Below are 72,089 nucleotides of genomic sequence, written 5' to 3'. Positions count from 1 at the left end.
GTTTGCTTGTAAATATTGGTAGTTGTACTAGTTGTGGTTGCTTTTCTTGTTTCTAAAGTGGATATTTGGGCTTTTCTCCTAATGTTGTTTAAACCAGTGATCCTCACACAGCACATTCCCATGTCAAGGATCCCCAGATGAATGCATTTGCCCAACTAAGGACGGCTAATCCAAAAATTAAATTATTTTTTTCCAAGATTACTTTTGAAAATAGCAGATCTACCAGCTCACAATGCATCACATTCATTCATTAAAACTATGAACTCTGACTGCAGGGGGATATATAATGATCATTATAACAATGTGCAAGAAAATATTTAAAAAGATGGAAGAACTTTATATTTGTGGACAATCAAAATATGTTTTTTATTTTAATGTGCTGTCATTAAAATTAATCTGGATATGGCAGACTGGATATGGCAGACTATTTTCTATCTAGAAAATAAAAAGATGGCACTTCATTTAAAATAGGTTACAAACCCCTGTTATATGCGCTTCTTTTGGGATTATTTTTATAGACCTATTTACTTGTTTCGATGAGACATGGCAACAGCGCTCTTTGCTGCGGCTTTAGTTGGTAAAATGAAATAAAAACATCTCCATAATCCTTGGGAAGTTTGCTTTCATACTCTGTATCACACCCGATTCAAGTCTTCTTCAATAAAATGCTACGAGCGAAGACCATATACCATCGGGGCCACAGCATTACGCAGCATGCAATCAACTCATTCCTTCATCGTGACTTGAATGAAATAAAATATAATAAACGTTATTTTACTGGTGTTTTTCAATAGAAACAATTTATTTTGAGGCATAAAGGTGACAGCATGCAGTGCAATAGGAATAATTAACCCAAATGTGACAAAGTCATGGCATGTCTTCTATGGTGCCAGCCTGAAGAAATGTAATACCACGATCCCCAAAGTGCGCATTCCGTATGTGACATCAGCTGACTGGTAAAGAGAATAGTACGGACATGTTGATTGGGTACGTCTCAAACACTCCTTAAACACTCCCATGACTAATTCAAGGCCGTTTTGCGCAATCCACGGGGTGTCGAAAGAGCTTCTTACCATGCCCAAAATGGCTATATGACATTTCACACGCCCCCACCTCTTAAAACTGTAATATTATATGGAATTTCATTGGAACTGCTTAATCGAGGCCTATGACCGCTCCATATACACTGATATGGAGGTAGCAGAGGAGGAGGACTATGAGGAAGGGATGAGTTTAGGGATTCAAGTGTCCATTTCTTTCTTAGCGATTTATTAAAACAATTACTTTTTGAATGAGTTCAATAATCACACGTGTAGGTGTGTTTGTGTGTGTTTTCAACATGCATCTGTGTGTTCGTGTTCGTGATGTGTGTTGGAACTGCTTAGGAGCGGGTGTGTGTTCTTTGCGAATAAAGAAATATGAAAGGTTAGATATAAGCAATCATATCATTTCTTCCTCAGTAGCCTACAAAGGCTAGGCTGCTTTTAACCCGAAACGGGTATCCACAAGTTGATATTAATTTAAATATCTGTGCTGCAAATGTCATGCCTTATAAGAAATATAGCCTAGTTAACAAGATGAATCACAGTTGTTTCAAGTCATCATTGACATTTTTATATGCAATGCAACCAATGTTGGATTCCTACCAGCATTTCCTAATCAGCAGACTTCAGTCCAGTACGTTTCTTAGCTGTGGTTCCTAACTTCCTATCAGTGTTTCTCACACAGGATATTATAAAAAAAGTTTTTTTAGACAGGCCCAGACTTCAGACAAAGGACAGACTCATGCCGAGATTATGATGCATCCCGTATTTCCAGTCGCTGCTGAGATCATTAGAAGAATAGGATACTCATTTTGGGTGGTCAGTATGACTAGCATTCATATTGTGCAGAACCTCTCTGCATGGCTACAGCCCAGGCACTTCTTCTAGGCTACTACTACTACTACTACTACGGTGCGTAGCGTTGGTCTGACGTCCCAACAATCTGACATTACTAACCCTACCCCAAATCCTGACCGCACACGGAAGCCACGGGTGCGTCTTAACCGGCCACGTATGTCAGACTATTGGTACGTCGGACTAACGTATGCCCCCCCCTACTACTGAGGCCTATTTCAGGCAGTATGTGTGAAGGTATACTGTTTACTGGCAGAGAGAAGTCCCTACCGTTGCCGGTAGTTCCGTAAACACAAGGGAAGTGAGGTATGGCCAGACTCAGCATTCCCCTGGCTGTCCTGTCCCCAGGATATCAGTCATTAAAGCTAGCAGACCTGAACCTAAATACACAGCAACAGAACACACCTTGTTCTCCGCGGCCAAGCAGCCGAAACCAGTGGGAAACAGGCTTCAGGTCCTGTGTTAACATTGCTGGATGTCACACCTGGGTCTGCTGTTAGTTTTCTCAAAACTGATATTGTTCCCTTGTAAACATCCGACAAGATGTTACAGATCCCAAGAATGTGACATTTTACTGGTCAGGCACTGCTGTATTCTGAAAAGGAATAAACGGGAAGTCATAGCTCCCTCTGTGCATGCTGCATCCATTGCATTCATATGACGTTCTACAGTAGTACTTATTACTGTAATGTAATTACACACGGAATTCCTTTAAAATTACATAGATGCTGGTGAAGGATACCTGGCTGGGACAGAATAGGTCACCTATTCTGTTGACAACTTGACACAATAATCCACATTGCTAGACACACACTTTACTATGAGCTGTGTATTTTCACAGGGGGGAAAAAACGAACAACAACGCCTAAGTGTTCTGAAACCTGAGCTCAGCCACCGACAGCCACCCTCCTGAAACACTGAGCCATATGTGTTTACCATGAAACCTCCAGGCCTCTCCACTGTTACCACCTTCCCCTGACGAAATGACAGAGAGGTCATCAGCTTGCTGAGAGGAATTCCCTCAGATGTAATGCATGGCCTTTCTTCTGTCCTTTGCATCACAGATCAGTGTTTTGTCAAGAAGTCCAATCTAATTACGTGGCACATGGGCTTTTGTAAAGTATGTTGTTCTGTCCAATCACGCCACGGATCCCACGCATAAAGCCTGTTCCTAGTGACTACGTCCACTGGGATACTTTCCAAGTGACGTAAAGTGAAGTTCCTCTTGTAAAACATGTCTGGAAGCCATAAGGTAAGTCTTTAGGATTCATGACAAAATGTAGTAGTGTTGCCTTGATCTTTAGATTACACGTTACACAGTGTAATGTCAAAAGTAGTACATGCAGAAGACAGCTGAACTGCTTCAGATTCTAAAGGTTCTAATAAATTACAATATATTTAAAAGGGAGGCTGCAGTATCAGTAACTGAATCACTTCAGTTGAAGCTGATATCTGAGGCCAAATCTGTAAAATGTTGCCTGCAACTCCACTCCTTTTGGTGATATATCGATAAATCATTTGGACATGAGGTACAATTGAGTGATTCAGGCCACACAGGCCGCTCGAGCGTTCAACATCAGACTAATAAATCCTGAATGAAATCCCATTCCCCTGAATTCTCACACATTGCACATTTACTGGTCTCATTTGGTGGTTTTGCAGCAATGAGGGTGAGTTTGACAAAATCCTGACTGAGCCAGCCCCATTCTTTCCACTCAGGTCATAAAACTCAACTGGCTTTCTTTCTCAACAGAACGGTCCCTGTAGGTCAAGCCACCAGTCACAGTATGCAGTATGCGCAACACAGAAAGCCCATGGAATAATCAACCAGAATGTTTCCACCACAAACCATTGGGGGAAAAGTTTAATATTGCCATTTTTATGAATTTATAAGATTAGCATCAGAGTCACGTGATTTCTGCAGCATCCCTACAACAGCAGCTTGGTCTAGTACAATGGTTCCTAAACACTGGGCCAGGGGTCCCTTTATCTTTTGGTTTCATACATTTTGTTTTAAATTATTATTTCAAAATATTTTCAAAAAACGTTCCCCAAAAAAGCATCCTTTTTTTCACAAATAAAAACAAACGTCAATGATTTTTCAAGGCCATTTCATGAATAAATAAAATAAATAATTCCATAAATTAGAAAACTAATCTTTAAGAAGTAACTAAAATACGTGGCTCGAAGAGAGTAGAGACACGTTGTTAACTTTCAGTTTCACTAGTTTGGGTCCCGGACAAACGTCTAATTTCTCTTTTAGTCTTGAGCTAAAAGGTTTGGGAACCACTGCTCTATAGTACAACAACAATTTACTTGTGCATTTTGCTATCACCACAGGCCTGTCAATCAAACACTTGTACCAAACAGTGACCAATAGTGCAGAGCAGGCCAGGGGTGACGAGGTTGTGATGGGTTACTGGCAGACCATTCATCATGGCTGGCCAGACAGGGACAAACTCTCGTGGTGTACATGCTCATGTTTATACAGAGGTGGCTGTGGTGGTCTCACAGTGGGGTGCACGGCTGCACGTATCAGGTACATGTTCCAGCACTTCCAACCACAACTCCTGTGCTTTTGTTCCGGCTTGAGAGAAAAGGTTAAAGGGATTGTGACATTAAAAAAAAGGTTTTGGAATTGTTCTTGTTTTTTTTAGGTTTTCTAATCTCAATTGCGCCCAAAAAACATGAACTTTTAACATTCAGTAGATTTTCTGTGATCTGGGGTTTTCTGGCTCAAACAGGTGCTCTGATTTGCCGGCAGTAAGTGACATCACTTACTGCAAATCCCATATATGTCAATGGGATTTGCCAGCAGATGTCACTGTTTCACTGTGTTGCCTGTTTTCATTGTAGCTCAAAAGGCCCAAAAAACCCCAAAGAAAACTTCAGACCACAGAAAATCCACTGAATGTTCAAAGTTCAGGTTTTTTGGGTGTAATTGAGGTCATAAAACCTAAAAGCAAAAAGAAAAATAAATTAAAATGAATGTCATAAAACCTTTAAGCATCACTGCAGAACTTTTATGTTTATGAACGTATGAAACATCTCAAGCTAATGACAACAGTGATCATGCTTAGATAAAAAGCACAGATGGATTATAATTGTCATCTCCTTCCTTGTTGCCGAGTGCTCTTGTTTGTTTTCCCATGCCCTATGGTCTGTAGCCTAATACATTAAGATGCTGCCACGATTAATGGGATTAGAATATGAGATCGAGAGCTAAAAAGGATTGCTGGAATATTCAATCATTATAAACCATGGGATAAAATGGCAAACAACCTCACATGCACCCCATAACAAAGAAGCATAAACAAAGAACCAAACAAAAGTAAAATCATAGAAATAAATACCTATATTTACAAAGTGGTGTGCCGAGAGTCCAGGCGTGCCATGGGAGTTTGTGACAAACAAACATTATTATTGCAGTATACTGTATGAATGAATGAATGATTTTTTTTTCGTGTCTTGTCGTTAAGACCCATCCCTTACGGGATTATAAGACACCAGCAACATAAATAAACAATATCACGTTCACTTCCCACACTGTATAAAACTATACTAAAAGTTATGAATATTTTTCATTTACTATATCAGTACTGTGTGCACACTCATTTCTAAATAGAGGGAAATTCTGTATTATACCCTTAATAAAAAACACATACATGCACAGTGCAGTAAATTTACTATATATTATTTCATATGTAAATAAAATACTAAAACTGTATAAAACAAAATCTCATTTGTGTTGCAAGAACGCTGGGGTGACTATTGTTCAATCAGTACCGCCCAAAATGTCATATACAATCATATGAGCCACATTAACATAGTCATGCGTGGAAATACAATTGATTCACACAATGGGTGTCTTTTGTATCACTATACATTGACATAACATCGCGTCATCAGAGCGGAGGGAGGGGCGTCAGCTGCGACTCCGCGGCTCCGCCCACCCCCCGGGGTAAGATTTGTGATTTGTGATTTGCTCTCGTTCACTGCAATGCAATTTGCGGCATTTTCAAAACAATATTGCGCAGAGTAGCGATTATCTAACGTATTTGCAATGCCATACGTTGAAAGATCTGTTGCCCGCGGACAAGGCACGTTACCTCCGCAAGTTAGATATTATCGGCATAGGTGTTTGCCGTATGTGATTAAGGATTGGAAAAAGTTGCATTGGCAGCCATAGAAAATTCTGCCCGGGGTAAAACACCGGATGTGATGTTTTTGGGCGTTCCTGTCTTGTTAAATAACCGGCTGTGACGTTTTTGGGCGTTCCTGTCTTGTTTCGTGTCAGTGTATGGATGTGTCTTTACTTCATTATTAGTCTTTGAAATCCTGTGATAGGTCCCAGAGCCCGTCGTCTGTTGAGATGATGTAAGCTGTTAATGACTCTTGGGCCTGTGTGTTTCACTTGTGGTCCAGTTCTAAACACTCCTGTTCTAACATGAAGTCATTGCAGTCATTTAATTGCAATCTGTTATGATAGTGATGATTGCTTCAAAGTGTTAAGAGCTGAATTGTAAGGAACCTCACGCTAGACACTTTAGTTTGTTTGTTACTTGGAACAAACACACAAAGAACTTTGTCGTTAGGTGTGGGAAAAACATCCAAGTAAACAGCCATGCAGGGGGTTTGTGTTATTTAGGATGAAAACATGAAAAACATGAAAATCTAGGGTTCTGACAAAAGTTTAACCACATGAATACTAGTGTCCCGATTCAGCACATCATATGATATCTGGACATTTGGCCAGAATGGGCTAACATTCAATGAAAATAGCAGATCTATAAGGTCACAATGGCTGTTGTGACTCATTGACCTCCTTTCCACTGGTTGGTTCCCAATGGGAACCGGTTCAGTTCTTTTTGGTTCTTTTTGGTTCTTAGAGCTAATTATGAATTGAGTGGGAAAAACCATACATATATTAGATTGTTATCACCATGAAACTTCCCCAATTGAGTACTTACACGAAGACAATGATTTATTGTATTACAAATTTTACATTTTTAAATATGCAAATGAGGCATTGTGTCGGAAAATATGCAAAAATAATCGAAAATATGATAAAGCTACTACTGTGGAAGGGTTATCATGTATTAATTTACTTGCATGTATTGATCTTATAAACAATTTAATATACAGTAGGTCTAGTTTTTCTCACCAATTTTGGAGCTCTGGCTCATGTACTAAGAACCAAAAAGAAATGAACCGGTTCCCATTGGGAACCAACCGGTGGAAAGGGGGTCAATGAGTCACAACGCCACATTGTGAGTTTGTAGATTGGGTATTTTCACTATTTGACGTACATGTATAGGGTAGGCTATATGTGGTTTAGTATTTCTAAAACGACAGTGAGATTTTCTTGCTTCTGTTGAATAATATGTCCTTGGCTTCCTTGATGGCAAGTATAGAAACCAGGTAAGTCAAAGTAGCCCATGCAACACTCTTAAAGCCACTTAGCCACCACTTAAATCCATCTTCTCCTTTTTAGCATGTGCCTCGTCATCGGTAGCATTTCAGGCCCCACGTTTCCTGGTCTTGTTCCCACGTGCATCGGTTAACAACCAGACAACTTTCTTCAACATGCTCATTCATTTGCCCATTCATTGGTCCATCTGTGAAACATTTCCAAATGTGAACCCACTTTCCATGATGTCTCCCATGTGGCACGCGCAGCTTTAAAATGCATTGATTGGTTAGTATTTCAATTTGGGAGTAACTTTTTCCTCAGACATTTTTACGGGCTGTGCTCTGGCCTGCACCTGCTGAGGATTAGAGATGGAAAGAGAACTAATCGGCGCGGCAACACCATGGTCTTGGACACGACCCAAGGAGTCACTCAAACACGCTTGTTGGCGCTCAGAGTCTGCCCAGCTCCCCTGATGCTCCAGAACCTAATTCATGAGTTGGCCTGCAACTGAAACTGCAGGTGTCATCTTAACTGAACACAGAGCGGAAGAAGGTTAAAGAGAACAGTAATGCATACCTGTAGGCAAGACATTCTGCACACGGCATATGGAGATGTGGTGGAAGAAGTAGGTACTCAGATTGTTTTACTTAAGTAAAAGTAGCAATACCCGTTACACCTACTTAAAAGTACAACAAAAGTATTGGCTTCAAAATATAAAGTGCTTAACAGTAAGTTAACAGTAAGTATTTATTCGGGCGCGGTGGTACAGTTGGTAGTGCTGTCGCCTCACAGCTAGAAGGTCCTGGGTTCCATTCCCGCTCGGGACGCTGTGGGTGCTGGTGGCGTGTTCTCTCCTCCGCGTCTTCAGTGCCCATACCCGAGGCGAGGTTGGTGAAAGGGCCTTTCTGTGTGGAGTTTGCATGTTCTCCCCGTGTCCCCTAGGGTAGGTACCCTCACAAAAAACATGCAGTAATCCTGGTCACTAAACTGCTTTTCCCTGGCCAGCCGGGGCGCCTGATGGAGGGGAAAGGAACTGGTTGGACTAACGTGTTCCTTCCACGCGCTACGTCCAACCAGGGAAACTCCCCCCTGTCAGGTGTAAAGGAGCAACTTGGACACTCAGGCATGAAGGAAGCATGAGTTCAAGTCCGTTGCTCTCCCCTTGTCCCCCATATATGGGGGACTAGGTTGGTGGAGGGTGTGTAGAGCCCAGGATCAGATTAGATGATTGACACAGGGGTGAAAAATGGGTTACAAAATCGTGGGATAAAAAATATATTAAAAAAAAACAGTAAGTATTTATTATGCACCACGTCCAATTTCACAAGTTTTTCCTTTTCAAAAATAGTTTTCTTAAGTATAAATAGTATTTGGTTAATGTATGTTTGTAACAATCTAAATCTACAAATTAACAAATAATTGTAGCAGGGTACAATGTTTGAGATGTATCGGAGTTGAACTAAAAGAATCAATAGAAAATAGAAAAAGCTACTCAAGTAAAGTAAAAGTATTAAAAAATTGTACATAAGTATATTAGCCTACTTGAGTAAGTTACGTTCCACCATGCGGCATATGGAGCATGTATGCTTCTGGTTTATACCATTTCCTTTTATCAAAGTTGCTTGTCCAAAGGTGAGCTAGTAAAACGTGACCACCAGCCATTGGGCTGACCTGCACCGGTAAAAAATATTATTATATGAATTTGTCCAGGTCTTTATTTGTCCAGTATCTCCCGCCAGGAACTTTTGTTTCCATAAGAGCAGCTGTTCTTCTTCATTCTTTTCTGGAGCATCAGCGGAAAGATTTCGATAGTTCCATTCCATTCACAATAGAGCAAAAGAAAGGGTTGCTCTCATGGAAGTAATCAAACTGCCTGCATTCAGTTAACGAATTACCCGTGAGCTAAACAAAGGATACACAGCATAAATCTTGAAATGTCAAATACTAAACCAAATTATAAACCAAAGAAGAGGCTACGCTGAAAGATGAACAGGTTCTGTTAGGCTATGAATATGATGCAAATCATCATGTTGATGAGGTTATGTTACGTAATGCTTCACTGAACACTCATTTGTTGCTTTGTGATTTGAGGGTGTTTATTTTTTATACGCTTGCAAGCTACAGCAGTGCGCGGGATTCAGAATATTTTTCTGAATTTGTTAGCTACTTTTCATCCCTACCCACTGGCCTAAACGGTTTTTCAGGTGTGCGAAAGTTTCTTATTTATCGGATAGTTTACAGTTTACAATGTTTTCTTATGACTATTAACAATATATAGTTCCAAGAATATCCCATGTGAGGGACATCACACAGTCTGTACTCTATTTCTTCATGATAGCTTTTCCACTTACTGTGAAGACTGACCAAGCCTTATGTTTTAGTCATGACCAAGTGTAGAAGACAGTATAAAATGTTCAGAAAGTTATTTCTCCTACTGACATGTTTATGCACTCTGTAATCCCCACAGTGGCTTTCTGTAAGTAGCCCTAAAATCCATGGCTACTCGGGGACATCCGCAGTCCTTCACACCCTGATGAAAGTGATGCAGCTGAAAATTGGCGCAAACCAAAATGTCACGCTGAATGGAGAGAGGTGTGACATGTACGGTATTTACGCTGAGAGGGTGCAGCTTTTCCACCGTTATTACTCAATTATTTACAGTAGTCTGCTCTCTTCTCAGTGTGTGTCTTGATTGCTTTTTGGAGTTTGTGTTTATACACAAAGCAGTTAGTCAACATCTGTAACATATTTATTTTCAATGCAGCTCCAGGGGAGAATCCCACATCCTGTACATTGTAAAACAGACTGCAGCGTGCAGAGCCTTACTTGGCAATTTTATTTTACACAAGGCTGCAATAAAAGACTGTGACTACAGAATCTTACGTAATTTACGATGAAACATGGTAGCATGCTGTATACATACTCTTTATCCTTCTTTTACACTTCATCAACATTATTGATGGCCACTTGTCAACAACAGCAACAGTTTTATTATTTTAATTGGAATATTTGCATAGATCAATAGCTACCATATCTTCTCTGTAAGAACCTGCACATTTGACATATCGTGACAAAATGTGTGGACTACAACCATTCACAGAGAGGATTGTGTGCACATCGTTTGCCTGTTTACAACCATTATCATTGTTAAGAGAAAAAAAGATAAACATCTTCCCTAAATAGTCCATATTTAGTGATTGAAATCTAGACTCAATTGAATTTGAATTTTAACAACTGAAAAGCCCATTATAACATCATTGGCTGGACAAAACCCCACTGGCTCTTATTGAAAACATCAAAACAACACAGAAACAACAGGCCAAGTGAATACTGTCACTGCCAATTCCCTCCATACGTAATTTATAGAGCTTTGGCAAGCTGATTAAACTGTGACACATGACTTTCCCTTGTCTCGGCACCACGTTGCAAATCCCTATCACAGTGTCCATCACGTTTCATCTGTGAGCAATAACATAGACAAGTAAACTCAACACTTCTTTCAAGAGGCACATGAGTGAATAAGTGATGTATTGATTCACAGTAAGTTTCCTTCATTTCTGCATTGTCCTACAAGGGTCTATTTCTATTTTGTATGGTTTTAAAATTAAACCCATAACACCAAATTATATTTCATTCAAACATAAAAAATGTGACTTGAAAACATAGGTTGAAACTAATGTTTTGTGTAAAACAAAAACATATCCAGGCACAAGAGGCTACATAAAATCCTTAAATATGGTCATGTAAAGCCCTTTAAGCCTGCATCAGTGACTAAGGGCTATACAAATACATTGAGTTGATATAGTGAGTCTTGCTCAAGGATACTTCAACTTCAACACTAACTCTGGGGGAGCCGGGATCAAACTGGGAACCTTAAGGCCTATTCATAGTCTGGATTTTCGGTGGTGAGGTGACCACCGCTCCAGTGGTGAGGTGACCACCGGAGCTGTAATAACGTGGAGCGGTGGTGAGTAAAAACAGAGAGAAGGGCTGGCGAGAGTGGTGGTTTGCTCTTCACCGCGGCTCAGTGACGTCATGTTGTAGTTTGGTGGTCACCTCACCACCGAAAATATTAGACTATGAATAACGCTTTATTGTTCCCATCCGTCTGCTCTACCGGACACTCTACCCCTGAGCCACTCTCGCCCCCATAACATTAGTGCCGAAAGGCTCATACATAGTCTGGATTTTCGGTGGTTAGGTGACCACCGAACTACAACATGACGTCACGTCACGAGCCGCGGTGAAGAGCAAACCACCGCCACCTTTGCTATGATTACCTATGCATACTGTATGGCTGAAGAAAGCCCAACAAAAATAAGTTGTACTCTTATGTCTTATGTTGTTTGTTCTTAATGAAGACGTAACACTAAAGAAGAACCTTCTTGAACCTTGCTCTCTTCCCAGCAGCCACAGCCGGTCTCACACTAGATACATCTCACTTCCAGGGCTGTAATCAACGGTCGACTATCCCCTCACCAAAACCTGGCCATATTATGCTAACACCTGGAGCAGGGGTTTCCTGAAGAACGTGTAGCCTATAACCTTTTCCCCTCGGGGGCAACCATTTTCATTCAGGGCCAATTAGGATCCTATCACTGTGACTTCACCACTGCCATGCACTGCCATAACAACCAGCCCCAGCCAGAAATAGTGGCAGTGGAAAACCAGTGGACAGTGGGGGCAGGGGCTTGGAAATTTGAGTAGTATGTGTGTGTGTGTGTGTGTGTGTGTGTGTGTGTGTGTGTGTGTGTGTGTGTGTGTGTGTGTGTGTGTGTGTGTGTGTGTGTGTGTGTGTGTGTGTGTGTGTGTGTGTGTGTGTGTGTGTGTGTGTGTGTGTGTGTGTGTGAGAGAGAGAGAGAGAGAGAGAGAGGCTTATGTCTCATGCTTGTGGATCTCTTTTGTGCCAAGGGGAGGAGGGGAGGAGAAGGAGCCCCTGTTGCTTTAAATAAGATTTAGTTGTTTTCTCCAACTGGTCAAACAGGGGTTAAAACAGAAGAAAACAGGGGGAGGACCTCAACTCAATTTATCTACCAACTGAAACATTGTGCCAGTGGATTGTTCATCACTTTACAAAAGCTCTGTGTGAGAAAGAGAGAGAGAGAAAGAGAAAGAGAGAGAGCAGAGAGACAGAGAGAGAGAGAGAGAGAGAGAGAGAGAGAGAGAGAGAGAGAGAGAGAGAGCAGAGAGAGAGAGAGCAGAGAGAGACTGCCTCTTGAGCCATGAGGCAGAAGTGATGGATACAGCCCTCAGAGAGTGACAATCTACTCACAATACACCCTGGACTCTCTATAACTCAGGAAATTATGCTTCTATAAATCTTGTCAAGTTGTCCAATTCATTTGCAAAGTGGATCTTTTCTTTTTTTTTTTACATGTTTACCAGTCTTTTCAGCAAGTTGAACTTATCTGCTGATCTAATGAAGGTGTTTTAATATAAGTAAAAAAAAAAAGGGAAAAAAATACATCTTCTCCACTGGCGGAATGGACTCAGGTGACAAAGAGTGAGTAGCGTGCACAGTGCGGGCAAAGTGCGGGCAAGGGGGACGCAGGACAACAGCAGCACACCAGCTTTCACATTTGTGATGACTTTCTACCAGGGGAAACTTCAATCAGCTCTGCCAAGGCAAGGCAACTGAAGGAGCCTAATCAACAGTCTACAATTATCTGGTAAGCAATAGGTGGCTATTGACATTCCCTTTTGCTGTATTGGTGACTTGTGAAAGTGTGGATGAACTTTCAAAAAGGAAAATGTTACTATGGAGAAATATATGGTATAAATAACCAAATGAAATATTTAAGGTATTATGGTAATGTATAAATGCAATTCTGTAATTATTTCAAAATGCCGTTAGACCTTTCCAAATGGGACTTTGTCTCATCTTAATTAAGATTAACCAGTCATGAACTAACTTGATTTACACATGGCAAAGGGCAATTCAACAGTCTTGCCACTTCAACCAGGTGGTTGACTCTAATGGAGACAAAGTAGAGAGGGGTCATTTCAACACAGGAAGATGCTGGGAGAGTACGCTCTCCGGGGCAAGTGGCCATTAACTTGTGATAAACTATCAGCTTGTCACAAAACATGGGCATGTCACAATAAAAAAGATTGCACAGCACAAAACAAAAGGAATAGGAATTTGAACGAGAACTGTAGGCTACAAGCTGTATATTTTAGGTTTTGCACAATCAAAATCATTAAATTCATGTGGTAACACGAAACAATGGTCTCTGTAAACAAGGGATTACTGTAAAACCGTTTTCTTCGTTAACAGAAAACCACAGTCCCCTCTGAGTACAAAGAGAAATGCTTTTAAGAATGGCTGTGTCAAGCAGTCAGTGGCTTCAGGATGTGCCCCTGGGCTCTTGTGGACAGGCGAGCAGCTTGTTGAATCCCTGCTTTGTTTCTGTGGCCAGAGTGCTGTTTGGATAAGGGGGCTTTGAGGTAGAACGCTGGAGCTTATCGAAACAGTTCCTGAGACCCCCTGCCTCACGGTCTGACTGAGATCACAAGTGGGGGCACGCAACAACACAGAGAAAGAATGATGCATGGAAACAAAACCGAAATTTGGATGTAAATCACTCCTGTTCCATGGAGAGCCAAAACAAACGCTATCCTGCACCGTCTAATCAAGCAGGTACAGGTTAATCACGTTTCAAATGTCATGTTTCGGGGCTTACAAGGATTACATGCTTGAGGAAAGAATGAGGTCACCCTCAAGGTAATGCAATATCACAGATTACCACGAGCAAATTGAATCTGACTCTGATCCAACACATATTGGGTGTCGTACGAGGGGCTCTGCCAGTTCTCCACATAGTTGGTGCTAATGTGAACATGCGGCACAAAGCCGCCTGCAAAGCGCCCGTTCATTTCAGCCACTGACAAATGAGGCGTTAAGCAAGACGTGTTGTGAGCCCCTAGTCCAGATGAGGATGATGTGATTACGGTGCCTTCGGTCAGTGAGCGGGACGATGGTGCTGAATGGGGTCAGGGTAGATCTGACTTATAGGGCAATACAGTAGGTACAGCAGGGTCTATACGGCAGTCTCTCTTTGTCTGCCACCACCATTGACTCTGCATGTGAGTTGTGGCAGCTCACTCTAATGAGGTGGCTAGAATGTGAGGAATGCCATGCTCATGCTGAAATGAGAGGGGCTGGGGGTGAGACGCATCGGCTAGACTGAGCGGGACTGTTTTCCTTCTAATTACCGTGTGCCCGGTATGAGTAAAAAGCAGCACAGCAGCACGATGCCGTTCAGAGACACGCAGAGCTACACACTTGCCTGCTGTGGGTGATTTGGAGTATAATTCGTTAAATGCATGGAGGATTCGTTAAATGCATACAGTACATGTAAGATATTTCAATGTGTTAATACTTTTCATTGTTTGAAATGCATTTTGGATAGATGGATATATGTTGATTCTGATGACATCACCGTCCACAGGCAAATCAGTTTGCCTGTGGACCGCTTATTGAGGCAAATTATTCAGAAAACCCCAGAATACAGAAAGTCTACTGAATGTTCAAAGTTCTAATAAGACCTGCCAATAAAACAGTGAATGGGAAAGTTGTCAGTGTCCTCTCCTCAGATATTGAGCGTGACTGTGACAGGTATGGTGCTGTGTGAAGTGTCCTCTGGGCGTGACTTACAGTATATGTGTCACTTCTCAACACCAGTTAATCATCAGGAGCTATTGGTCAGTCAATGGCAGCTTGTTACAGCGATGTGATGTTTTGATAATAATGAGCCATGGTGGTGGTGGCAGCGGGAGTGGAAATTGGGAGTGGACTCACTCACTGTTGTTCCCCTTGGGGCGGGCAGCCTGTGGATGGGTTCATGACACGCTGTCTCCTGTGAGACAGAAGGACCTCTCTTTGGTGATTATGAGCACATAATTAACAGAAAAAACTGAAACGATATGCACTGTGCATGTACACACACACACAAACACACACACACACACACACACAACACACACAGAATACTTTATTAACAGTTTGAGGTGCAGAGGTTGGTTTACAATGATTGTTAAAAGGATAACACAAAAATCCCTAGGTGCTTGTTTCCATTGTGGTCCACGCATGCACACACGCACACAAACTTCACAGCACGCACACACACTTCACTGCACGCACATGTGGCCCACACATCACCGCACGCACACACTTCACCGCACGCATACTTCACCGCACACACACACGGCACCGCACACATATACCCTTCACTGCACGCACGCACACACACTTCACCTCACACACAGTCGCACACACACACCAGACTTCACCACAAGCTGTAGAAGATTTCCCCTTAGCTTTGAGTTGTATAGGAAGGAACCTACTGTATGGAAGGAGCCTCTGGGCTAACCACGTCCAGCATGGGACTCCTCCATGGCAGCAGCATGTACACAGCAGGCTGCGTGTCTCAGACACAGATCTCATATTCCAGGGAGAAAAACCACAGCAGCCGCTGGCCAAATACAGCCATCAGCACTTGAGATGAGACCTGAGGCCGACTATGTTAGCTTGGTTTGGGCTTACTGATAGGCTATTATTAGTGACTTCTGTAGACTTTGATCTATATGGTCACATCATTCCTGAGCACAGTAAGACAATCTGCCATTTCATTCCACGCTCCATCATATTGACAACTGAGGATCTGTGCTGTGGTAAAACATAATGTGTTACATTCTCAACATGTGCTGAGGTGATGTCATGCTTCTTCGGCAGCATTAGTGCTACGAAAGATACTGCATTGACAGAGGACCGCTTCTAAGTAAAGTCTTCACATAATGTTTAAAAACAGGTGCCTCTGTGGGAAACAACTGGCAAATGCGAGTGCCTTTTTCAGTGAAATCGATACCGCAGTAGTAATCTGTATGTGGGTAACTGTTCTGATGAAGGTCTGATATGTTCAGACAGATCTTTGCTCAGATAGACCAACAGTAAACCAACAGGGTGTGAGGGTTTCATTTCTAAGTAAGCCGTTGCAGTAACAAAATGTGTTTACACATTCTATTCTAGATGGATATAGCGGACCGGGTCAAAGGCTTGAAGGGTCATATTCTTGGAGAGCTCCGCATTTCTCTTCTCCATGTATCCAACCTAATGTGCTGGACATGCGCCCAGAGAGTAACCAGACAAAACCACAGCTCCCTCCTGCTTTTTGAATGGTCAGTTATCTTTCTCATACAGTATAGGGGGCAAGTGGAGCATAAGTGAGATTGACAACCACTCCTTCCAACACTGCCCAATATGTGCCATTCTATGCAATGCTTTCTGATCGGAAAAGCTCCTTCTGGCTGAGGGGAGGTGTTGCACAGGACTCCTGTAATCCAATATGCAGCAGCTTTCAATTAAAGAAGCCCCAGGGGCTTGAGGGCCTTGTTATCCTTACACAGGAGTCACATTCTCCTTTGCACTCAGTGGCATCCCCCTATGCTTCTAATAACAGCACATCAACCTTCAAAATGCTGGCCCCCGCTTGTTTTTCTAATAAAAATGCCTGCACTTTGGATTCAGGGTACCAACAGCCCAGAACCTCATTTCAATGCGTTCCTGAAGAAAATTACGAGTTGTACCTTGAAGGTGCGGATGGAGACAGTACTTGTAGAGTTGTCTAAACACGGTCATATCTCAGATGTTGGCAGTGAAAACAAACAGAGCCAGATAAGGTTTGGGTTGTATAACACTCCCATTAGGCTGCTTAGTTTGCACGCCAGGTGGTAAAGTTGCGAAAGGTTAATTCCCTTACAGGCCTCAACTATGCTTGGAACGGCAGAGTGCAAAAAGAGACACGGGGGAATATTTATTATTATTATTACTGCTTGCCTCGTCAATACAAACTCATCTGCCTCTTTTGGTAAAGGCTGTGGTTCAGGTCTGATGCAACGAGATCAATATTTAAAACAGATCCACGAATAGCATCATCTGAGTGTCTCACATTTTCCATAAGCAAAGGCATCCAGGCCCGTGGAGAGAAGATAGGAGTGTTTTCATGTGTGTCAAGGCCTCGCAGTGGCAGTCACCCAAGGAGAACCAGAGCCAGGACGCCTAACTAAAGCTAAACACTCTCCCTTGACAGCAATGTAGCAAAAGCAGCCACTGAAGAGATCAGCACGTCATTAAGAAGGATTAGTAGCTTTCAAACAGTCACTACTAAACACATTTGATAGAACAGAAAGAGAATTTACCCAAACCATCGGTGAAAGCCAAATGTCCACTGTCCACAATAAATTAGACAAAGTGTCTTAACGGAATACTTTTGTGTCATTTTATTATTTCAGTAATTATACATACCCTGACCCAGTGCTGTTATGACCACACAGAGGGTCTCCTAAATTCACAACACACATTTATGTATTTATGTATTGTAATTTATAAATAGCATATTTACATATTTATATAACTCTGTGGCTTATATATTACATAATTCAAAGGCACAGCATCCATTGGTGCACTCAGCAGGGGACGTGTATACAGTTTCATTCCAGCTCTAATCCTTTCTGGTGGCCTATATTTTGTGAAATCTCTAATGACCTGCAGCCTTCCCCTGGTTGGGATATGTAATGAATAGGGCTTCCCTGGGCAGTCTGAGTCCCTGAGCTGTGTGCCTGCCTGCTTCTGTCGAGTAATAGACACTGCGAACAGGGCATCCTGAGGGACAGCCTGTTTCTGGTCTCAATCAGACAGGCTGTAAAGAACTCCATTGATGCTCTAGCTGGCAGACAGCAAGGAAGCATGGAAATGGTTCCATGAGGCTTGCACTGAGAGCCCATGTCCCAGCAGGTCTGCTTAACATGCACTTTCTCTAGGTGCCAACTGCAAGTCATTAATGACTCTACTGTATGTGGTCAATCTCAACAAGACGTGGTGGTACGCTCTTTTAACACATATATTTTCCTTGTCCCTATTCCATCCCTGTCTCAGGCGTCGGTGAGTTTTACCCAAGCTGATGGCGCTCCCTTCAGTGATTCTGCTGGGCCTGCTTCTAACATATGGACTGGTCTCTGGGGCCGAGCAGTCTCAGACGGACCCCACAAAGGACCAGGCCGGTGGTCAGGAGAAGGTCCAGGAGTTTGAGAGCAGCGACGATGGCCTGGAAAGAGAGTTTCTATATGCGGGAAGGACCAAGCGTGCTCCACCTGAAATGCCACAGGACAAGTGTTCCTACACCTTTATCGTGCCCCAGCAAAAAGTAACCGGGGCCATCTGCGTCAACTCCAAGGACCCCGAGGGCCAGCTGGAGAACCGGGTCAACAAGCAGGAGCTCGAGCTGCTTAACGTAGAGCTGCAGAAGCAGAAGAGACAGATTGAGACATTGCAGCAGCTGGTGGAGGTGGACGGAGGTATCGTGAACGAGGTGAAGCTGCTGAGGAAGGAGAGCCGCAACATGAACTCCCGGGTCACCCAGCTGTACATGCAGCTGCTGCATGAGATCATCAGGAAGAGGGACAATGCCCTGGAGCTGGCTCAGATGGAGAACAGAATCCTCAACCAAACCTCTGAGATGCAGCAGCTGACCAGTCGATACAAAGACCTGGAGCACAAGTACCAGCACCTGGCCACCCTGGCCACCAACCAGTCTGCCCTCATCGCTCTGCTGGAGGAGCAGTGTCAGAGCCGGCCCGCTCCCCGCCCCGCCCCCGTTCCCCAGCCCAGGCCGCGGCCGCATCCGCAGCCCCCTCCGATATCGCCGCCACTTAACAGACCCTACCAGCCTCCCGTCATGCCGCGCATCAACAACCGAGATCACATCACCAACGAGATCCAGAGCGACCAGAAGTCTATACCGCCGGTCCTTCCCACCATGCCCACATTGCCGGGGGCGACGCACGGCCCCTCCACCACCAACAAGCCGTCTGGTGAGTGAGTCTTCCAGTGTCACATATGAAAAGGGTCCTTTCTTCACTAACAAAGGGAATTTGTTGTAAAAGTTCCACTTATGTGGAAAAAGCAGAACTGGTCATTTCCGATGAAATCTCAACCAACCAACAAACAGCAAACAAACAGCGTCTGAAAACAAGTGTGTGCGTGTATGGGTGTGTGTGTGTGTGTGTGTGTGTGTGTGTCCATGCATGCGTGTGACTGTGTGTGTGTCAGGCTCAGCTCCAGGATGAAATGACTGAGGGTGCAGTTGAAAATGGCGAGGGGGCACACATAATTTTATACTGTATGTACATGAAACTTAAACTGAGGGGACAGAATTTGCAACTGAGGGTGCATGGCCCCCTCTGCACCCCATGGTGCCGGGCCTGGTGTGTGTGTGTGTGTGTGTGTGTGTGTGTGTGTGTGTGTGTGTGTGTGTGTGTGTGTGTGTGTGTGTGTGTGTGTGTGTGTGTGTGTGTGCGTGCGTGTTTGCGTGCGTGCATGCGTCAGAGTGTGTCTGTGGATAAGTGGGTAGATTTCTATATGTGTACGTCCCCACTGGAACGCCTAATCATTAATCACAAGACAACAGCAAGTGTCCATTCTTCACACCATTGTCAGCTTAAATAATAATTCCCACGCATTCCTCAACAAAAGGGCTCTCAGGCAGAACAGAGATGCTGTTGTCTAGACGCCTTTGAGATGCATATAATCTAAAAAGCCTTGATAGAAACCACAATTCAAAGCATAGTAGTGAAAGGGCAAACACATCGTGTGTGTCTCCATGGCTAGTTGAAGCCAAGCCCATGGGTTTCCCAAGTGTGCTATTCGAAGGGAGAGATTTTAAAATCAACCCTAAATGGTGTTTTTACGTTATAAATTGCTAAAGAATACGCTTTTTATTATTTGCTGCCCTCATTTGTTTTTCAGAAGGCCTTCCTTTGGTCTCACATCGAAGGGAAAGAGAGGGCAAACTAAAAAAAATTAATCCCATAGCACTACTTTTAAGTGTTTTCCATTGACATTTCGTCCTACCACTTGCTGTTCTCACTGCTGCATGTGAACAGTGCTCTTTGTTTGTAATGTGTGAAGGGACGTAAGCAATTTCCTGCCAACGACCGTGCAACTTACACCCCAAAAGTGACTTAAACATGAAGGGAAAAAAGTCCTTTACAATTAGGAAATGAGAGAGAGAGGAGGAGGGGGTGTGAATGAGTGAGAGAGATGGGAAAGGGAGTGCACTAGACAGGGGAGAAAGCGAAAGGGAGGGGGTGAAGTATGGACAGATAGAGATAGAGTCAGTGTGATGTCATTTGTTCCAGTTTCACCACAGGCAAGAATCAGTCAGATGTTCCACCAAAGCTGCAGACTTTATCAGGCAGAACACAGCAGGGCGGCACTGGCTTGTGTCTGTTCTGTTTTTAACACAGAGAGATGGATACCTTCCAGAAAACCTTAAGACAAAATAAACATGAACCGTTTGCCACTTCATCCCTAGTTTCTGAGCAGTAAATAGGTTCAGAATCAGTGGTCTGTGCCTTTTCATGTCATTGTATACAGTATATGACAGTAGTAGGAATTGTTCATCCTTGTCTTCCAAATGCTACTTTTATCAATGGCCTTCCTTTCTTTCACACACGCCCGTGCGAAGGCGCGCACACACACACACACACACACACACACACACACACACACACACACACACACACACACACACACACACACACACACACACACACACACTCTCTCACTTTTTCTTTTTACATGTCTCACGCACACAAACTTTAGACCTACATCTCCATGTGAACCTTAATATGTGTGTCCATTGTATTTGAGCACTTTGTAAACGGGCCAGTTGGCAAACCGAACAGGTGTGAAATCTCAGAGAGGTTAAACACTTTTACAAAATTCACAGCCAATTGGAGCAGGGGAGCCAGTGGCCCCATTAGAGCATTTTTTCCCATATCAGCCGACTTGGGATCTTTAACGGTAGGAAAGAAATGGCACACAGGCAGAATGCCAACCGCTCTCACTGATACGGTATGGTTTGGAGGAGAAAACTGAGCCCAACTGAACATGTGCAGAATCTAACACAAACCTCAATAAATCTTACCCAGCATAACAATGTTAAACACAATACTTCTTAGACTATGGCTGTGGTCAGTGTTTCCATTCAGATCCGTTTTCCCCAGTTTAAGTCATAAAACAGATGCAAATGGAGTCAAGAGGTCAAACACAACTGAGTCATTTTTCTTTTCTTCAAGCTTAAGGGTGATTTATACTTAGTTGTATGCCGGTGTCGCACCGAAAATAGCAGATCACAATGCGTACTGCCACGGCGACGCATTGCGAGGTTGTTAATCGTCTCTTTTCGGTGTGTGTGACAAGGAGTGCAACCCAATATAAATCAGACATTAGACTGCCATTACACTACACTTTTCCGTTCACAATGTGACCTCCAAATGCTACCACACACTGGTGATGTAAGGCAAGAACTTTTCAAGCATTTTCTTAAACGAATCAAATCCCAGAAGTCCACTCTATTCAACACAATGACGTAAGGCCCATAAGAAGTCTGACCACTGAACAGCGTACTCCCGCTGAAAATGAAGTATATTACGTTTCAAGTAAGTCTAACATGCCTAAGATAATTTCAAACAAATGACTTGATCAAAACAGCGATCAAAACAAATGGCATGTTTTATTTGAGTACGAGCCCAGTTCAGTGAAACAACAGCCATACATCCCTCACTGAGGAGAAATCACCTGGTGATCTATTGCTTGTGCTACTGTTTCATCACTGAGTCACGACTCGCCTTGCCCACATGCCAGTGTTGCTTTTGGCCGCACAGCCCGCAACCATTTCCCTTGTGAGAGCAACAGCCAAAGTCAATTCCACCCTTAAACTGGGAGCATTCCCTGCAGAAAAAATGTGATTCCCTATGTCTGAATAACTCGGTCTGTGTAGCGATTTCTCCATGTCCCCATCTTAACTCTTGTGATATTCTGTGATGGTGTGAGGGGGTCATGAATTTAAGTGAATTGTTTTCAGCCCCAATTCTAATGCACCCATTGTGCTTCACAGGTCCATTTAAGGACTGTCTGCAGGCACTGGATGATGGCCATACATCCAGCGGCATGTACCTGGTGAAGCCAGAGAATGCCAACCGGCTCATGCAGGTCTGGTGCGACCAGAGGCACGACCCAGGCGGCTGGACTGTGATTCAGAGGAGGGTAGACGGCTCCGTCAATTTCTTCAGGAACTGGGAGACGTACAAGGTGTGCAGACCCGGCGCCAAATCAAAGACCTCATAGTTTGAACTAGGATTTGTGAGGCTCACGTGTGTTGTTTTGACTCTAACCAGATGTGAGTGAATCATGAGTTGGTAATTGCCGAGGATTTGAGAGTGCCTGATTTGTTACCTGCTAAGGCTCTGCTCCAGTCAATCACTGGCCTCATGACTCATAACATCCAACACAGTCAGTGAAATTAGTTCATGCACGACAAGCGCTCATGAGAAAAATATGTCAGAGACAGCCTGCCATTTTAGAAACAAATCTATCAATAGTTGATTTGACACTCATGAAAAATGTTACTTTTGGAGCATGCGTGGCACAGAAATGACTTGTCATAGCGACAGAACTCCAAACAAGCAGGTCTGTCTGTGGCCACTGGCCAGTGTTAAAGAGTGAGGAGAGACTGTTACCAGATGGAAGGGTAATTTATCAATGTGGGTGCTTGAACAAGGTGAAGCAGTTCAATGAGGTATAATAGATTTCAAGCTAACAATTTACACAGGCTCTGATTAAATCCTTGACAAGGTCAATAGAACGGATCTTTCCAGGACCTTAACATTAAACCCTAAACCACAAGGGATACCGAATAACATTTGTTCTCTTGCAGAGGGCCTTCACATGATTCAAAGCATGTGCCGAGTAATGGGTGCCATACCAACACATAAGCAGAAACACTATAGCAGGATAAACTGTGTTACAGTATTTCTGATCCCTCTAACTAGATACACTGCAGGCAACAGTTCTTTCAATAACAGGATAATAGTGGAAACCTGGGCACACAATGCTCACCATAAACCAGACACATGGTCCATTTGCTAAGATATTCCCTGATAATAACCAACACCGTAAAATAACTAAATCTACAATTACCTCCCACACATGGAGGCACGACCCTGAATTACCCCCACGACACCAACAGTTTCCAAGCCATTAAAGAAGAACTCTAAAAACGTTGAGTCTGTTTTGCTGACGTTGTCTCTCATCTCTTCCCCTCACAGCAAGGTTTTGGCAATATTGATGGTGAATACTGGCTGGGCCTGGAGAATATCTACTGGCTGACCAACCAGGCAAACTACAAGCTACTGGTCACACTGGAGGACTGGTCCGGCAGGAAGGTGTTTGCGGAGTACGCCAGCTTCAGGGTGGAGGCCGAAACTGACTTCTACAAACTGAAGGTGGGCCGTTACCACGGCAATGCTGGAGACTCCCTCACCTGGCATAACGGCAAACAGTTCACAACTTTGGACAGAGACCATGACGTGTACACAGGTGGGAGTTATGAATGATTACGACTACACATATTTTCTCAATAAACCCTTTTCACAGCTGACAGTTTGATGGGTAAACACAGCTGAAGGTAATAAGATTATGTTTCATTTAGGTGTTGCTGCGTGCGAGCATAGGCCGTTACGTTCCTGTTGTTGACGTCATGCTGGCACACTGAAACAACTAAATAAAGTTTTTACCTGTGAAAATGGTCCACTATGTGAATTCGGACAGTTTTAACAATGAATAAGACATTGCCAGGAAAACATAACATAGATAAATCAATCTGTATTGTGATTATTTACAGTATTATGATTCCAAGGGCAGAGTGTGTCTGTCTGTACTGTATGTATGTTTTTAACTACTTAAGCCCTACTTAGCAAGCTCATTGAGTAGCGAGACAATGCGTTTGTGATCTTGTAGATCTGCTATTTTTTAAGACTATTAATGAAAGTGGTTACTTATTTGCCTCTTCTCAGGTAACTGTGCCCACTACCAGAAGGGAGGTTGGTGGTACAATTCCTGCGCCCATTCTAACCTGAACGGAGTTTGGTACAGAGGAGGACACTACCGCAGCCGCTACCAGGATGGAGTCTACTGGGCCGAGTTCCGAGGCGGCGCCTACTCTCTGAAGAAAGTAGTCATGATGATCCGTCCAAACCCAAATACCTTCCACTAGGCATAAGAAAAAACACTTGTATGCCGCCGTCACTACTCAAGATCCTTTTTCGTAGTGCCTGAAGTCCATTCTGTTTCATGGAGTGGCACCTATAAAAAAGCCAGTTCACAAAGAGGAAGAGGAGATGTTGAAAGTGCAATATCAAAGCGTCATGCTTGAACTATTCGTGAACTGAACTCTGGTACTGTACCTCCCCAAAGCCCCTACAAATATGTGTATCTGATTTCAGTGGGCCTTACTTTTATGCTTTTTTATGCTATACTCAATATAGCAATGTGCCAATTGCTCAGGAGACGTGTCCGGTACACTGCCTTTGATCCAGTGCTGACCTGGAGTTTGGGATGAGAAACCTGCTATGTTGACTTGATATGGCCAGTGTTTACTCTTGATTTTCGCATAAGAGATAAGACCTTGAACATCATTAACGGTTTCGGTAATTCAGCAGAGTACAAATTCAGTATATTGTAGCATAAGACAGTAATTGTTTTTTTATAACGCAATAACATGCAGATGAAGATGACACAGGAAACAGTATCCAGTGGCTAGCTTTTAATTTCATTTAAAGTAAATTGCGGGTGTTTAACTTATGCAAGGGATAATCAACGAGGAGCCATGCAGTTATTAAAGAATAATGCATGGTGTGGAGCAGTGGTTCTCAAAGTGGTTCTCAGGGTTCCTTGAGGGGGTTGAGAGTGTACAAATGGAACCAATTTGTACACCCTCAGAATTACAGGGGTCTTTGAAATTAAATGGTTTGAGAACCATTGGTGTGGAGGCTCGTAATCTTGCTGAGGTTAGTATGTTTATTTTTCAATTGCCACATGGCTCAGAGTTGACTGTCCCACTCATACCATGGCCACTGATCTACAATTACAATATAGATTAGTGTTTATTCATATTTTGGGGAAATTCACAATATAAATAGAAACTCTGCATTTGCACAATACTCATCAACATTGGAATAGACATTACCATAGTAACAAATAGTCGCTAAGCTCGCCATAGAAACAACCTGGACATGAGCACCAGGTAAGTCGATCTGCCGACGCACACACACGGACGCACGCACACCCCGTACGTTTTATGTTCCCCAAACAGGATACTGGTAAACGTTATGTTGAATCCAATGCTTTTTTCAGCTTAATTAACTGTTCAAACAGATGAGGCCACTACAGCAAAGCTGTACGGTTTATTAGATTGCACACCCTCCGGTCAGTCAGAATCGATTATTATCTGTGGCCATGGTATAAAGAAACAATAACAATATTCCTGAAGTGTGAGGCCGGTGTTGATAATCAGGTGAGTGTTCTTCATGGCACTATCATATAACATAAAATACAGTAAGGTTACATAAAGCACTGTTATTTTCCCTTACCTGGTATAACAACATTTGATTTTGTTTTTCTCATAATCATTACTTTCAACAACTGATTACTGACTGATCGTTCTATGTTATTTGGACAAGCAAAAGATCCAAGAATATGTATCAACCACATGTATCAACCACAAAACCTTTATAGAACTGCAGTATCTTCACAGTCATGTCTTAAACAGGCTTTTTACATCATTTGTTGTTTTAACAGGTAGGCCTATTCATTTGCTTGTATGAATCAAGCAGTCTATGTACTGTATAAATATATTGGTTTGTTGATGTCAATAGGTCCAACACGTTGTGTCTGTACATAAAAGATATTTGTAATATAATGTAACAAAATCTATCATGTATCACAATTATGTTGCAATAAAATATGTACAGCTCATGTCTTTCTTCTATTGTGTCATGATAATCAGATTTCATGCTCAACACCGTTACATTGTGTTAACATCCATAATGCTAACACAACTACAGCAGATGAGAGAACACAGCTGAGGAATTACTAACCTAACCTTTAACCTAACTCAGCATCTAGAAACATTCCTTCCAGTAATACAAAAAAAAGCATTTGGAATTCTTTTTAGCACACCACATAAAGTTTTACAGTCCACTCAAATCATTTGCTGTGAATGTGCCATGTCATTTCTCCTGACAATACCCAGCCTCTTCTGACTTTAAAATGAGTGTGTTCACATGCATGTACAGTACACGACAATCGTCACAATCCAACTTGCAGTCTATACATGACTGATTACTTAGTATTTTCTTTGACAGAAATTAAATTCATGTCATGCCATGGGCTAACGTAGCATTCTCCTCCAATGTGCGGAACCCAGCGAATTACTGTAGCATCACAAGTGGTCTGTATAATATTGATGTGTTACTGAGGCTGTAATTCAGGCAAAGCACAGAGGGGCTGTTTGCTGTCGAGGCCTCCCAAAGCAAGCCAGGGCTCCATGGGATCTGTGGGGATTAGGGTGATTATCAAAGACATTGTCATCTCCGCTAACGGTGCCTCTGTGGACACTGCATCTACAAGAAAGGAGAGACAGAGTCTGTGATCTATCGTATGTCAACCACAGAAGGAGTCAGTGGAGCAGTGAAATAAAATGAAAAATAAAATGTGACAGGCTGTAAAACCTCACACACGAATTAGTCCCTTTTGCTCACAGCCGACAACCTTTATTGCGCCTCGTGACAGTGAGATTTCCAAAGGCTGCTGGAAAATGTAGCAATAAAAGGAGAGCGAGGCAAACACCCGAGCAGTACCAGTGCACTGACTAGATAGACTAGTATAGGTGACATAAAGGAGAGGACACATTTGTTGGATCTATTAGTGTGCATTCAGTGTACTACACGTAGTTAATTAGTTAGGTCCCATCTGTGTTTTGTTGTGTACTGAACCTTACAGTGAGAAATTCCCTGACGGCATCTGAAGAGTCCCGATAAAGTACAATCCACCTAGTAGGGAGTTGAAGCAGGTTAAATCCCTACGAATTATTTGCAGATCTGTCTCTGAATTGAAGTTTTGATGTGTCTTAGATAGATGACCCTGAGTTCTCACTTAAGAGACTCCCGCAGCGCACCTCGGAGCATTGCTCCTTCGGAGCAATGCTCTGTCGGATGATAGTACGCCTCCCGTGATTGTTAACATTTCCATGCTGAGTACTGTCAGTATAGAAAAGCACGTCCTCCCAATGAAACCAAACTTTACACGTTAGTGTTCTACTTTGCCAGAGTTAAGATGGATAGTATACTAGTAAAGTGACAGTAGCCAAGACACTGGTCCCACTACATTCAGCTGCTGACAAACATTGGCTTCCAAAACTGGCACACAATTCAAAAGCTACAGAGGCATTCTCTCCCAAGATAAAAGAGGCGTTGGATTGGACAGAGGAAGACATTCATCTCCAGGCCTGTCACTATACTGTCAACTGACTTTTTGCTGAAGATGAATGGAGCACAGCCATTGTACACACTGGCAAATTCAATTGAATCATTGAATCAATTACTCTGATATGTACAAATTTGTGCAACAGTAATTACATGCTGAAACTCCACGGGACAACTACGCATGTAATCTTTTAATCAATCAAAGGCACAAGATTTATCTGTGCGAGTGTAAAAGTCAGCACAGTGTTGTTTTCTGCATGAAATTCTAAGTTTAACAGTAGGATGGTGGTGGTGCTTCATCGTCTCCATAAACAGAGAACCGTCTCTTTGGATGTGGTGTCTGTCTGAGGAGGACTCACCACGATGGAAAACCTTCAGCGAGGGTGGCCCATGCAGCCCCCACTCTTTCACCAATGTGCTCACTCAGCATCTAGAGAACCACATTTCCTGAACCTTCAAACCTGAACCTTCAAAACTGACTCACATTGTTGTTTCACATCTGTATAAGTGTGCACTTTTACTTTTAGTGGAATCATTTTTCACTTCTTCTTTTTCTTTTTCCTAAATCCCCCAGCTCCTACTTCTGGAGATATTTCATTTTGTCATATGAATGGCATAGTCAATTTAGTCAAGTACTGCACAGTGTTACAGTGAAACATACAGTATTCATTCAAGGTTTTACCATGCTCAGCTCAACTAATGCTAACTTTGTTACTTTTAACTAAAGTAGCCATTCCCAAACATATAATAAATTAATGTAATAACTGATATAAAGTTTTGCTGCCTGCACATGTCTCCAGAAAAGGTATTGTTCTGTGTCTTTTCAAGAGTAAAGTTCCAGACCCACAGGACCACGGCCAGGGTGCCGCCCCATGTCCGAAACGGTAGAGAAATGAGTTACCATGTGGGGGTCTCCGGGGATCCCCGGGGAGTCCCCGGAACATCGAGACCCCAAGGAACCATGTGGGGGTCCCTCTACTGTACCCTCTACTGTACTGTACTGTACTGTCTACCCGAAATCATCATATATACAGTTAATATGTGCGTGTGTGTGTGTGTGTGTGTGTGTGTGTGTGTGTGTGTGTGTGTGTGTGTGTTTGTGTGTGAGTTAGGTTGCACACAGGTGGTGAAAAACAACCATGCTATTTTCGTGCTCATACCCAGGCACCCAGTCAAGCACCCAGCCAGGCACCCAGCCAGCCACACACATAGCTCCGTAAGGGAGTGGTTGCACCACTCAAAAATATATTACTGTAAAAGTGGTTTAATATGCACCGTATAAAAAGTATCTTTTCATCTGTGATTACTTATTAACTTTAATTTGATAAGGTTTTGATCAAGTTTAAGTTAATTCACAAAATAATGATATGATGTCTGAATATGGAATAGCATAACCATGAATGGTTATTGAGTATTGGGGACTCTTTCGTGAGACACTTCTGGTATGCCCCTATCCCTGTTTGAATAACATTCCACTTAAGGAATTGTGGTTATGATTTATTTGAGTCAAGTATTTCTGCACTGTTTCCATTTTTCAATGAACACAGCTTCATGCGGTCGGGATAGGTTAATAGCTCTAACATCAAACACTATAACGATCCTTTGACAGGGAGCTGAAAATATTTTTTCCACTGTGTGCATTTCAAATTTTCCAGTAGCTTTGCCTCAAGGCCACAGAGAAAGCACTCTGTTCATGCATGCTCGGTATCTTCACTTATGAATTAAGAGAAAAGGAGTACAGCGTACATAGACCATTTTTGGCAAATGTTGGACCCAGGTTCAATTGGGTAACCCTCCCCTTCCTATTTTAAGTGAAAATCTTTGAAGCTCTTCGACAAATCAAGATTTCTTTTTTTAAAGTTTGCCATTTTTTTAAAGACTTTGAAAAGTGGTTAAACCTCATACGGTATATTATTGTGTGTTGAGAGTAAGACACGAGTCACCAAAAACTCATTTGATTCCAACAGTTATTAGTGAAAGCGTGTGCAAATAAAGCATCACCATCCATCTTCCTGTCGTCTCCCCTTTCTCTGGACCTCCATCCATTCTCGTCCAGTGTGAGGGCTCCATCTTTCTGTCATTATTAACCACTGTGACTCATACTGTCAAACTGGCTGTGATAAAGGGGTCGTGTTATCTGGATCATCTCTTCGTCTCTGTCATCACGTCACTACGTAATAGAGCTTTCCACTGCGGTGGCATGTGACAGAAATAGAGACCAATGCCTAAAGCTTTGAAATTACTGTTGTCACACTCCAAGTCAGCAAAAAAAACGCAGTTCTGAACAGAATGGAAGAACTAACAGTTAGACGCTATAAAAATGCCATGTCGTAAAATGCTAACCAACATCTTTTTTTACCGATCATTATTCAAACCATTCTCGATGACTGTTGCTAAATTATTATCACACACATGGAAGTTATTAGACAAATGCAAAAAAGAAACAGATTATAATGTGGTGAAGGTTTTCTCTAAGAGAATAGTGTCATCATTGTTTATTACTGACACAGACGAAGAATATATGTGGGACAATTTCGTTTTCCAAAGACTCAGCATTTGAACTGTGTATGAACTGATTTCAAGCCGTGGAGATGTGCAGATCTGCTTATAGCTTTACAGTCTGGGCTAAGCAAAGAGCACTGACGCCATGGCCACTGTTTCAAGTGCTTCCAACCAATGTCTCTGCAGGGAGCTGACAGGAAACCTGTCATAATGGAAAGATTCCTTATCTATGCAAAGAGAATAAAACAGAGCACTATAGAATAATAGAATTTGACAGAACAGAGTGCTATAAAAATAGAATGCTTGAAAATGGAATAGAATAGATGATCACAATTTACGATTTAGGCATTTAGCAGATGCTCGTGTCGTGACATCCAAAGTGCAAGTTTGGATTGGTTGGAAGTGTCTGGTTGAACCCTAGTCAACTAACAACTGGGTATGTCAAATCAAGTCAATTGTATTTGTATAGGCCATTTCATGCAGGTGTAAACTCAATGTGCTTCACCTTAACCCCTTAAACCCTATGGCTTACACTTCATTGACCAGTGTCCCAAGGTTCAGAACTTGGCCCCGGGCAGACGCAGCAATAGACTACAAAAGATCTTCTTCACCAAGACAATCAAGACACCTGAACAAGCTAATCAAATTAAAGCTTCAGAAGAAACACTTACAGTATATTTCCCCCCAAAATGCATCAAATCCTGAACGGCCGAAAGCCCCTCCCCCAAGCACATGGGATGAACATGGCTAAAGGACAATGACACAGGTCATGTTTACATCATTCACGTCACGTCACCAAGCAATGTGTTGTGAGCTTGTAGGTCTGCTATTTTTGCTTGTGCTCAATGTTTGCCTATTTTGACATTCCCAGAATAAGGAGGCTATAGAGTTCATTTGGTTAAAAAACAAAAATGGCTAAATACACCAAAGTAGCAAACATGTATAATGACCACCCTAACATCCCACCCACATACATAAAGAAAGAATTTAAAAATCCCACTCACCACATGCACCACCACATTGTATGGCATTATTGACCACACACATACTCACAAACAAACAACAACTAACAAAGTGGTCGTGGAATTAAAACAAGTATGTGTTTTTAAAGTAACTAGCATGCCAAGATTATTAACAGTTTCCGTGCCTTGAATGGATTACTCCAGGTTAATGTCGCTGCCGTATCGGACATACCCGCCTTTTGTTTTATGTGTTTAATCCGCCGTAATGTAATGAATCAAAAGAAAATCCGTCTTCGTCGCAGAGTATGAGACTGGATGGCTTCGCTGTGATGACGAAACCGGAAATCGTCACATGCTGTGGGCTGCTAGGGCTTCTGGGAAATTGAGGCCAATGGAAATGCATTGGGTGCAACGCCTCATTGAAACCAATCTTGTGTGCGTCTTCCGCGTGCACCAAGATGGTGGATGCTACACACAGATCATAACAAACCACGGGAGCTTTTTTTGATGGATTTTCGCGGATTAAAAGCCCAAATAATTCAGCGTATGCTCTAAAGGTAATACAACAATCTCGGCAGTGAAGGGGGGTTGATTAAAATGCGGGTTAATCGTAAAAAACAGTCAAACTGTTAATAGTAATGCACATATGATGAAAATAAATTGCAGTATATAAATATTGTATGTCAACACAAATTATGAATTACATATCACCCATTCTTGAGATAAGGGACAAAACTTTTTTCAAATTATCATTTTTTTTAATTTTTTTAAATACATTCAAATCAAATGGATGTATTTGTAGACACAGGTCTCAACTACCAATCTTGAGAAGGAACAGGTTTTTCGCATAACATTTCTTTCTAAAATGGGACATTTATGCACTTCATAACTGATTCATGTCAACTCCGTCAGACACACTAAAATCCCTTTTATTTTAATTTGATAATTTCAACAATAATATAAAGTCCTCAGTTATCTTATAATGGCTTTCAGTAATCAAGTTAAGTAATACAATTCTTTTAATATTGTTTTGTTCCAATATCACACTATTATGAAATATCCAATTTCTCAAATCCGTCATTTCAACCTTTATTTTCAATATTATAACATGAAAACCATGTAAAAAAAAGAAAAATCATTATTACGTATCATTTCAGTTGGTGTTTCAATACATAAGCACAAAAGATTTGACATCGAATCGTCTATTTCTTTGGAAATTAACAAAAACATCACGGGACCAACGTCTGACGGAGTTGACGAACATCTGACGGAGTTGACAAGTTGAACTGATTTAGGTTCTAGACCACCTAGGATCTTGATTCTGGTGACTAATCCCACATTTTCAAGGATGAGGAATACAGTGGTACTATTTAGATTTGCCCTGTGACCATGGCAGCCATCTTTCAAAATGGCCGCCACCTGCTGTTATTTTACAATAACTCAAGTTCTACACCACCTAGGATCTTGATTCTGGTGACTAATCATACATTTTCAAGGATGTGGGATACATTGGTACTATTTAGATTTGTCCTGTGGCTGTGACCATGGTAGACATTTTTTTAAATGGCCGCCAACTTTCTGTTATTTCCCAATAACTCAAGTTCTACACCACCTAGGATCTTGATTCTGGTGACTAATCATACATTTTCAAGGATGAGGAATACAGTTGTACTATTTAGATTTATCCTGTGACCATGGTAGACATTTTCAAAAATGGTGGACCTGCTATTATTTTACCAATTTAGTCAGGGAATATTATCAGAATAATGTCAAATCTGTGAATACATTTCTTACCAAGAATTTTCTTCACCAATGTGTTTGTAAAGGTGTCTACTAACATATCCCACATTGGAGGCTAAATGTTCTCAATTTCATTATGCTTTAAGTAGCATGTGGCATGTCAAACTAGGGGCTTTTCATGATTCTGAAATCCATTCCAAGCATTAGTTTTGCACGAAAAACACACCGTTGGCTAAAAACGGCCATAGCCATCATCACAGATGTGATGAGGTCAGCACATTTGGGCACATTTGGGCAAGTGGCTATGGCCAAACTAGGGGGTCTATGGCCAAACTAGGGGTCAAACTCCTTGTTTTTCGTGCATAGCTAATGCTTGGAATGCATTCAGAATCATTAAAACTCTCTAGTTTGACATGTCACATGCTACTTAAAGCATAATGAACATTTTGCCTTATATAGGTTGTTGATGGTACCCCAACTTTCAGCAGCTGTCAAAGGTTCCCCTAGGGTGGTTGAATATAAAGCAATGTGGGATATGTTAGTAGAAACCCTTACAAACACATTGGTGAAGAAAATTCTTGATAAGGAATTTATTACCAGATTTTATTAATATCCCCTAAATAACTCATGTTCTAGACCACCTAGACCCGACTTCACAGAGACCCGAGTGACACCTAAACAACAAGTTTGGACAGCCCCACCAATTAGTGTTACGGAAAGTAGCGTCTACCCTAGGCCCAGAGGGAGATACAGAACTTAGATGCTCCTCAACAAGCTGCCACCAGAGATGAGAGCTGAATTCCGCCGCACAATGCTCTGCAACCAACACCCTGTTGGAGTTCTCTGAGTGGTTGAAGGCTTGAAGCACAAGTCCTAGCCATACAGCCTATGCAAAGGCAAACACCTTGAAGTCCTGCTTGAGGTGAACAGTGAGCAGTGAACAGTGAGCGAAAGACTGAAGACAGAAGATCTGCCTTCAGGACTATCAGGCAGGATGTGCAGACACTGAAGGCATCAGTGTCTTTCTGTGTCCCCAGCATGTCAACCAAAGCAATGTTACCAAATCCAAGGAGCCTTCACCTCAAGTCACCTGGGGCTGGGTGAGCAATCGTATCCTGTGTCTAGCTTCACAACTAAATACAGACACTTGGCCAGACTGCCGTTTGAAATAGTCAAACCCCTCATCCTGATTGGGGAAGACCACCCCACCTAATCACACCAAACGAACAAGTGAGGTTGGGGCCTCCAGGTGAGCCAGCAGCCATCTGCACAAGACTGGGCTGGACCCTGCAGGAAAGCAATCTCCAGCCAAGACAATGTAAGTTGACTATAACAGAGCCCCAGAACACAGAGCTCATGAGAAGGATGGAGAAACACTGGCAGGAGACCACCAAGATACAACGCCCCAGAGTGTGCCACCGCTGGCAGTAAGGAGATCAACTGCTGCAGCAACGATGTCATGAAAGGCAAGTCTCCACCAAAAAAACCCTGAACCTAATCGGGGTGTCAAGAGACCAAAGTTTCTCCCCCACAGTTCCCTGCAGTGGCCAGTGAAGTCAAACTGTGCATCTGTACCTGAAAGGGACAAGTCAAAGGCCAGAAAGCCCACCTCCTTTTAATGTCCTGTCAGTAGCAACTCAACCTCCACCTGAAATAAGCCCTGACCCCTCCCAGAGAACGTTCATCCTTGAAAATGTAATGATTAGTCGCCAGAATCAAGATCCTTGGTGGAGTTATTGGTAAAATAAAGCAGGTTGGTGGTCATTCTGAAAACCAATGGCTGCCATCACAGGACAAATCTAAATAGTACCAATGTATCCCACATCCTTGAAAATGTATGATTAGTCACCAGAATCAAGATCCTAGGTGGTGTAGAACTTGAGTTATTGGCGGCCATTTTGGAAAATGGCTGCCATGGTCACCACAAGACAAATCTGTGATGGCCCTATAGCCAAAAATGTTCCTTAAGGCATGCCCTAACTGTGTGCCAAATTAGAATACTTCCCATTATTCAAAAACTATAATTTTATTGTTTTAGGAACACTTTTGTCAACTCCGTCCCTCATCTCAAGAATGAGTGATTTATATTATGAATTACATTTATACTATGTGCATCTTATTAATTAATAATAATCCACAGAATGCAAGGCTGTTTTTCTTTTGTTCTGTTCATGACAATGCTTACTGTTGGACTAAACCAAAATGCTTCACATATCTTCACAATTCACATATCTGTATCTAGCTTCTGTGATGGGACTTAACATGATATTTCACTTTGGAACATTTTCCATTTCCTGAAGGGTGAACTTTGACACAACTCCCTGAACAGCCAAACTCCATTAGTCGCCCCTGGAATACGTATTAACCAATGACATCATCTCCAGCTTTTCCCCCTCCAACTTTGCCTCATCAATAATTACAAACAGGCTAAATTAGCTCAAACCCAACCCAGACCACATGCACACACAAAACAAAAATGTCTACGTGGTTGCTATGCTTTAACTTTTACAGTATATGCCATAGAAATACCGCAATACTGCATCATGCAACATCACAATGCTTGTTGAGTACACCCAATATCGATGGCAGATGGTCGTTTAATTTTCCCTGGGAAATGTGTGCCAAACACTTACAGGACTGCATGTACTTCAAGCGAAGTATCACTTTAAGTGTCATGTCATTTGATCACTCGACATCACCATCAGGGATATGGGTAATGAGTCTAGTGGGAAGGGAAAGAAGAGGGAAAAACAGACAGGAGGTTCCCTTTTTGACATGACGAAAAGCCTTGGGGTCATGACCCAAGACACAGACCGGACACACAGTTAAACTCATGGCCTCGTTCTTCCCCCAACCCACAACACCTTTTTGCAATACATAAAAACACAGACCACATATTCAAAACTTAAAAAAGGGGTTTAAAGCAGAGTTTCCCAACATTTTCTGGATCAGGGCCCAATTGTAAAATCTTGAACGCATTCGTGCCTCACCCATCTGGCCGTGTGTCACCTGCATTTTCATGACCAATCAATCGATTGTGTTCCGATTTGGATAAATGGAACTAAGACAGTATACATTACGTTCCTATTTATCACTATCAATGAAAACAACATTTTCAAGGTTTTAAATTAAAAATGTTATATTATCATTACAATCTTAGGGCTCAATTTTCATTTGAACATTCTAAATACACTAAATTACAAAGAGATGCGTAGGAGAATACGGAGAGCTGAAGCAGCCTGACTCTGTGTCCGCGGACATCTCCATTGCAGGCTCTATGAAACTAATTTGGTATACGGCTTACGGGTGCTTTTAAACTCCACTATCGCCTTCCCAAATGTGTGTGACCAAAATAACAATTTAGGGGAAAGCGTGCCAACACGCCCATGACCACACCTCTAGGCGCAAATAACGGTGTCGGACCAAAATACCATTAAGGGACAGAGCAAGCTCCTATACTTGTAATTTTCAGGCAGCGGCTGACTTGCGGGCCGCGTCGCGGGTAACGGTGGCGTGATCTGCCAAATATTTGTGCTCCCACGTGTAATAACGTCACAGCCCATCAGTGGGCACCAGCTCACTAGTTGAATCGCCTGTTTAAAGCATAGTTATCTTTGTTCATTCTATGTGGTTCTACTTACACATCAAAAGCATCAGTCGGAGACTTATTGTTTATTCTCTAGAATTCAGCCAAAAATAGAAAGTCCTGCCAAATGTATGGATATCAGAAAACGCATCGCCTGTCTCAAAGGCAAAGTGATTACTTAACTTGTCTGGTGAGACAGATGACTCAACAGGACACAGTAGGTTTTAAGCCTCAGCCATGCACATACCTCAGTTGTTTATGAGTCAAACATTACTGGAGCAAGGACCAAAGCCCCCTCTGTCCACCCCTAACAGCCATGCTCAGTTTCGATCAAGGAAAATATGATGAACAATGACCGAGCTTATGTCTGGAAAAGGAGTGGTTTCTCAGAATCTGATGGATGTCTCTCCATTGCAGGGAACTGGATTGGACAGTAGTTTCCCGTTTGGATTAGCCACTTTTTAGCTACTTTAATCAAGTCAAGTCAAGTTAAATGTTGCCCCGGGGTGACATTTCACTATCCTACTATAAAATAGAGAAAGCTCTGTCCAACATAATATTGCCCCAGGCTGCCGGCTAGCCTACTGTGCAGAGGCAGAGGGGGCAGGGCCGTCACAGCCAACAGTCGAGTTCACCATGTGTCAGTGTTGCCAATTTATCAATTTAGTTGTTACATTTAACAACTTTTCAGACTAACCTTGCAACTTATTTTTCTAACAGCACCTAGAAATACATTTAGCTGCTTTTTAATATCAATTTTAGCAACTTTTCAAGAGTTTATTTTGAAGACTGTCTAAAAATGCTAAAAAGCACCCATGTTCTCTCAGAATCTCTAATTTAAATTACACAAAAACGACATTCTCTGACACTCATTCACAACACATGAATGCGCATTTGACATGCACTAGTAATATCAGACGTAGTGAGGGCTAAACATAAATCATTCGCATTTTAAATAGGAGATTGATTACTTCAATCTACCATTTTGGATTAACAACTATGAGTGAAAACTTTCTACTATTGACATGAACACCATTCAAAAACAGAGATGAAATTAATTCTATCAATTCATACAGGCGTTCTACGTTAACATGTATAGCAGTATATGGGGGGGACCCCCACATGGTAACTCTGTCATTTCTTGACCGTTTCGAATGCGGGGCAGCCCCCCGGAACAGGGCCTGCAACCCATGGGCGCATTTCCTGTGGGCCTGGAAAGTTCCAGGAATCCCCCGGAGACCCCCACACGGAGTTGCACCACTCAGTTCACACGGGTGTGATTTCTATTCATAATAATAATAATAATACATTTTAATATTAGTTTAAAATGGGGGGGGGGGTGTTCGCGTTCACCTCAACTGAGTTCACCGTGGGTGTTCACCACTGCAATTTCAGGTTAAATCCTATACAATTTCCCTGAGTACTCCTAGGGCTTAATGGTTATGAATCACTTGAGAGAGAAAGTTTCCAGAGGCTTCTTTGGCAGGGAAGGAATGTCTCGAGAAGAAAACCTGTGGCTGTTCATCTTGACTAACAGAAAACCTTCCATCTATTTCCTCTTATTCCTTCACCGACTAGACCAGACCAATATTCCTCAAACCCTTTGTCTCATTCAGAGAACACAAGTTGTACTAAGCATCATGATTGTTGGTGCTGGTCCATTCAGGCCATTTAGCTTTCATTCCCACACTATTAGCATTCATTCAAATTATTGTTAATGGGGTCAATTTCGCACACGTTGTGGCAGAAAAATACTCCCAAAGAGGCTCATAAATTTTTTCAAGACACAGCACTTTCCACTGTGCGAGACTAACTAAAGAAACAGTTGGTGTGCTGAACATTGGTGTGAAGGAAAAGGTTCTATACTATTGAGTGACAACAGGTCTTATTATCTAGCAAATCTAAGATTGGTGCCATCCATAGTTTCCCATCAAGCACTATTTTATGGAGGCGGTTATGTGGTCTGAGTCACCTCCAATTTAGCCACAACAAGCACAACTCGAAAAAAAAAAAAAGTTAAAGCAGTTACAGAAAAACAGGGAACATATTATTCCTGGGAAAAGCAGTAAATACCCAAATGTTTTTATTAATGTTAAACTTCAACCATTGTAACTTTATTATCAATTAATTCCATATATATATATATATATATATATATATATATATATATATATACTTATCATTCAGTATCATAGAGTGTTCAGTAACAGGGGTCTCCCCATCTCTTCAGCTCAATTACCGGTAATAAACAGAAGATACATTTACAGGTGGGTTGAAACCTTTCAGCCAATCAGGAAATAGTACCCCTTTATCAGCAAATTTTTATAGTGTTCCAGTTCCAATTGTGTCTGGTTTATTAGTACCATCACCTCCAAGTTCCAATTTCTCTCTGCTGATTGGATAACGGTAATCCCAACCTGAAAATGCATTTTCTGTTTACAAAAGAGCAGGAGCTCACTCTGTTACTGAGCAAACAACACATTTTTAACAAAAACATATACCCTCCCTTTAATTTAGAGACGGAGGATATTAAGGTCTGAGCAAGGAAAAGACATAACATAGTTAGATCACAGAGCATGGATTAAATTTGTAATTCCTTTTTTATCATGTTGTGAGGCTAAAGAGCGGAACGGGGAACAAAAGGGATTTGTGCCCTCAGCAAGGAGGAGCACAGAGAACCCCGGCACATAATCCAACCTTTAGTTCAACAGTCAGATTAGGACTGGTTTGTCTAACCAACAGAGGTCGCGCACGCACGCACGCACGCACGCACGCACGCACGCACGCACGCACGCACGCACGCACGCACGCACGCACACGCCATCTGACATGCCTTGAAACTGAAGCATGGTTGACTTGATCACACTGCCATACACAACAGACCCAGCCAAAGCCTGCCACAAGTATAAAAAGCACTGGTCAACACACCATGTGACATGGTCAATACTGGTCAAGGTCTGGTTACAAGAGTATCATAACAAGGCTTCTTTTGGGTTACAAGAGTGTCATAACAAGACTACTTTCAGGATTGTGTTTAGATTAACCAATACATCATACCCTCAGAATGCACAAAAAAACGCAAGTGGAAACACTACTACTACCACGGCTTTCCTGGACTTTTATTTTGTGGTTAATTTTACTCTCATGTTCCACTGTACCGAGCAATTTAATTTTGATTTATTTCAGTGTCAGGTTTTACTGTAGCACTGTAAGGCTGTCATTTAAATCCTCCAGTTGGATTATAAGTATACTCGGGCAAGGACTAATAGTAAAGTATAGAGCAGAGTTTCCAGTAATTAATAGCAGCAACCTAATAGCATTAGGTTGCAGCAACAATCAGAAAGATGATGCTAGACAATGTTAATTAAACTGCATAAAAACCTTTTTTCCTCATTGCGAATCTGAATGGCAGTGGTTAATATTCAGCCCTAAAGTACACAAATCAGTTGATGAAAAGCTAAATGAAACACAGCAAGTGTATTTGGGAGGCTTAATTCTCATATGGACCCCTTCTGCTTCAGCTCTGTAAACAACTACAGCACACCCCAATGGGTTGGGAACATATTGCACAGCTGTGCTACTTGATGAATATTATAACCCCCTTCGGATGCATTTTTCAACACTGTGGGGACAGAAACTATAACACTGCAGAACATTAGGCTGAGCATTTAACTGCATGGTTAGCCAGCAGGAAAAAGGGGCCGCTTAGGCCGTAAATTAATTGTGTTGCTGGCCAGCATATGTTATGGCTCATTATTATTTCACGTTCTACTACTTGGCCTGTGTGATCTTTGCAAAGGATTTGATTTCCAAAGGCCCCAAATCACTCTAAAGAAATTAAATCATACAGTACATTTTACATTAAAACCCGTCTGCAGATAATGGGGATTATGGCTGTTGCTACTTTAGAAATAAATAAGCTCAATCTGAGACTGAAGAATGCTGTGGCTGTAGTTGATGCTGTAGCCAAGATGTCCGAAATATTTAAAAACATACATTTTTAATAAATATATAAAACACATAGGCCTACCACAATTCTGATTTCAGCATGGATAAGCAGCAAATAAATAAAGTTAATTTACAGATAACTTCAAACTTCTAGAATCTAGTGATGAAACTAAGTGTAGGTAAATTCACATCCAGCCCTACTGCCTATTCTACACCCCCCTCTGGTGGTAAAATGGCACAATTGCATCAGTAGACAATCTATGCAAGACTCAATTAAAGTCTCTTAATATCCTTATGTTAGATACAGTATGAAAACCATGTCAACGGCATATGCAAATTCTTAGGTGAGGTATCGCTCCAGTTCAGAATTCATGGTAGCCGTGGTGATGATTTAAATTATGTATATTTTTTCTTGCTTTTAGTAATTTGTAATTATCCAACATCAGAAACAGCTACATCAGCTGGCCTTCAGTTGGATATAACCTCGGGAAAAGACGAATGCTTGTGTCATAATCTATTTATCTAACGTCTACAGATATTGATGAGATACCCTGTGCAAAATCTCTGCTGTTTTTGTCCTGAATTCAGTGCAATACATTATTTTCACCTTGACCTGCATACATTTCTGTAAATAGATTTCCATGCCTCATGGGCTAAATGCATCTATGTAATTGGATGTATATATATATACACACACGCACGCACGCACACATCTCTTTCAACTTTATTTTTTACAGCTTGGCTCCTAGGGAGCGAGCCACCTAGAATAGCATTGTGTCTGTCTGTCTGTCTGTCTGTCTGTCTCTATATGTGTCATTATCCCAGAATATTTTTAATATATTGTGAATTTCTGTGTGTGTGTGTGTGTGTGTGTGTGTGTGTGTGTGTGTGTGTGTGTGTGTGTGTGTGTGTGTGTGTGTGTGTGTGTGTGTGTGTGTGTGTGTTTGTGTGTGTCTTGCACATAACTTGAGCTCCATCTGACTGATTGACTTCAAACTTGCCATGCGTATCTCCAATAATGCACATGTTTTTTCTGCCAAGTGGGAATTGCGTCAGAACAGCGGTTGTCCAGAACTGTAATCCAGAATTCTCTGTATCTGTTTGTCAGTCTGTCTGTCTGTTAGCCCTGGTCCAGTGTTCTCACTAATGCCCTGCCAGGAAAGCCTCTACTGCATACGGGTAAAAAGTCCACTGCCATGCGAGGGGTCCTACTTTACCAAAAATAAACTAAACCACTTTGCTAATCACCGAATCAAAGCCTGTTTTGTGTTGGCGAAAGTCTATTCTCCAGGCTGGGAAGCCTCTCAGCACCCCAGCTACAGATCTGGTCAATGGGTAATTCATGTTGACCAGATGTGTATGGTGCTCTAAATAAAATATTTTATTTTATGCCCAAAAAGTATATTATACAGAGAAGCTGGGGTGCTGAGAGGCTTCCCAGGATGGAAAATAGACTTTCGCCAATGCCTCGCATGGCAGTGGACTTTTTACCCGTATGCAGCAGAGGCTTTCCTGGCAAGGCGTTAACGCACTGGACCAAGGCTATCTGTCTGTACCCTCGCGTAGCAATACTAATCACTGCATGGATATTAGTCTCGTCCCTCTCAGTGTTCGATTTTTTTCCTCGCAATGTCCCGCCCCATATTTGAATACGGGGCCGTGGTTGGTTATAGCCTGGTTCCAAACGAATCTGGTTGGCCGTCACCATTTCGACCATGAAGTCCAGCCCAAAATTGCGAGGGGCCAGACTTAATCTGCCTGGGGCAATATTGCAAATGCAGATGAAGGCTGGCTACGCGAGGCCATTTAATGCCCATACATACAGTATTAGTCCGGCAGCTGGGGTTGTGGGATGGGACATTTGGTATAGTCTTTTTTATTGGCCCAAAATATTGTCCATATACATACACTCATGAATCCACTTGCTGACTGGCTGTCAACATTGAGCATTTTTTTTGATAGGGGTTTATATGTGATACTACCATTAACATCCTATATAAGGCAATAAGGCAAATACCATCTTTAACTAGAAAAGCAGTTATGGGCTTGTAAATATTGACTGTTAAGGCTTCATTTAATTTGTTAATTTGAGGTGAATTAAATCAAGCCCTTAACAGTCATTATTTAACTGTACATTTTATCCAAAATGAGTTAATAGCACAGGCAGACTCTTCACATGCTACACTAGAGCATGTCTGAAATTAATGCTTAAACATGTAGCTAGGTGTAATGTTAGAGACCACAGAAGTGAACCTTTCAAGCCCATTTTCTCAACTCGCTGTTTTCTGCAAGACATTACTCTATAAGCCATATCTCCAAAACTGGTGGGTCAAACTGAACAAACAATGTCAATTTGAAGCTATGATTCCCTGCTTTCGTATCATAAATGCACCAAGTCTCTGTACGTCTGTCTGTACGTCTGTCTATCTGTGTGTAATCCACGCAACTCGAGAACCGTTCGCCCCATCGACTTCAAATTCGACACACGCGTTCCACACCACCATAGGGGGTGCAGTGGCTGCAGTCGAGTCGGTCGGACCAACGGTTGTCCAGAACTGCCCCAAAAAGGCCTCTGCCCAGGCATCGTTCCAAATAGTTCAGTGCCCAGTCACTGCTGTAGAGGCTCCAACGCATAATACCTGGGTGGGGCATTCATTTCCAACTTGCATCGTTCCAAGTAGGCCAGTGCCCAACGGGCACCGCTGTAGAGGCCCCACGGGCACCGCTCTAGTGACATGAAAAAATGAAGATGAACTAGCCAGGCCAGGTCAGGTTGTGGCCTCCTGGTGGTGCTATAATAGGCCAATGTGAAAAGGGTGCCATTTGTTCTTACACCATTGATGGCAATTGGATGATTTGAGGCATTTCGTTGTGTTCGTTTGTGCTTTGCAAAGATCCACCTGTTGGTGGCGCTATAACAGGCCAATGTGAAATGGGTGGGATATATTCCTCAACCTAGTAGAAATGTCTGTGAAAGAGTACATGTAAATTGCACGCTGCGTTCATGATTTGATGCTTTTTGTTTCAAAAGGGCTAATCCTGCAAACTTTGAAAGCCAATGTTAGCCAATTAGGATGTAATATGAAATATCGGACAGATCCATCTTGAGCACATGACTATAGAGATAGTGTGTAACGATTCGCGGGATTTTGGACAGAATCTGGAGGAGTAATATAAAAGAAAATGTTTTTCCAAAGTTGGCCTCCTGGTGGCACTATAACAGCCGTTCTGGAACATTTGGGGCAGAGGTTCATGTTGGCATCCAGGGAGTGTGTGTGCAAAAAACATTGACCGGGTTAACGGTGCCGGAGATTAGCTGTTCACAGACGGACGGACACACGGACGGACGGACGGAGTGCAAAACATACTCTCTCCGCATGCCTTCGGCCTGGTGGAGACAATAATAATCCAATGACGGTGGGTCACATTTGCTAGTGGTCTGGAGCTCAAAAAAGATTGAGAACCACTGATCTATTCCTTTCCCATTGTTGCCCTTATTATATTCTCTTAAGCTTCCATAAACTCATACAGCAGACACATGTGATTGCATGATTATATGGGCACAAAATAGTGACTCAACCAGTCGATCCGTGGTAGTTATTGACATCCGACTTCCCAGTAACTGACAACATTGATATCATACATATGTATCACCAGGTCATGTAGTCATTGTAGTGCACCAACTAGTGGTGGAAAAAAACAAATCTTCAATTTCCTACATTACTATGCATGGTCAGGGACCACATGCAATACCTTCATGGACCACCAGTGGTCCACGGACCACCAGTTGAAAACCTCTACATTAGTTAATTGACATAAAAATTTATAAAAAATGACAGCCAACTAGTGCTGCACGATTCTTCACAAAATGAGATTGCATAGGTGTCTGAATCTAGATCTCGATCTTCTTCGATTAATTGTGCAGCACTATGAAGAAAGTTTTTTAAAATTACAACAAAAATGGACCATTGGCCCGGCGCAGTGGTGATGGATGGTGACGTATTCACTGCCGCCCCAGGAAGTGGCAAAGGTTTGAATGCGTTATTCCGTTATAGCAACCACAGCACCTCTGTGTGAACCTAGAAAGATCTGACCCTTCCTTATGCAAAACATGTTGAAGTTTGAACTAGATCTCTAGCACAAAGTATGTGGAAGTAGTTAGATGCCAAAATAAATCACTCCTGTGTGAAGTGAGGGGCGCTCTTATCATCATACATCATCATAAATCACATTCCGTGCTCAGCCAATCAAACTCACCAAATGTGTGATGATTTGATTGGCTGAGCACGGAATGTATGATGTATGAATGTATGATGATGTACACTTCAATATGACGTTATCAATATGACATCAGAGATCCACAGGGAATCCACGCCTTGTAGATGATGTCTTTTAAAGTGATGTATACACCATTTACATAGTAGTAGGCTGGATTACCAGCCTATGTGCCCAGGCAGCTACACCAGCCATCCGGACATGTATAATAATATTGCCCAGTTCTGTTTGGCTCAGTGCCAGATGTTATTGAACCATTTCTTACACTGATAAATGTTTCTCATAAGACCAGTGCAGTGCCCCATGTATTAACTTCAGTTTGCTCTTGGGAGAAATTACAGTTCCAGGGCTGTTCTCCAATACGAAATTACCAGTACATGCAGTAGTTTGCATTGAGAGCAGCGCTGCAGCGCACTGTTCTTGAAGGTAAAGAAAAGCTGTTATTTGATTGACAATGACTGAATCCATCTGCAACAATAGCAGGTTAATACAAAATTATCTCGTCAAGCCTAGCCACTTTGTCAAGCTTATTATTTGAGGAATATAGCAGATTAATGAACATCTATATAAAAAATAAAAATATATATAAGTGGCCATGGCTCAGTGGTCCAGGCACCTTGGCTGGTAATCCAGTCTGGCAGTGTTCCGCGGGTTCGACTCCCAATCCCGACAGCCTTTACTACATGTCTCCCCCCCATCTCTCTCCCCATTTCCTGTCAGTCTGTCCCTCCCTAAAATATATAAAATAAAGGCGAAAGTCACAAAAAAAACCCATTTAACAATATATATAAATTGTAAACATTACAAATGATATTATGCAGTACATACAAGACAAGTTATAATTTGATATGGGTGTTTTGGACAGCTGAATCTTGTTTTTATGTGGCAAGAACACGATTATACTGACAGTATATAACGTGTCTTCCTAGCCTAGTTTGTGACCTTAACCTCCGCTTTAGCTCCGAGATGAGGTCCTGCGTGCTAAGCCCTAGTGTATGCTGGGGGGAAATCATATCTTAAAAGGTTGTTTTAACCCGTCAATTAATTTTTCCATTCGGAACACGCACGTGTGTGTACAATGTTTCACACCAACAGGTCCTGCAGTTCCCCAGACAGACGCTGTTTTTCCTTTATTTTTTGCTGGTGACAAAAAACAGTCTTCGCCTCCTGGCCTGGCGAAAACAAAACGTAAAACAAAACATAATGTTAAAATAAGTGAACGTACGTTCACTTATTTTAACGTACGTTCACTTAGGTCTGCGACCTAAGTAGCAGTGTGCATAATAAATCTGGTGTGGATTGGTCCAGCAGTTAGTGAGATTAGTTCCAGATACAGACAGAAAGACCCTCTTCTAATCTCTAGAATCTCTTGCCTCTGAGGAGCCTTGCTGTAAACAACTGCAAGGGAACATTTTTCAGCTGATAAAGAAAGGAACATGTTCCAAGGTTCCAAATGTTGACATTGCCATACAAACTTCGCCAGTGACCCACATATCAGAGCAGAGTTCACTTTCCTCAAAATGAACTGGAATTCAGTGATTCTATTGTGGACTTAGTGTGATAATATTGTAGAGAACTTGTATAAGACGATATTTAATGCAGCTGAAGGTGCTGTCTATGGTGCTGAATCACCATGACATGTTTGCTTCCGGGGGAGATTGGGAATGGGGAGTTTAAGCCTGGTCAAAGCCCCAGGGTCTACAATACATAGTTGTAATCCGGCTTAGGCGACAAGTATTTGGTATTTGCGCCAAACCATGCATGTAAAAACAAACCCTGGTGCCTTGAGCACCAGAGTCATGGACATGGTTCAGGCATTTCCTGTGATGACCACTAGCTGCTTTACAAGTGTACGTTTGCAATACACTGGCACAAGTTAGCAAAACCACCCACCATGACTAGTCAGTATAGCCAGCCAAAACATGTTCATACCCTGAAGAAGACAGTGGTCTTTAGTGTCAAAACATTGGTGAAATTAATGGGAAAAAAGCCACATAGATCTCCTGTGGTCAGATCCTCACTACTGGTGTGCACTCCTGTTCCATTGTTTACCATTTTCATATATATATTAACATATGTTAACAACTGTCATTGCTGCGTTATTGTGTTGTGTCATGTGGCATGCAGCCATGCAGGTAGAAAGCCATTCCCATAACCAGAAGGGTAATCATTTAGAAACATTATCTGTTAGATGGAAGTCCCAAAAATGTATATAAACTATTGAAATGGTCTTTCATTTAAGTTAACTGAAAAAGGTGTCAACTCACCACATGCTCCAGGCATCCAGCATTTTCAAAAAATAAAGCATTATTTAGGCCTACTGTATGTGTTACATTGAACAGACAGACAGACAGACAGTATGACTTCAATTCGATGGAGCAGGTATATTGCTATGAGAAAACATGTTTGCCAGAGCAACTGAGCAAGCGTCACAGACATAATAAAACAATTTAAGAAACATTTGTAGGGGGTACAGCATTGTGTAAACAGCTGTCTGATTGCGACTTGGAAAAAATGGCAGAAATGGATATTATAGCATTTTGGTGGTGAGGGAAGGGTGTTGCTAGGCTATAATAGGCCTAATGCTTTTTGAAACAAGTAGCAGCAATCGTTCCCAAGCTAAAACCAATAGGCAAACAAAAATAGTCTCATAAAGGGCAACTTCACGTCACCAGGCTTTCCACCTCGGAGGAAAATAGCCTACTTTTTGACGACAGAGTACAGCATCTTGCAATGGGTCTGGTCCACAAGATTCGATACACCACCAAGATATCCATGTACCTGTCTAGATACTTCCTTAATGTTAACGATGTCCAGAACCACAACACCAGAGGGAGTGCAACGAACCATGTACAGCCCAGATTTGGCACAAACAAGGGACTACATTTTTTTCCGCTCCTATGCCAGCAAAATGTGTAACGCCCTACCAACAGTCATTAAGACGAATCCCTTGACTCCTTCAAAACCGCTCTCAAAGGGCACCTATACAGACGGCTGCAATTCAAAACTGGCCCCCGTAAAATCTGAATCCCCCCAACCCCCCTTTTCCCCTCCTGTATATGTTTCTTTTCCCTTTTTACCTCCTTTATGATGAATTCCTGTTCTGTTCTTTGTCTATATAGAAGTGTCTATTTGTACATCTCTAAATGTTTTGATCATGAATTGAACATGGTGGACCCTCTTGTAAACAAGTGTAGGCCTAATGCTTAATTGGGTCGTCCACTCACAGTTAACAGTCTTTGTATTGAGTTTGTGCTTGAAATGTACTGTAATTCTGCAAACTGTTAATAAATATTTCAATCAATCAATCAATTGATACTTACTTGCCGGGCTCGAAGACGTTTCGTCACCATTCCGCACAGACATCCACGTGCCGCAGTCCAGAGTGGCGTAAACTAGGAGAGTGACGTCATTGAGGGGGAGAAAACAGCTCTCGAGCGCTGTTCATGACTTCATGCAGCCTTGGAGAGTGTGACTGTTCATGACTTCATGCAGCCTTGGAGTGTGACAAGTTGGAGTTTGAAATGCATTGTTTTCAACGAGGGCGGCGCAAATATCAGCAATTTTAGGCATGTGTGCAACAACAACATGACCACTTTTAATGTAGGCCTATTGTACATTGACAACTAAAGTATCTTTAATGTTTATGTTGTACTTTAAGGGATTTAAGATAACTAAAGCTGAGCTGTGGGCCGTGGCTAGCCATGGTTCATGAAGCTGTTGCCGGAGTCTCCAGTCTCCGGTCCAGGACTTCGCCATGCTCTTCTTGTCACATATGGACACAAATTATCTTCCAAGAGCATCACATCAGCATGGAACTTCACCCGAGATGTGGTCAATGCAAATAAAAACTGGAAATAAAAACGTCTGGGTTTCCGAGGCTGCAGCATCCTAACTTAGCGGCCTCTGTTAAGCGAACACCTGGACGCTGAGTGTAGCAGCTATGGCTAAGCAGCTATTCAATTTCAATAATTTCATTGGTCGGGGGGTAATCACGTGGATAACTTGCAGCTGGCTAAGCTCTGGCGTATGTTAAGTGACTCTGTAAAGTGCATCAGTGTTCTGTTAGATAATAGTTCAGTAATGTAGGCTATATCTCGGATCCAATATTGTACTTTTACTGATTGATTGAAAACAGTTTGTAGAATAAGCACAGGAAAGTAGTTCAATACAAGGTCTGCTAATGAGGATTAAAAAACCCAAGAAGGCACCAGGCTTGTTTCCATTAGGGTCCTCCATTTTCAATTCATCATACTCCACTACATTTATTTGAAAATGTTAGTTACTAGTTAGTTACTTTGTATATTTTGATTACAAAACATGCATTAACCACTTCAGAAATTTACATTTCCGTCATTTGAAAATAGACGATAGATTGATCTACATGCTCACACTGCTATTTTGAAGGGCTTCACACAAACATACATGTACATATAAAACAAAAAAAACACAATATAGAGCTAAATCAGCATCTTTATTTTACAAACAAACGCATTATTCTATTGACATTTTTTGTATCATAAAAAAGCAATTTACAAGCTTAAGAACCAAATAAAGCAGCACAGAATGATTATGAGTAAAATATATAATTTGAATAAATATATTTTATTTCATGCTATAAAATAAATTCATAAATGGCAAGTTAATAGATACAACATCAGCTCTAGCTAGCTTCATTTACTTCATAGTTGTACAAAACAGTAGAGTTCTGAGGTTCACAGTTGGGTTGTGAGGTTGTGTGTAGAGTGGACAAAGAAAGTAGGAGATAGGCCAGTCCTGCTTTCATGGTTAAGTTCATGGTCTCCACAGTTCCTCAAGCGTCAGCTCTGTGGAAAACACAGGCTCAGCGAGACCTTGAGGCAGAATGTTTGGGAACCACTGACTGGGGAATTAGTTTCCCCACCTGAAGAGAAGTGCACATTTATACTATGGACATAAGCTGTATGCCCAATGAGACCACTTTTTAAACACTATAAACCCTGAGTTCTATTTATTTATTTTTTGCCTTGTCACCAAATTCATGAAATCCAGAGACCTGAGAGTGTAGAGATAAGGGAATTTCACAGAAAAGGGATCATGGCCAAGCTGAACATTTTCAAAACCAACCCTGGCCACTTCCCTTCTGACCCTGACCAGCTAAATCTACAGTCTCAGTGCCTGAGGGGGTGTAGGAGAGACCACTGAACCTTAACATGGAAACACGATGGCCACTCATAAAACAGTGGCTATACAGCCCAAAATCCCTTTCAATATTTGACACAGCTGGAGGCTCTGACCAGTGCCATTGATTTGATGACTGAACGACATGCTCAGTTATCGTGTTGTAGTTCACCGACAGTTGTACGCTTAGGATGCGTATTTAGAATACCAGCAAGCAACACATTTTGTTTTTCATCTGAGGAAGTCAAGCTGTCCAAAGTTTCAGAAAATATATAAAAAATAAAATCAATATCAAATTGCCCTGGTCCTACTTCAATTCAACAGCTCCCTGACATTCAGGTTGTTTGAGTCATGACAAGCCCAGATTCTAATAGGCTCACTGAAACCAATACACCACTTTTAAAAAGGTTATTGCTTTTGTACAATACACAGTGGAGAGAAACTGACAGAAAAGCTATGGAAGACTTAAGATTTTCTTCTAAGTCTGTATCAGTGTTCGTAAACTACCTGAAGTGAGTCTAATATAAAAGTAATAGGACGAGCTGCAAATTCAAAAAGTAGTCCAACAGCCTTCCCTGTAAACACTTCCTTTTGATTACTTGTGGCCCATAATGCATGTCGTTTCTCTCAGAAATTTGGAACAATCAATGCAAGTTTGAGTGTGTCATGTTCAGGCGGTACTGTAGGTGAGTATTAGTATTAGTAACTATAGTTCATAAAAAGCGTTAACACAAATTACCCCAACATCCCACCTATATGGTATATATGGATTTGTATACTCATTTGATAAGATAAAAATCAATAAATAACCTGACTAGTCTAAAAGCACCATTTAAGGGTAAAATATCCTTACAAAATGAAGTGACTGAGGCTGTATTTGCAAAGTCCCTTAAGGGGAACTAGAATGATAAGCAATTCCCCTTTGGAATAGGTACTGTATTATTGACTGCTTATTATAAGTGCATGCCAGGTGACATAATTACAAGATAATGTAGATTATAAAAAAAATAACCATTGGCATTTTATACAAATTTTGGGGCAAGGGACGTGCAAATTCAGATACAGTGTCAGGGCAAGCTGATAATCACCCCAACACGCTTGATAAATGTTCAGTTTAGGTCTGCTAACTACTCAAGCAGCTGTTCCCTGACCAGCTGTTCTACAAGAATGATGGAGGGGAAATAAGTCATGAATTACTTGCTCATCTCCTCTCATTGAATTGCCTGATACTAATGCAGATTGCTTCGATTGTCCTCAGTGCTTAGAGAGGAAAGCTGCAGTATACAGTCTCTGGAGAGGGTACAGGGATCTGGACATTTGAATGAGCAAATGTGATTAGATGTAAATTTACATTATCTTTAAAACAAACTGTTCATTCCATGAAAAATTATAGTAATAATAAATCCAATGATAAAGGGAGCAGTAGGTGGAGAAGTGCACAGGGATCAGAATGGATGAAAAATACACTTCAACTTAACTTCTGTATTATTCCCAATCCCACACCATGAGGAACACAGCCATATTTGATTCCAAATTCTCTTTTGAACCGTTTTCAAAGAAGAGGAGGCACATAAGTTAAGTGCCAGAGACTAGAATATAAAGCTTGTGGCAAGGCACAAAGTTTAAAATGCCACTTTTAGTGAAATATTCTTTTGTATACATTGGCCTTTCAATTTCACAAAATGTATTGCACAACTAAGCATTCTATGAGCTTTGTTATGGCTTAATTGCCTGTTAATATAGGACAGCTACTTAACGCCTTGTTTATAGTTGAACCAAGCTACTGTGGTGGGAGTATTATGAACATGTGTAGGAATTAGGCCTACATCAAATTATGAGCCCAATTCTCAAGGTAAGCGTTCAATTATACATATTTCCAGTAATGGAGTCTACCTTTAGATTAAGTCTTTGGTGTGAACTCTTGGCACAATCGATACTTATTATACATGAAACCATTAATGATTAGAAGGCCAAATTCCCTCCTTTTTGTGGACATGAGGATAGCATCTGAACAGATTAAGACATTTCAGAGACTGATCTTGGCTAGGTCAAATGTGCACAGTGCATTGCCAGGTAACGAGTATAAACGTGACTTTGCAAACATTCACAGGAAAAATACTATAGTTAGACTGTAGTGTAACTAAGTATGGTTGATATGGATACTACAAAGTACATACATGAAGACCTAGCTAATATGCCGATTCTTGCAAAATTCCCAATTTTTGGGGGTTATCTGAACAGTGTCCCTGTCTGGTGAGCCATGATAATGAGTGCACATTTATGGGAAGAAGACTACACTGAAGATGTAATATAAGAAAAATACAAGCAACAAAACACCATATCCTCCAATGAAACAACACATAAAATGGAAAATAATAATAATAAAAAACAGTTAAAGTGAATTTTGTGAGAGGACATAGATTAGGCATTGACAGGACGGGACTAATAAAAGCATAATGGCAGGTGTATCTGAAAGAAAAAAGGCGCTATAAATCTGGATGACAAATATAATTAATGTGGCATTTCAAGTGCCATTTCTATGCATTTATCATGAATGCAGATTCTTTTAAAGCACAATGGAAATAAAAAAACACATTACCTAGGCTATTTGTTAACTATCCCAACTTCCCTGTCCCCATTGCCCTTGGTTCAAACGATACAAAAGAAATAAAATAAAAATAACAAATTGTGGCCAATAGCATTCATGTGAATGCAAAGCACTTGTGTTTGATTATGCTCACATTCAGTAGTGATGACCTTTTACTAAGAAGCACAACCACTGCTGTCACACAAGCTTGTGCAGATTCAGTTTAATTGTATTTGTCACTACTCTGGTGTTACCACCACCACCACCACCACCACCACCACTACTACTGCTGCTGAAGCTGTGCTGCTGCTTCACATTTAAGACAAAGAGAGAGAAATGACCATGTTTCTCTCCTAGCCAGCACCCAAGCCACTCCCTAACTCCACAAAGTGCACCAATACTTTGGATCACCAGCTATCTATAAAAATCCTTTACCGCCTAGTCATAATCTAACTATACCAAATCTAGGCCAACACCATAAACAAAAGGACAGACAAATGAGACAGGTGTCCCCGTTTGACCCCCTGCCGTGCAGAGGACAAAGATCAAGAGATCAATCACCTCATCATAAAAAGGGAAGATAGAATGACAACATGGGAGCAAAGCAACAGCTCTTATATGGTGAAGAATAAAAGAAATACCATGGCAAGATGGCTGAGATTCCTTTGTTCTGTTTGCCTTATTTTGCATATTTGTCAGTGTAGTATACTATATTGATTTGATTATGTGCGCGATCCAGAGCTGATCCTGCTGTGCTAAGCTGATGAGGGGGAACTCTGTCTCTGTCAGATGAATTAACCTCCAGGCAAAATCTACAAAATCTCATAGATCAGTTCATTATAAACCTGCCAACGGGCTATATAACAATGCAAATAAGTTGATCCATGCTATGAACATTGGCATGTCAAACGATATCTTGGCCAACAGAGAGAGATCTCCAGTAGTGATTGTGAAAGATTAAATCTTTAAGTGTGTTTCAGAAAAGAAAGTGGGAGGGGGGGGGCTTGATAAGAAGACAGCAGAAATAATTTCTTAAAAGTCTACAGGGCCACTTCTCTTACTCTAATATTTGCATTTTGCCAAATACAAAACACACAAATAAGCTAACGATTCTAATGCACTCCTAGCATAGCACCTTCTTTGTCAACAATTTAAACCTGGCTGACCATGAGACATTTGACAAGGACTTAGTCCACAATTCATACAATCAGCAAGGAATATTTCACTTTAAGTATCAAGGCTTTGTGTTGAGAGAATGTTCTTTTTCAGGGTTTGGCAATGAAATACATAGACCCTTAAAAACGGATTTTGAACGGCGAACGCTTTTGTTCCTGGTAGGTTCTTGGCTATGAGGTAGAACCCGGTGGAGTTTCATAAAAGTTAAAATACTGTCTGTTAGGAGTATGTAGTTGCATCATGAGGTATTGAACAGATATATCACACGAAGCTTTGCACTGGCAGAAAAATCATTCCTTGTGAGTAAGTGGCCTCCTATGGCCACATGTGCAAAAACAGGTCAGGTAAAAAGGTGATATGACAAGCATCTTACCAGAGCTTTCACATTATCAATTATTGCAACATGCCTATATAACTCTGTAAATATGTTTTAAAAAACATTGAAAGATTAAAAAATAAAACAAAACAAAACGGAGGGGCCTTGATTATTGGGACCACCTCAAAAATAGCTGTTACTCCCTTTCCTTTGAAAGAATCAAATTTCCAAAAAGCAGCAATTAGCTTTTTGCACTCAATGGACTTGACAGGCAGGAAAGCCTTGATGCAAGTCAAGATAAGTCCAAAGTTTGAGGGAGCCGACTCAAAGAAGTCCTTTAGGTCCGAATTGAAATCAACATTTTTTAAAGCTTCCTAAACCTGAAGCAGGACTTAAAAATCACATCTGGATGATTGAGCCTCTTCTGGACTACACTTTGAACTCTCCTCCAGGTCATTGGCTGGTGCCTCCTCTGCATATTGCGCCTCAAAGGCCATCCCCTCTGAGGCATCCTCTGGTTCCTTCTGACCTGTGCTCCCTTCCGTCCTCTCTGGAGAATCCATATGATTGTTGCCGTCTGATGTTGCCATGTGCTTCTTCCTCAGGTGCTGGTTGAGGGTGCCCTGAAATGGGAAGCATTTTCCACAGATCTGGCAGTGGAAGGGCTTGTTGTCCGTGTGCCCACGGATGTGGTACTCAAGCTGGTCTTTCCTTGTGTATTTCTTGCCGCAGAACTTACACACAAAGGGTGTGATACCCATGTGCAGACGCATGTGGCGGTCCAGGCTGCCTTTCTGGTTGAAAGTCTTGCCGCAGTAGATGCAGACGAGTCTCTCGTTGTAGGGATACCACTGGCTGCGCAGGCTCCGCTCTCGCACATCATTCTCAAGGCCTGCTGCACCCAACACTGGCTCACCTTCATCCGAGACCGGTTTGAGGTGACTCAGCACCCCTGCCGGGATGGTCATGGGTCGTTTTGCCCTGGCACGTCCACCTCTGAAACTGCTGAGCATGGAGCGGGAGGGACTTGAGCTGCTGAGGCTGACAAAACACGGGGAAGACAACCCTGAGTAAGAGTATCCGGCTGGCTGGATGACAGGACCATAGGAGCCTACGCTAACTGCCAGCACCTGTTCTCCATCCACCAGTTCTGTGTGGTAGCCGTCATCACCAGCCGAGGAGCTGTCTGAGTAAGTGGGCCTGTCAGTCTTCTCTATTTTCACATGCACGTCTGTAACCTGTCCGTCCTGGCCGATCAGTTCCACTTGCTCGGTCTCTCCCTCCATGGGGGCATCCTGTTCTGACACTCCGTCACTGCTTCCCCTATCTGATTGGCCCTCTTCCTGGTGTTGTCGCACCCTGCCCAAGCCTTTCGCTGCCAGCTCAGCACGGGCCTCCAAGGTGCCTGAGTGACTCTGCCGGGAGTAGTAAGGGGGAGAGATCTGGGTGGGGTTAATGAAGAGGTTGCTGTCATTGACACCATTGTGGCTGGCCTGAGAGCCCTCCTTGTCCGGACTGCTAGGGATGCTGATCTTGGAGTGGATGGTCTCCAGGATTTGGGTACACTTGTCAATGATGGCCTGCATCTGTAGGAAGCTGGCAGCCGTGAGGAAGCTGATGACATCCTTGAGCTGCAGCGCGATATGGCCCGTGTAACAGAACGCCAACAGCTGCTCGAACACCTCGGGACTTTTGATGACCGAGATGGAGAGGCCACTCATGGTGCTGAGGGCCGAGTGGTCTCGAAAGTAGGGGGAGCTGGCCGCCAACACAGCCTTGTGAGCCCGAAAGGGCTGACCCTGGATGTGAACAATGATGTCACACAGCTTGCCTTGCACCCGAAGCTCATTTAGCTGGCTCAGGACGGTGTTGCTGAACTCCGGCACGTCAAACTCTATGTAGCCGCCGCCGTCGTCCATGTCTCGGATGTGTCTTTCTAGAATGGTGACAGCCTGATGGAGTAAATCAAGAGAATAGAGAGTTTAGGCTACAGAATAAGAACTTAAGAGTTTACTTATTTAACCAGATTAACTATGGTATATTTAATTTGGGACACCTTTATTTGTTTTAAAATGCCATATATATATATCATTAAATCAGGCTTTATTATTGTTGGATGATCAGTGCAATTTACTACCTTATTGTGAGTGCGAAATGTGTGATGGCTTTGTTTATTTCAGAAAGTGTGGGTGTGGAAAGGCCAATCTTAGAAGCAATGCAGAAAATGTTTTTTTTTGTTAGAGAGGGTCAATATATTGAAGAAACATTTTGTACAGTAATAACAGAAGGTGAGAGGCAACAGACAATAATAGCAAATCTACAAGCTCGCACTGCTTTGCGATGCAACATGTTGTGAGCTTGAAGATCGGCAATTTTTTCTATTCATTAAAAAAACTAAAATAAGTGTATGGAGTGAGCTTAAGTGGTTAAAAATATTTATCCTTTTAAATCATCCGTTTCGAATGCCTTTTCGCGCTGCAGACGGTTGCGGTAGTCAGTAGACATGTCTACTGCGGCATTTAATGCTCTGATTAAAACGTGATTTTGTCCCTTTCAATGCATTCATGGCATTCGAATCCACTATTTAAATTAGAATTATATTCACCAGGTCATAATTCACAAAACAAAACTTGATTGTAGTTTTAATGCTGGGGAGATTATATCAGGGTGCCTAGGGAAAGATGATGGTCCATTCTAAACAAAATGTGCTGTCCGATAAACCCGAATGATTTTTATATCAGCATTCCTGTCTTTCTGCCAAAATCTGACCTCTAAATGATTTCCTCCTTTATCAATTTGGATGTAGTTTTCAAAACCGCTGACAGAATTCCTTGACAAAAGAGACGTACTAGACAAGGTAGGTTATATAGGAGTGATTTGGAAGCCTGTGCCAAAAATATACCAACCATATAGCCAACACACTACCTCACAGTAGCCTGAGAAAATACTGAATGTCATTGAGGATATGGACTGGTTTATGGAATAAGCCATCTCAAACTGGATAGCAAGCACAGTATCACATTGATTTTCTGGAAGGGCTGAGGAAAGGAAGGAAGGGAGAGAAGGAAGCAATACCTAAAACACTGCCTACAAACCCTGGTATCTACCAAAATGACATATAATTTAGGTTATTCATGTTCATTATATCCATATTCAAACCCCACAAATACTTTTGACCCATTTCAGTGATCCATAAACAATGAGCCTAGCTTTACTGCATACAACAGCCCCATCTGGGAAAATGTGGCCTTGAAATAAGACCCAGCAGCTGGGCAATTTCACAGAAATTTACCAAAGGAATGAGCGTTGGGGATAAGAGCAACATCGTCCAAGTGTCAAGATGCTGTGCAAAAGCTTTGGATCATCCACTCAATTCAGAATCTGCATACCATTGCAGTTGGGAGTTTATAAGATCAACAACACAAAAAGCTATGTAAAACTAAAATCAAAAAACAAATGTTTGATTTGAGGAGTAAACTCATCTGTGTTAAACTTAAGCAGAGAGGTCACAAAATGACTTTTAGCCTAATTCTTTCTTTTTTGTTGTTGCAAGTTTGCAACAATATTGAGGAATTTTACTTATTTGTGTACAGATATACAAATACATACATATCTACGACTCCCACTGCATGTTTTAAGGAAGGATTCGTGCCTCTCAATTCCATTGGTCGTAGAGATAGAAAGACGAACACCCCGTCTCAATTTGCAAGCATACATAGAAGTTTTTTTCATTGTGGCTCATTAAAATTTGCATTTACATTTATATTTTAGGGGTTTAGCAGAAGCTTTGACCCAGAGGGATTTGCCAACATTTCGAGTGAAATAAATCTGAGCTAAAGCCAGAATGTGTTCCATAGGGTTGAGACTTGAGATCTTAAGTTACTGAGAAGACGAGGGCACATGAAACCACTCGGTTAACTCAGAACAAGTAACCTATTTAATTATACCGTCACCACCGGTCCGGTACCCATTTATTTACTATTACTACTTATCTTACATTGGTTTAGCGCCATTGCAATTGTGTAAGGAGAAGATACCCGCTCCTCCCTACACTGTGATGCTCATTGCTCACACCTACTACGTACCGAAATTAAATACTGAGCTGAAGTTGCCTCCAATGTGGTCTCTATGTTCTGAATATATTCTGCAATGTGCACTCTACCAATGTGTGAGTATGTCCATGTCTGTAGTCCTGCTTATTTAAGCTGTTCAAATTGTTTTACGTTCGGCTGTCAAGGAAAGATAGTAGGTACCATGCACAAGCCAAATTAAATTCCTCACACTAGAACAGTGCCGTGATCAATTGGCTAATAAAGGGCGAGGTCACGCATCATTGTGGTTGAGTGTACACGTGTGTCAAATGCATGCCCCACGTATCCCTTTTATGCCCATATTCTTTGTCAGGCATGCCAAATGAGGCTTCTGTGCTGGTTTTGGACAACCGGAAATGCAGAGTACCATTACACCCATCTGTCTGTGTTCCTTTTATGGCCATATATGGAGATTTCTGAATGTGTCTCTGTGTCCCTTTATTCCTATATATGGAGTTCTGTGTCAGGCATGCCCAAATATGAAGTGTTGTGATGTCAGAACAGGCCAGCTCCATATGGACCCTGGCCAGGGTCACTGTATAGGGCACGGGCACTCGGGCAGAGGCCTTTTGTGGCGGTTCTGGACAACCGTGAGTCCCGACCGACTCGACACGGGGCACTGCACTCCCTGTGGGGGTGTGGAACGCGTGTGTCGAATTTGAAGTCGGTGGGCGAACAGTTCTGGAGTTGCGTGCATTACAGCTGTACACACGTACAGACAGACAGAGACGTGGTGCATTTGGATAGATAGCTATAACCCTTGTTGGCAAATGGCAACAAAGTTTCTTCCTTTCTGATGCCACCTTGTGAACTGTCGTTCTGGAATAGAATTAAAAGGGAATCATTCTGAACCATCTCAAGCAAATGCACATTGTTCTGAGAGCCACAAGGATTCTACTTTCAATAAGCCTACTTTGTAACCTGTTTGGCAGTAAGTCAGCTACTGGTTTGTAGGCTATATACTATCTACAAACAACTCTGTTTTGACTGTGTTGTTAATGTCTACATACAATTCACACTAAATGCATAGTTAATATATAATAGAGAGTAGAGACATCATTCCCTGCCGACCTCTAGAATTAAAATGAGGGAAACAGACTTGATACACAACCAGATAAATAAAAAGAATATAAGTGTACATCTTATTATGCGGTATGCAGGCCTGTACATAAGACAGAAACCATAACTTCAGTGATTGGCAGTCGGATCCTGAGTCACCAGATTGAGGGCATTGCAGTACTATACATTCTATAGGCTACATTTGGCAAAGAAAGAGGAAAATCTGGTTCTGCTGCTGCTGCCAGAACCAGAAGGGAACATGCTGCTAGCAATCCATAGCCTGGTTTCAAGCATACCCTTTTCTACAATGCTATTATTCAAGGCAGTACTTTGATGAAGCTGACAGTAATAATAAGAACCGTGAGTTTTATTCTAACTGAAGCTCCCTCTTTCTTTGTAATTAAGAAATAGCTTATTCTCTTGTGGCCATGTCACACCTCCGGATGAGCATACTGCCACTGTTAGCCTTCATTCTCTCACATGTACCACTAAATAGACTAATTGCAATATTGGATTGGAATGTGTTTAGGCGTGACGATAGAATGATAGATCACACTCCACAGCCCATTTGTAAATGGCATGCTAGAATCTAGAATCATCATCTAGCAGCTAGATGATGCCACTAAGTTATCCAACAATACATTTACTGAGGCTTGGGTTGGTTGCAAAGAAAAAATGAAATCCACCACACCCCATCATAACTAGTGTAACCACACTTATACTGAACACCAAACGCACAGATCTTTTTCTCTTGTTGTACTAGTGATAATATACTGTATATTTAAGCTGGTGGCTGCAAATATGGTAATATTTGTGGGGAAAAATAGTTGCCTTTGCAGTGTTCTAATCTAGTTTAACCTTGGCCTCTACACCCCACACCCCCCCCCCCCCCCACATCCCCTCGGCGTCCTCCTCCAGCCTGCCTCTCCTTGGCAATTCAGCATGATCTTCTGCACATCAAGTCTCTGTCAGCACTTTGAGAACGTAAACACTTTCTCCAATTGCCAAAGCTTGCCAAGACACCTGTCCAACAAACCATATGCGCCTCTCATCCTGGCACAGGAGAGGGAAAGAAGCTGTAGGAAAGAGGGAATAGGAAAAACGGTAGGCTAGGCCTACATGTTATTTTCACTCAGCCATTTACCAGTCTTTAAATATAGCATGTACGTGCATTAAACATATCGGTGAGGTCTGCTAACTTGGGCCAACATCATGCATACTGAAGTGAGAGCCAAGTTGAAGGGCAGCCAAAGAAGGCATGCTTAGTGGTTGAGATGCACACGTTGGGTGAGGGTCACATGCAATGCTCAGGCTCACATGGGAAAACCTAAAAAATCTTGTTCAGTTCAGTAATAAACCCACTTGACCCAGGTACTACCTCACTTTAGTTAGATCCTGTCTGGCAACCTCAGCTTTGTAGAAGAAAGAAAGAAAGAAAGAAAGAAAGAAAGAAAGAAAGAAAGAAAGAAAGAAAGAAAGAAAGAAAGAAAGAAAGAAAGAAAGAAAGAAAGAAAGTCAGCAAAGTTGCAATGAATGCTTTCCTCAAGATCAGCAGCATTTCACATATTTTGCAAAACAGCTTATGGAGCAGACCGGACAAAAATTGCTTAACAAGCAAAGAAAAGGAGAGCAATATAAAACAGATAATAAAATATGGCAGAAAATACCCAAGATTTTTGTCAATTAAAGGTAAGCTTTTTGTTTAACGCCCACAATAAAACTGGTGAAGGCAGAGTGGAAGAAAAAATAAAAACTCAAAATCGATATCACAAGGCTAATAATTAGGGATGCACCGAAAGGGAAATTCTTGGCCGAAACCGAATACCGAATATAGGAAACAGTTGGCCGAAAACCGAATACCGAATAGCCGAATACATATTTGTTGTAAAGCTACCTGATTATGGCAAAAGACATGATTTTGGCAAAACCTAACTTAAATAATAAACACTTATGGGTCCATTAAAAAACATATAATTAATTGGAGGCTTTGTGATTAATTAATCTCAATTAATCACATTTGAAACGCATATCAATAGGCCTATTTGACCTGAGCAGTGAGCTTTTTTTTCTACATAAGCATAGGCAATAAAACAAGTAGTAATAATAATAGTGATAATAATATTATTTATATAAAACTTCTCTGAGTACTTTTCAAGGAGAACATGAGAAAACAAATAAAAACAACTTTATTAGAGAAAAACTAAGACTATGGAATAAAATAAATTAAAGTGGAATGAGATTCCAGAGGTGGGTTTGAATTTATAGGTGGTGGCATGTCTCTGAGTTTTGGGAAGTGCATCGTTTTGACAGGTCTGCCTGCTAGTGAAACCCTTCATGACCATTAAACATGGGCAGACGCAACGATACAGTATCATTGTGTGAGGTGTTACCGTGTTGGGGAACGGATGGAAAGTACTGTTAAAACTAACGTTAGCTCCCATGCTATTGCTAGCTATAGCTTCCCTCGTCAACACCACCCGTCCACAGATCGGGTGGAAGAGCTGCTGATACCACGTTGCTTGTGCCCGTGGATGGGAAATAAGATTTAAAAGGCTATGTAAGCTTGGATGAAAGCACAGATGTATGCAATAAAGTTGTGTCGGATCTGCCTGTGCATTGAAGCATTCCGTGACTGCTGCCCGTGTGACTGTGTTGTGTTGTGACTGCTGCGCTGATGCAAGAGCGTCATAAGCATGTGCCCTTCCTGCGCTGAAAGTAGCAGATCTACAAGCTATCTACCCGTCGCAATGCACAGCGCGTTGGGCTTGTACATCTGTGTTTTTCCCGCAGTTTAGTTCGATTCACAACTTTAGGACCACTACTACTATTCGGTGATATTTTTCGGCTTATTTGAGCCGAAACCGAATAGGCCGAAAATACATTTTTTGCCATTTTCGGCCGAATATTTTCGGTGGCCGAATTTTCGGTGCATCCCTACTAATAATTGTGATACTGGCCCATTGCATGGGTCTCTATTTTAATTCAAAAGCATGTCAGGGTTGGTATCACAAGGGACTAAAGGAGTAAACTCATCTTTTATTTTAATCATTCTACTCGCATGTCTGAAAGAATAATAGTCCTACAAGGGTTAGTGGAATTCATGAAAGTGGCCATCCCATGTTTTCATTTGTCTATTTTTGCCAAAAACCACATGTTCATTCTCAGCTTACTGTAACCTCTGGGAAAAACACATACAGCTTAAAAATATTCCCACAGTGGGAAGAAATTATTTTCAAACCCTGGAGGTGTCAGTAAAGTAGGGCTGTCATGCAGTTTTACCCAGTAACACAATAGCATAAAAAGTATCATGACACTAATACCACACCAGAGCACAGAAAAGGAGGTGTTGCTTAATAGGCTGACTGATTGAAGCAGGAAGGGGAACAGAAAGCAGGTTAATGGCCCAAATGAACCAGTTAATTTAGGCTTCTTGTTTGTCTTGCTACTACAGTATATTTATGTAATGCACATTTCTACACTTCTGCTGACACACCTCATGGCTACCACACCCGAATCAATTGATTCTACATTTGGTTTAGCTTTTGTTGGATTCACTGCAATGTAGATATCAATTAATACCGAAGTGACACTGAATTTAAACATAAGGGAAAAATGACTTTCCACTGTCTCTTCAGAAACGTTCTACTGATAGGCCTGTGATCCAAATAATCAAAACTCTGAACTCAACTAGATCTTCAGTCAAGTTTACAATGCAGGCTACATACACGTGTACTAGGTTAATATAACATTAAATGTAATACTGAATGAAGTCTGCCATGTCTAGTTTTAAGTCTTTAAGAGTTTTTAAAATGATACAAAAGCCAGTTACTGTGCTTTAACAATACTGCAGTACAAAACTACAAGTAGGCCTAGAGTCCTAATTAAAAATTGGTTGTCAAAAATAGCCAGGGAAATCAGGCTTTGCATAGTTGCTTGCTGTGGCCTAATAACTGCTACTGATAAAAATACTTCTCTGTCACTTGAAAGACACTGGCTTGAAAGAGAAATCTTTCTCTGTAATCTTTGCACCCCAGTGAGGCCTAAACAAGCCGATTCTTAAGTCAAGTTCATACAAAGCTTTTCTTTTTACCATACTGTATAATTTACTCACCAGCAGCAAGATGTCAAACAATATACCACCGACTTCTGCATTACAAGAATACAAAGAGTCCTGTTTTTACCAGATGCTCCATGATACACCTATCAGTTAAGTTGTGTATTGCTCAATCGACACTGATGGCAATGGGTGTCTCCAACCAATAAGCCTACAATTTTACAGCTTTATCCTGAAGAGAACCATGACTATAAAAATGCAGGGTTGAACGGGTGCAAAGCCATAATGCCTACTCATGCAAAAGGCTTAATTGGTTTGGCTCCCGTCTGCTCTGACAAGCCTATGGTGAAAATATTCAGATAGAGACGTGCCTGGCTCCATATGCAGTGCACAGGAATACGGTGTACTACTGTGGTGCAAAGTGAAGTGTTTACTGGATTCAGAAACTTCTAAGAAAACGATGTCACCAAAATATTGACTAACAGATATATCCCTGGGTGAACCCAGGTGTACTCAATAACCTGACAGACACAGCCCTGCACTTTGTCCTTCCAGGCCATGTTTACAAGAACATGATTTCTTTCCAACAACCAAGTTTGTTTTTAAATCCCCATTATTAACACCATTTAATTTTGTAAGCCAGAACAGCCCCTGAGAAAGAAAAAAAAACGTAATGCATTCAGTTCTGCTATGTGTCAGAGGCAGAGCCTGGAATCCCGTGGGCCTATACAACTAACCCCACCCCCGAACGAGGGAGATCGTTGGGCTGCTCCACCTAAAAATGATTCAAATCCCCCTTTTCACCATGTTGGCTTCATATACTAATACTATACATAATAATATAAACTAAAGAAGCAAGTAATTTGAATGTTGTAAGCAATGTTACGCTGGCTAGTAAATATGCCCTGTCCTAAAAAGTTTATAGCCATGTTTAGTGATGCTGATGATGTTGATCTTATCTCTCGGCAGATATCATGCCTCAGCCTAACCTTACCTAACCTACCGGTAACCGACACTCAGTTCTGTGTCTATCAAATTTGATCTGGTACTGTGACACTTCAACACCAACTTTGGGAGTGACTCAATGGGTTCGGTCGAACACAGTACACCCCACTAGCAGCAGATAAACCTAGCTATCCACTGGGACTTCGTTGCAGGACTCTTTCGACAAGTGTCATACGACAGCAAATATGTGTTTTCAACTATAAACAGTGTCGACGAGACCCACGTCGTCACTTTCCCCCGTTGAAAATGTATTTTTCTCGAGCGAAAAAGACCCGTGCGACTTTAGTATTAAATTAGCCGTTAACGTAGCACCAGACAGGCAGGCATTCCGGAAAAATGGCTGAACTTTCGGACCGAGTTAGTTTTCTCCTCCCCGCCGTCGCCCGGCGGTCGGCTAGCAGTGCTTTTATCAACCCTTATCTCGCTGTAGGCCACCTCGTTAACGTTATCAATTTACGAGCTGTTCGCTTAAAGGCAGCCGAAACACATTGAGATGGTTGTCATTTGTGATGCTAAGCTATCTTAACGGCGGACAGTTAAAAAGTCTCAAGATTTGACGTTAGCACAGTAGTGGCTGTTATAAAGTAGCCCGCTAACGTTAGCTAGCGGCTGCTAACAGTCGCGAGCTGGCTAAGCCACCCAGCTAGCGCACAGCACACAGACGGTAATTACACCGTTGTTCACAACAACTGCACACACTAATAACGCCAATAATTTATGTCACTTGTTATCGCCCCAAGCTGACGTTAAAGTGTACTGTGGGAGCCGCTCACCTACTTGCAGATTAAACGTTGTCGTCCATTCCCCCCAATCAGTCAGTCAGAACCAGTCCAGTTCGCATTCACTGCAGCCAGGCCTCCCCCCCACTCCAGATGTGTCACACACATACACACACACACGCACACACACACAGTTGCTGCTGCGATTCTTTTTCATCAACAGGAAGTGTTCTTTTGGTTCTTTTGCATTCATTCTATCTGTGTGCGTTTTGCAGCAGCCCCTCCCTGCTGTCTACTGTCAGTATTTCTTTTCTTTTTTTCTTTTTCTTTTTTTTTGCACGAAGACATTATGTTCTAGCATGACGTGGTGGTGTGCTGTGGATTGGAAGAATACATGATTGTCAATCATTGTTGTGTAAAATGCAGTTTAAAAGAAATTCCCCAAATAGGCCCCATGGATAAAGTGCATGGTTGCACCCTTACTTGTTGTCTGACACAAGGATGACGAAGGGCACTTTTTTTAATCAGGGCTAATGATCCATTGATCCGTTACGTTAGGGTGAATAATGTAGATAAGTCCATCGTTCATTTGCAGTTAAATTATAGCCTACATTGTGTCTGACTGTGTTGCAACATCGGATGGTCCAATGGGACAGTAGCCAGTAGGACACCATATTATTGTCTAAAAATGATGACGTCGAAAGACACAGTAGCCTAGGCATGGCTGTTGATATGGTAAGCTTGATATGGATGTTATCATGTTTAGCTGTAGCTAACCCATAATAGGCTACAATAATTTAAAAGTATATTTTGTAACAATAATCTAAATCTGCAAAGTAACTTACTAATGTTGTCTTCATGGTTCACATGACGCTCGTCATGATTATCCATGACAGTCATGTTCCAGTTTGCCTCTGATCATGTGTGTAGTGCAGTAGAAGTAGGCCTATAGATTATAACAATTGTAAAGTAAAAAGTATAGCTGAAATGTTAATTCGGTACAGTACTTGACTCGTAAATGTACTTAGTTACTTTCCATCACTGGTATTTTTGGAAATCAAATTAGTGAGGAAAAAACACAATCGAAATGTTGAAATAATTTACTGCAAGACCAGTTTAAACTTGCATCCTTTATTTATTTTACTTTGTAAAATAGATAGGTTACCACAAGATGGCGCCAAAGACTAAATATACAGATGATAATCGTGAACGCTAGCCTATGGCTACAACTCAACCTCTCATTTCAATGTTTTATAAACAGTTCTGAAAGGTTGGATTTGGATTGATCTTAGCTCTGGTCCATAGCCCTAATGCCTTTGGTGCCATTGCAACGGCATTAGCGCTATGGACCAGAGCTAGGTTGAACTTGAACAAGAAGGTAAATACTCCAATCAACCAATCAGGCCGCATCATAGCTTCATTTATTTTTATTTTATTCTATTATTTATCCCATACCATTACCAGAAAGTGATGGGGTATAGTCACCCTGGGCTTGATAGAGCTGGTAGAGAAAATCAATCAATCAATAAAATCAATCAATCAGTCCGCCCATCCGTGTCCGTCTGTCCGTCTATTGAGGACATACAGACAAGAGAGACAGACCAAGGCTACTGTACATATAACACACACACACACACACACACACACACACACACACACACACACACACACACACACACACACACACACACACACACACACACACACACAGAATGAAAAATGACCTTATCTTTGTATCTACAGTACTGAATACAACATGCTTACAATATACATGTAACATATTCTTACATTTAGCTTCATGTGTCTTGGCAATCTATAGGCCTACACAAAGAGGTGAATTTGTTAATCCAGTTATAAAAGCTTTACATGTTTTACATTTGTCAAAATGTGACTTACATTTTATGTGACTTAATGTTTATAAGTGTGATACTGATTATCATTTACCAGGCCTAATTTAACATATTTTTGGGGTTTACGGTGGAAAGCCTGCTGATGCAAGGTTAATTCTGGGATGACATATGAATGTTTCTGTTTTCGAGAAGAGAATCGAGTATACTCGAGTCTTGCCTCTTGGCCTGGAGTCTGGGGCACTTTGTCTGCAGTACTTACAGCAGAGACGGATGAATGTGGGCCTGTGTGTTTCTTTTTTTTCTCTATTGTTGGTTGTGAGTGACAGCTTGGCAGCTCAGGTGAATATCTGACCTAATCTGTGTGCAGGTGGGTGATCAGCAGACAGAGAAGAATCGCTTTGTCATTGCACGTGCGTCTTGTTAAACAAGTCACTCCTCTATTCTCGACCGTGATTTAACTTTTTTTTTGTCCAGGAGATTGATGCACAAGCGAGGGCGCAGCCAAAGCATGGTGATTAGAGATGGTTTTGTTGACCTGCAGGAATGATCATGGTATTGATAACATTTCAAACAGACTCATAATCAAAGGGTTTCCTGTTGAAGTTGTAATCTTTCCTGAAATGAGGCTTTGTGAGTTCAGTGTCATTTGCTTGACCAGGAATGATTTGGCGGTAAGCTAATGGGGCTGGTTTGGAATGGTGCAGGGCCAGGGATCATATAGGGGCTGCAGGTGGTGTACCCTGCGGCTCTGATGTGCTGCTCCTTTTTAATCCCAGATGACACAGCAAACTCCCCAGACCCCTGGCCCAGTATAAGACCGTATAAGAGACTGCATGATTTGTTTAAGGACCTCATATCATATGTCAGGCTAAAGGAATAGGGAGCTGCACTGTTTTAAGCTAAGCTTGCCCCATGCTGAAACAAATCATTGTCATATGCCTCAAAATAGAGAATAAAGAAATTCTCTGGAGAATATGTAGCCTATATGTAGCCACAATAATACAATATAATATATTTTGGAAATATATTTCTAGATACCAAAATATGTATTCAAGTATATTTTGAGCATGTTCTATTTTGAATCATCAATGTAAAATATATGTTGAGACAAAAGTGTTCCATGGAACCTTCTAGGTAGGTTCCACATACATCCATAACATAAAATAACTCTTCACACTTTAGCTCCTGTATGCTTGAATAATTTGGCAAAGGGGATGTAAAGTGTGAGGTCTTCTTTTCTGTTTCCATATGAGTGAGACCATAGATCATTAAAAATCAAAGATTACGCTCTTTTATTTGTCTTGGGGGGGAACTTGAGATAGTTTGAAAATAGTTTCAAATTTCTGAAACTATGGCAAAATCCATATTCCAGAATCATTTACTTTCTAAACATTTCTAAACACGCATTACAGATTTGTTGGTTTGGTATAAGATTGTATAAGATGCCCAGGTTTTATGGTTACCATGAATAACACATTGTATTCTTGGTGCACCAGGAGTCCCAGTCTCCAGAATACCTTGGCTGTCAGTGGCCTGAGAGAACAATGGTCTCCCAGTGCTCCTGTCCAGAAATAGGCTATAGCTCAGTGATGGAGAACATATTTCCCAATAGCAGGTGTTTGAGTCAGTCAGTGCCTGTTCCTCGCCATGACTGTAAAATGAAAGGCCAGCTCGTCCAGGTGCGGGAGCACCTCTCTAGCCCTCTCAGGTTTCTCCTTGAAGGAGGGGCTTTTATGGAAGAATGAGCCGGGGAAATATTGCTATGTGTTGTTTATACCAATGTTAAAGATATACATTCTTATATTCACAAATACAATCTAGGTATCTAATGGGACGGACGTCTTGTCACTAAACCGTAATTAACACTGATTAACACACATTTAAATAAATAAGTGCATTTTTAACACATAGGATACAATATTTATTCATGTTTTTTTATAATTGTGCTTTTGGACGACCATCTGTATTAACTTATTGTCACTGTTTATCACAAACATCATCATAAACAATATTAACTATTACAACATCACAAAATCTAAATGTAATTTAGGAATGCCATAGGCAGTGAAAAAATGTTATTTCTACTTTGATTATAGCAAACTGTGTGTAAATTGACGAATGCCTTTAATTGTGTGCTATATCACTTACATCAAATATGCATCTGCCACACTAACATCTACGATAGTTTAGGACATCTTAATTTCATTTGGAAATCAGATTGGCTCCAGCAAACGCTAGAGAAGACAAACAAGCAGTGAACGAAGACTAAAGCCTGACATTCAATCAAAGACACTAGTACTGTACTAGTAAGGACAATGAAGCCAATAATTGCATGTGTTGCAAGGATAATTAGCTCTCAGATGTGTCATATATTTGCATGAGAAATTAAGACAATTTGTGGAAACGGTGGCCTGGGGTAGAGGGAATGCAGAGTGGTTTGTAAAGATGAGTGATATCTGGCTCAGCATGAAGAGAATGAGAGGTGTGCTGCCCGGTGCTTAGCTCAAATGAAAGCTCTGATTAGTGGAGCAAAGATCAAAATGACAGAGCGGTGGAGGCTTCAGCTGGGCCTTTGTTATTGATAAGTCTGTCATCCCTGCTGATATTGGAGCAGTAATGGCAGCTGATGATTAGGCCACTCCTGAGCTATTAACTACATTTCTTATCCTTTTACTGGGGCCCAGGAGAGCCCGCTGAGGAGACAAAGGCCTCCTTTATGAGTTTGGGTTCTTAAACGGCATCCACCTGACCTAAAAGGCACAACTGTTACGTCTTTCTGCCAGTGCCAAAGAAGTCAGGGACGAGATACATGTCAGAGGTCGCAATGTGCCGCTGTTTGAAATGAAGGGGTTCTGAGTGAGTAGGCTGTTGAAAGAGGGCTGCAGGAAAATTACAGAAAATTGGCTGTTTTGTCAACATTTCATCAGCAGATTTACAGAAAGCTGACCCTGACCCTTTTCTCTCCCCCTCTTTCACGAGGCTAAGGGGATTGAGTGGGTCAGAATTGACTGACAAACAAATCTCTTCTTTATTTCTTTCTCGCTTTCTCTTTCCCTCTCAAGAAGTGATATTCAATATGATCTCTTTTTAATGATCCTAAGTGGCTGAAATTACACACCCACAAAACATAATGTTGATAGTTTAGCAGATTCCAAGCCTTTTCCTTTTTTTACCAAGTGCATAAAGAATCATTATATTAGACTGTTTCAAATTATCCAACATATACTATAGGACATTTTTGACAAACAGAAATACCGGTATATAATTTAATTTCCATTACTACATGCTCAAGTACAGTATGTATACAGGGTATATTGTGTGTACATACTTTATATTAATTTCTTTCTGTGAGCAATACACCAAGTAAAATTCCTCATATATACTTATAAATCTATATAGAAACTAGATTCTCATTATAAAGTACATACTATACTTAGGTAAACAATTAAGCTATTTGATGTCACACTGTTATTATATGTGACCGTCCTAGAATACATTTAAGAGCATATCTTAGAGATACACTTGCAAGTGGTTTGGATAGTGTATACAAGCTTGTTTTTGGCATAGCGTTTCTGTCTTCAGGTCCACGTCTTGTCTCTGACCTTAGATCTGTCCTCCTGCTGCCTTTAGTCTTCCCTAACAAAAGGCCAACAGGAATCTCGGGCTTGTTGATTTAGCCCCCAGCGGCCGGAGGCAAAGCATCTTTCATTAAAGTCTAAAACCTCAGGAATGAGATACTGGCCTCACGATAAGATCTGGTAATGCAGTAACATGGAATTATGGAAGAAGAAAATTGCCATTTTGTAAATAAGCACCTGTGATCTTCCGTGAAAGCCCCCTGTTCCCCCCAGGTTGGTTCAGTCCCAGGAGGGGGAGAGAGTCCTGGAACTCAATCCAACCTGCACAGGGGAGATTTGCAGGCTGAAGGCCTGGGGCGCTGTTGGTGCTGTGGAAGGTCAGCACAGGGAGGACCAGACAGTGATCTTATGTGCCTTCCGGAGAAAAAAAAGACATCCCTACCCACAGGAGAATTGCCCGACCCATCCCAATTGACAGCAGCATGATCCGCATCCATGGCCAGGCAAATACTTGAAGGTCAACACAAAGCATTTAAGGGACACTCATCAGTTATACCATTAGGTGTGCACAAATCAGTGAACTGTTGAGAGACTGTCGCCGTTTTCTCCCCTTCCCCAGAGAGAGCATGTAAGAAGCAATAGAAATTCACTTTTTTGTATATGCTTGGTTCAAATTCAGAATAAAAATAGCCTACGAAAGAATGCAGGTGTTCTGCCTTTAGCAAACGCTCATGAGGAAAATGGCTTCGACCTCAACCCTTACAGGTTCCAACTTCCGGCAATAACGGAGCCCGAATCCCTTTCTTCGTATCTTAGTTATGTACTCAATCTATTGGTTTTATACCTGTATATATGTTGTCTGGCCTCGTGGGGAAAGATGGTGGGTGGATGGGGAGGATTGGGAAGGGAGTTGTGGGAGAACATTTAAAAACAAAGAGTTGTATTTCCTTTTCTTTTTGTGAAACTTGCATATGATGCCATGCTCATACTCTTTGAATAAAGTTTATTTTAAAAAAAACAGGGCAGTGTTGCAAGAATTAAGTGGATTCCAATGTGGTTTACATTTTTGGCTGAATACGTTTGTTTATGACTCACAGCTCACAGTACTAAATTTGTACCAATGAAAAACAAAGCAAATTCAAGCCATGCAAACAAAGCCAAGCAATACAAATTGTAAAGGAAAAGTAGTATTTTCTGGTCCCCTGGGGATGCGTTATCAACTTTAGAAAATTATTTATTTTGCTTCATAAGTGAAGACTCTAGGGAAGTCTTACACTATATAATGTAGGATATCTGAATTGCTAGAAAATTCAAAAGGCAATGCATGCTTTTGGGCAAAAGAATCAACTGGAGAGGCAAGGCTAGATGGAAGAAAGGAAGAGAAAAGTCTTATTGTGCTAGAACTGATGTGTTTTTGTCTCCTCTGGATAGTTTCTTCATCACCTCTTTAAATTTTAAAGCATTTGGCACACAGCCTGTGGCAGGTTCTCTTGAGGAAGCAGAAAAGCAATGAGGGTCAATGGCGCCATAAATCTTAGACTGTCCACTTTGGAATCCGCCATGGACACTTGAGATATGCATATTTAATAGAATGGTCATGTTGGTGTGACTTGAATGTCCAAGTCAAATGCATGTTATGCTACAGGACTGTGGATTGGCATTAACAAGTAAAGGTATTGCTATTGATCCACTGGAAATGTGTGGCATTGTGGAAATCTTTATCTGCATTTTACCCGAAGCAATGAAACAAAGGGGGAAACGTGCTTGAAACTGCCCATAAGTCTTGGC

The 72,089-nt window shown here is 41.6% G+C and overlaps 2 protein-coding genes across 6 annotated transcripts; one reads left to right on the top strand and one right to left on the bottom strand.

Annotated features, from left to right (window-relative positions):
- Positions 1 to 12,479: 12,479 nt before the first annotated feature.
- Positions 12,480 to 26,185, top strand: angptl2b (angiopoietin-like 2b). The gene is made up of 5 exons (XM_083784792.1): positions 12,480 to 12,980; positions 18,245 to 19,179; positions 22,269 to 22,462; positions 23,479 to 23,749; positions 24,226 to 26,185. Exons 2-5 carry the CDS (start codon positions 18,270 to 18,272, stop codon positions 24,423 to 24,425), a joined length of 1,575 nt encoding a protein of 524 aa, XP_083640918.1. The 5' UTR covers positions 12,480 to 12,980; positions 18,245 to 18,269; the 3' UTR covers positions 24,426 to 26,185.
- Positions 26,186 to 49,161: 22,976 nt separating this feature from the next.
- zbtb34 (zinc finger and BTB domain containing 34) lies at positions 49,162 to 65,060 on the bottom strand. Of its 5 annotated transcripts, none has more exons than XM_083784170.1 (3): positions 64,928 to 65,060; positions 60,413 to 60,507; positions 49,162 to 55,897 (listed from the first exon to the last, which is right to left on the bottom strand). In XM_083784170.1, exon 3 carries the CDS (start codon positions 55,862 to 55,864, stop codon positions 54,338 to 54,340), a length of 1,527 nt encoding a protein of 508 aa, XP_083640296.1. In that variant the 5' UTR covers positions 55,865 to 55,897; positions 60,413 to 60,507; positions 64,928 to 65,060; the 3' UTR covers positions 49,162 to 54,337. The 5 variants fall into 5 exon arrangements, with proteins under 5 accessions (XP_083640296.1, XP_083640294.1, XP_083640293.1 ...); XM_083784168.1 differs by having other exon boundaries at positions 60,474 to 60,507; XM_083784167.1 differs by lacking the exon at positions 60,413 to 60,507.
- Positions 65,061 to 72,089: the final 7,029 nt, after the last annotated feature.

This window comes from Protomyctophum parallelum (genome assembly GCF_964188405.1).
Source record: "Protomyctophum parallelum genome assembly, chromosome: 15".
NCBI lineage: Eukaryota > Metazoa > Chordata > Actinopteri > Myctophiformes > Myctophidae > Protomyctophum > Protomyctophum parallelum.
The sequence above is the reverse complement of the archived record's forward strand: the minus strand, read 5'-3'. Positions and strand labels throughout refer to the sequence as shown.

Bases quoted from the DNA above. Each gene is read 5' to 3' on its own strand.
- angptl2b (XM_083784792.1), top strand. From the start codon at position 18,270: ATGGCGCTCCCTTCAGTGATTCTGCTGGGCCTGCTTCTAACATATGGA. The intron at 22,463-23,478 runs GTGTGCAGACCC...TTCCCCTCACAG, and splicing joins GGAACTGGGAGACGTACAAG to CAAGGTTTTGGCAATATTGA. The intron at 23,750-24,225 runs GTGGGAGTTATG...GCCTCTTCTCAG, and splicing joins AGACCATGACGTGTACACAG to GTAACTGTGCCCACTACCAG.
- zbtb34 (XM_083784170.1), bottom strand. From the start codon at position 55,864: ATGGACGACGGCGGCGGCTACATAGAGTTTGACGTGCCGGAGTTCAGC.